General features: G+C 45.0%; 6 protein-coding genes across 6 annotated transcripts; 4 read left to right on the top strand and 2 right to left on the bottom strand.

The window, feature by feature from the left end:
- Positions 1–13,562: 13,562 nt before the first annotated feature.
- On the bottom strand, positions 13,563–19,881 carry slc6a14 (solute carrier family 6 member 14). The gene is made up of 15 exons (XM_076024366.1): positions 19,760–19,881; positions 19,077–19,221; positions 18,869–19,000; positions 17,487–17,648; positions 17,292–17,400; positions 17,023–17,155; positions 16,391–16,531; positions 16,164–16,299; positions 15,985–16,077; positions 15,781–15,906; positions 15,525–15,643; positions 14,630–14,729; positions 14,427–14,536; positions 14,114–14,281; positions 13,563–14,010 (listed from the first exon to the last, which is right to left on the bottom strand). The coding sequence occupies exons 1-15, from the start codon at positions 19,823–19,825 to the stop codon at positions 13,855–13,857; spliced, it is 1,896 nt and encodes a 631-aa protein (XP_075880481.1). The 5' UTR covers positions 19,826–19,881; the 3' UTR covers positions 13,563–13,854.
- A 2,421-nt stretch (positions 19,882–22,302) lies between these two features.
- Positions 22,303–26,242, bottom strand: fmoda (fibromodulin a). The gene is made up of 6 exons (XM_076024411.1): positions 26,088–26,242; positions 25,250–25,644; positions 24,280–24,402; positions 24,057–24,197; positions 23,703–23,970; positions 22,303–22,945 (listed from the first exon to the last, which is right to left on the bottom strand). Exons 2-6 carry the CDS (start codon positions 25,613–25,615, stop codon positions 22,794–22,796), a joined length of 1,050 nt encoding a protein of 349 aa, XP_075880526.1. The 5' UTR covers positions 25,616–25,644; positions 26,088–26,242; the 3' UTR covers positions 22,303–22,793.
- A 7,220-nt stretch (positions 26,243–33,462) lies between these two features.
- Positions 33,463–38,699, top strand: LOC142887086 (lumican). Its single transcript, XM_076024408.1, has 5 exons — positions 33,463–33,811; positions 34,943–35,250; positions 35,880–36,204; positions 36,837–37,148; positions 38,510–38,699. Exons 1-5 carry the CDS (start codon positions 33,598–33,600, stop codon positions 38,659–38,661), a joined length of 1,311 nt encoding a protein of 436 aa, XP_075880523.1. The 5' UTR covers positions 33,463–33,597; the 3' UTR covers positions 38,662–38,699.
- Positions 38,700–46,876: 8,177 nt separating this feature from the next.
- Positions 46,877–53,492, top strand: prelp (proline/arginine-rich end leucine-rich repeat protein). Its single transcript, XM_076024410.1, has 7 exons — positions 46,877–46,967; positions 50,223–50,658; positions 50,747–50,932; positions 51,018–51,175; positions 51,571–51,767; positions 52,428–52,503; positions 52,675–53,492. Exons 2-7 carry the CDS (start codon positions 50,227–50,229, stop codon positions 52,763–52,765), a joined length of 1,140 nt encoding a protein of 379 aa, XP_075880525.1. The 5' UTR covers positions 46,877–46,967; positions 50,223–50,226; the 3' UTR covers positions 52,766–53,492.
- A 2,341-nt stretch (positions 53,493–55,833) lies between these two features.
- On the top strand, positions 55,834–57,810 carry il19l (interleukin 19 like). Its single transcript, XM_076024433.1, has 5 exons — positions 55,834–55,992; positions 56,074–56,136; positions 56,230–56,382; positions 56,472–56,534; positions 57,603–57,810. Exons 1-5 carry the CDS (start codon positions 55,834–55,836, stop codon positions 57,693–57,695), a joined length of 531 nt encoding a protein of 176 aa, XP_075880548.1. The 3' UTR covers positions 57,696–57,810.
- A 5,796-nt stretch (positions 57,811–63,606) lies between these two features.
- On the top strand, positions 63,607–65,805 carry il10 (interleukin 10). The gene is made up of 5 exons (XM_076024427.1): positions 63,607–63,861; positions 63,964–64,023; positions 64,227–64,391; positions 64,837–64,899; positions 65,434–65,805. Exons 1-5 carry the CDS (start codon positions 63,697–63,699, stop codon positions 65,536–65,538), a joined length of 558 nt encoding a protein of 185 aa, XP_075880542.1. The 5' UTR covers positions 63,607–63,696; the 3' UTR covers positions 65,539–65,805.
- Positions 65,806–68,226: the final 2,421 nt, after the last annotated feature.

Here is a 68,226-nt window from a genome sequence, read left to right as displayed (position 1 = left end):
CCATGTCTCTAGGACAAAGTTGAAATTTCACCCATAGACTTGCATTGAAATAAGGCTGAAGCTAGGGTTAGGGTTAGGGTTAGGGTTAAGATTAGGGTTAGGGTTCCTCAAGTACTAGAAGCCCCAAATTTGCTGTGGGCGCTTCTTGGGGGCTCCTGATGAAAGAGCAAGTGGTCCCATGTCTCTAGGACAAAGTTGAAATTTCACCCCATAGACTTGCATTGAAATAAGGCTGAAGCTAGGGTTAGGGTTAGGGTTAGGGTTAAGATTAGGGTTAGGGTTCCTCAAGTACTAGAAGCCCCAAATTTGCTGTGGGCGCTTCTTGGGGGCTCCTGATGAAAGAGCAAGTGGCCCCATGTCTCTAGGACAAAGTTGAAATTTCACCCCATAGACTTGCATTGAAATAAGGCTGAAGCTAGGGTTAGGGTTAGGGTTAGGGTTAAGATTAGGGTTAGGGTTCCTCAAGTACTAGAAGCCCCAAATTTGCTGTGGGCGCTTCTTGGGGGCTCCTGATGAAAGAGCAAGTGGCCCCATGTCTCTAGGACAAAGTTGAAATTTCACCCCATAGACTTGCATTGAAATAAGGCTGAAGCTAGGGTTAGGGTTAGGGTTAGGGTTAAGATTAGGGTTAGGGTTCCTCAAGTACTAGAAGCCCCAAATTTGCTGTGGGCGCTTCTTGGGGGCTCCTGATGAAAGAGCAAGTGGCCCCATGTCTCTAGGACAAAGTTGAAATTTCACCCCATAGACTTGCATTGAAATAAGGCTGAAGCTAGGGTTAGGGTTACGGTTAGGGTTAAGATTAGGGTTAGGGTTCCTCAAGTACTAGAAGCCCCAAATTTGCTGTGGGCGCTTCTTGGGGGCTCCTGATGAAAGAGCAAGTGGCCCCATGTCTCTAGGACAAAGTTGAAATTTCACCCCATAGACTTGCATTGAAATAAGGCTGAAGCTAGGGTTAGGGTTAGGGTTAGGGTTAAGATTAGGGTTAGGGTTCCTCAAGTACTAGAAGCCCCAAATTTGCTGTGGGCGCTTCTTGGGGGCTCCTGATGAAAGAGCAAGTGGCCCCATGTCTCTAGGACAAAGATGAAATTTCACCCCATAGACTTGCATTGAAATAAGGCTGAAGCTAGGGTTAGGGTTAGGGTTAGGGTTAAGATTAGGGTTAGGGTTCCTCAAGTACTAGAAGCCCCAAATTTGCTGTGGGCGCTTCTTGGGGGCTCCTGATGAAAGAGCAAGTGGCCCCATGTCTCTAGGACAAAGTTGAAATTTCACCCCATAGACTTGCATTGAAATAAGGCTGAAGCTAGGGTTAGGGTTAGGGTTAGGGTTAAGATTAGGGTTAGGGTTCCTCAAGTACTAGAAGCCCCAAATTTGCTGTGGGCGCTTCTTGGGGGCTCCTGATGAAAGAGCAAGTGGCCCCATGTCTCTAGGACAAAGTTGAAATTTCACCCCATAGACTTGCATTGAAATAAGGCTGAAGCTAGGGTTAGGGTTAGGGTTAGGGTTAAGATTAGGGTTAGGGTTCCTCAAGTACTAGAAGCCCCAAATTTGCTGTGGGCGCTTCTTGGGGGCTCCTGATGAAAGAGCAAGTGGCCCCATGTCTCTAGGACAAAGTTGAAATTTCACCCCATAGACTTGCATTGAAATAAGGCTGAAGCTAGGGTTAGGGTTAGGGTTAGGGTTAAGATTAGGGTTAGGGTTCCTCAAGTACTAGAAGCCCCAAATTTGCTGTGGGCGCTTCTTGGGGGCTCCTGATGAAAGAGCAAGTGGCCCCATGTCTCTAGGACAAAGTTGAAATTTCACCCCATAGACTTGCATTGAAATAAGGCTGAAGCTAGGGTTAGGGTTAGGGTTAGGGTTAAGATTAGGGTTAGGGTTCCTCAAGTACTAGAAGCCCCAAATTTGCTGTGGGCGCTTCTTGGGGGCTCCTGATGAAAGAGCAAGTGGCCCCATGTCTCTAGGACAAAGTTGAAATTTCACCCCATAGACTTGCATTGAAATAAGGCTGAAGCTAGGGTTAGGGTTAGGGTTAGGGTTAAGATTAGGGTTAGGGTTCCTCAAGTACTAGAAGCCCCAAATTTGCTGTGGGCGCTTCTTGGGGGCTCCTGATGAAAGAGCAAGTGGCCCCATGTCTCTAGGACAAAGTTGAAATTTCACCCCATAGACTTGCATTGAAATAAGGCTGAAGCTAGGGTTAGGGTTAGGGTTAGGGTTAAGATTAGGGTTAGGGTTCCTCAAGTACTAGAAGCCCCAAATTTGCTGTGGGCGCTTCTTGGGGGCTCCTGATGAAAGAGCAAGTGGCCCCATGTCTCTAGGACAAAGTTGAAATTTCACCCCATAGACTTGCATTGAAATAAGGCTGAAGCTAGGGTTAGGGTTAGGGTTAGGGTTAAGATTAGGGTTAGGGTTCCTCAAGTACTAGAAGCCCCAAATTTGCTGTGGGCGCTTCTTGGGGGCTCCTGATGAAAGAGCAAGTGGCCCCATGTCTCTAGGACAAAGTTGAAATTTCACCCCATAGACTTGCATTGAAATAAGGCTGAAGCTAGGGTTAGGGTTAGGGTTAGGGTTAAGATTAGGGTTAGGGTTCCTCAAGTACTAGAAGCCCCAAATTTGCTGTGGGCGCTTCTTGGGGGCTCCTGATGAAAGAGCAAGTGGCCCCATGTCTCTAGGACAAAGTTGAAATTTCACCCCATAGACTTGCATTGAAATAAGGCTGAAGCTAGGGTTAGGGTTAGGGTTAGGGTTAAGATTAGGGTTAGGGTTCCTCAAGTACTAGAAGCCCCAAATTTGCTGTGGGCGCTTCTTGGGGGCTCCTGATGAAAGAGCAAGTGGCCCCATGTCTCTAGGACAAAGTTGAAATTTCACCCCATAGACTTGCATTGAAATAAGGCTGAAGCTAGGGTTAGGGTTAGGGTTAGGGTTAAGATTAGGGTTAGGGTTCCTCAAGTACTAGAAGCCCCAAATTTGCTGTGGGCGCTTCTTGGGGGCTCCTGATGAAAGAGCAAGTGGCCCCATGTCTCTAGGACAAAGTTGAAATTTCACCCCATAGACTTGCATTGAAATAAGGCTGAAGCTAGGGTTAGGGTTAGGGTTAGGGTTAAGATTAGGGTTAGGGTTCCTCAAGTACTAGAAGCCCCAAATTTGCTGTGGGCGCTTCTTGGGGGCTCCTGATGAAAGAGCAAGTGGCCCCATGTCTCTAGGACAAAGTTGAAATTTCACCCCATAGACTTGCATTGAAATAAGGCTGAAGCTAGGGTTAGGGTTAGGGTTAGGGTTAAGATTAGGGTTAGGGTTCCTCAAGTACTAGAAGCCCCAAATTTGCTGTGGGCGCTTCTTGGGGGCTCCTGATGAAAGAGCAAGTGGCCCCATGTCTCTAGGACAAAGTTGAAATTTCACCCCATAGACTTGCATTGAAATAAGGCTGAAGCTAGGGTTAGGGTTAGGGTTAGGGTTAAGATTAGGGTTAGGGTTCCTCAAGTACTAGAAGCCCCAAATTTGCTGTGGGCGCTTCTTGGGGGCTCCTGATGAAAGAGCAAGTGGCCCCATGTCTCTAGGACAAAGTTGAAATTTCACCCCATAGACTTGCATTGAAATAAGGCTGAAGCTAGGGTTAGGGTTAGGGTTAGGGTTAAGATTAGGGTTAGGGTTCCTCAAGTACTAGAAGCCCCAAATTTGCTGTGGGCGCTTCTTGGGGGCTCCTGATGAAAGAGCAAGTGGCCCCATGTCTCTAGGACAAAGTTGAAATTTCACCCCATAGACTTGCATTGAAATAAGGCTGAAGCTAGGGTTAGGGTTAGGGTTAGGGTTAAGATTAGGGTTAGGGTTCCTCAAGTACTAGAAGCCCCAAATTTGCTGTGGGCGCTTCTTGGGGGCTCCTGATGAAAGAGCAAGTGGCCCCATGTCTCTAGGACAAAGTTGAAATTTCACCCCATAGACTTGCATTGAAATAAGGCTGAAGCTAGGGTTAGGGTTAGGGTTAGGGTTAAGATTAGGGTTAGGGTTAGGGTTCCTCAAGTACTAGAAGCCCCAAATTTGCTGTGGGCGCTTCTTGGGGGCTCCTGATGAAAGAGCAAGTGGCCCCATGTCTCTAGGACAAAGTTGAAATTTCACCCCATAGACTTGCATTGAAATAAGGCTGAAGCTAGGGTTAGGGTTAGGGTTAGGGTTAAGATTAGGGTTAGGGTTCCTCAAGTACTAGAAGCCCCAAATTTGCTGTGGGCGCTTCTTGGGGGCTCCTGATGAAAGAGCAAGTGGCCCCATGTCTCTAGGACAAAGTTGAAATTTCACCCCATAGACTTGCATTGAAATAAGGCTGAAGCTAGGGTTAGGGTTAGGGTTAGGGTTAAGATTAGGGTTAGGGTTCCTCAAGTACTAGAAGCCCCAAATTTGCTGTGGGCGCTTCTTGGGGGCTCCTGATGAAAGAGCAAGTGGCCCCATGTCTCTAGGACAAAGTTGAAATTTCACCCCATAGACTTGCATTGAAATAAGGCTGAAGCTAGGGTTAGGGTTAGGGTTAGGGTTAAGATTAGGGTTAGGGTTCCTCAAGTACTAGAAGCCCCAAATTTGCTGTGGGCGCTTCTTGGGGGCTCCTGATGAAAGAGCAAGTGGCCCCATGTCTCTAGGACAAAGTTGAAATTTCACCCCATAGACTTGCATTGAAATAAGGCTGAAGCTAGGGTTAGGGTTAGGGTTAGGGTTAAGATTAGGGTTAGGGTTCCTCAAGTACTAGAAGCCCCAAATTTGCTGTGGGCGCTTCTTGGGGGCTCCTGATGAAAGAGCAAGTGGCCCCATGTCTCTAGGACAAAGTTGAAATTTCACCCCATAGACTTGCATTGAAATAAGGCTGAAGCTAGGGTTAGGGTTAGGGTTAGGGTTAAGATTAGGGTTAGGGTTCCTCAAGTACTAGAAGCCCCAAATTTGCTGTGGGCGCTTCTTGGGGGCTCCTGATGAAAGAGCAAGTGGCCCCATGTCTCTAGGACAAAGTTGAAATTTCACCCCATAGACTTGCATTGAAATAAGGCTGAAGCTAGGGTTAGGGTTAGGGTTAGGGTTAAGATTAGGGTTAGGGTTCCTCAAGTACTAGAAGCCCCAAATTTGCTGTGGGCGCTTCTTGGGGGCTCCTGATGAAAGAGCAAGTGGCCCCATGTCTCTAGGACAAAGTTGAAATTTCACCCCATAGACTTGCATTGAAATAAGGCTGAAGCTAGGGTTAGGGTTAGGGTTAGGGTTAAGATTAGGGTTAGGGTTCCTCAAGTACTAGAAGCCCCAAATTTGCTGTGGGCGCTTCTTGGGGGCTCCTGATGAAAGAGCAAGTGGCCCCATGTCTCTAGGACAAAGTTGAAATTTCACCCCATAGACTTGCATTGAAATAAGGCTGAAGCTAGGGTTAGGGTTAGGGTTAGGGTTAAGATTAGGGTTAGGGTTCCTCAAGTACTAGAAGCCCCAAATTTGCTGTGGGCGCTTCTTGGGGGCTCCTGATGAAAGAGCAAGTGGCCCCATGTCTCTAGGACAAAGTTGAAATTTCACCCCATAGACTTGCATTGAAATAAGGCTGAAGCTAGGGTTAGGGTTAGGGTTAGGGTTAAGATTAGGGTTAGGGTTCCTCAAGTACTAGAAGCCCCAAATTTGCTGTGGGCGCTTCTTGGGGGCTCCTGATGAAAGAGCAAGTGGCCCCATGTCTCTAGGACAAAGTTGAAATTTCACCCCATAGACTTGCATTGAAATAAGGCTGAAGCTAGGGTTAGGGTTAGGGTTAGGGTTAAGATTAGGGTTAGGGTTCCTCAAGTACTAGAAGCCCCAAATTTGCTGTGGGCGCTTCTTGGGGGCTCCTGATGAAAGAGCAAGTGGCCCCATGTCTCTAGGACAAAGTTGAAATTTCACCCCATAGACTTGCATTGAAATAAGGCTGAAGCTAGGGTTAGGGTTAGGGTTAGGGTTAAGATTAGGGTTAGGGTTAGGGTTAGGGTTCCTCAAGTACTAGAAGCCCCAAATTTGTTGTGGGCGCTTCTTGGGGGCTCCTGATGAAAGAGCAAGTGGCCCCATGTCTCTAGGACAAAGTTGAAATTTCACCCCATAGACTTGCATTGAAATAAGGCTGAAGCTAGGGTTAGGGTTAGGGTTAGGGTTAAGATTAGGGTTAGGGTTCCTCAAGTACTAGAAGCCCCAAATTTGCTGTGGGCGCTTCTTGGGGGCTCCTGATGAAAGAGCAAGTGGCCCCATGTCTCTAGGACAAAGTTGAAATTTCACCCCATAGACTTGCATTGAAATAAGGCTGAAGCTAGGGTTAGGGTTAGGGTTAGGGTTAAGATTAGGGTTAGGGTTCCTCAAGTACTAGAAGCCCCAAATTTGCTGTGGGCGCTTCTTGGGGGCTCCTGATGAAAGAGCAAGTGGCCCCATGTCTCTAGGACAAAGTTGAAATTTCACCCCATAGACTTGCATTGAAATAAGGCTGAAGCTAGGGTTAGGGTTAGGGTTAGGGTTCCTCAAGTACTAGAAGCCCCAAATTTGCTGTGGGCGCTTCTTGGGGGCTCCTGATGAAAGAGCAAGTGGCCCCATGTCTCTAGGACAAAGTTGAAATTTCACCCCATAGACTTGCATTGAAATAAGGCTGAAGCTAGGGTTAGGGTTAGGGTTAGGGTTAAGATTAGGGTTAGGGTTCCTCAAGTACTAGAAGCCCCAAATTTGCTGTGGGCGCTTCTTGGGGGCTCCTGATGAAAGAGCAAGTGGCCCCATGTCTCTAGGACAAAGTTGAAATTTCACCCCATAGACTTGCATTGAAATAAGGCTGAAGCTAGGGTTAGGGTTAGGGTTAGGGTTAAGATTAGGGTTAGGGTTCCTCAAGTACTAGAAGCCCCAAATTTGCTGTGGGCGCTTCTTGGGGGCTCCTGATGAAAGAGCAAGTGGCCCCATGTCTCTAGGACAAAGTTGAAATTTCACCCCATAGACTTGCATTGAAATAAGGCTGAAGCTAGGGTTAGGGTTAGGGTTAGGGTTAAGATTAGGGTTAGGGTTCCTCAAGTACTAGAAGCCCCAAATTTGCTGTGGGCGCTTCTTGGGGGCTCCTGATGAAAGAGCAAGTGGCCCCATGTCTCTAGGACAAAGTTGAAATTTCACCCCATAGACTTGCATTGAAATAAGGCTGAAGCTAGGGTTAGGGTTAGGGTTAGGGTTAAGATTAGGGTTAGGGTTAGGGTTAGGGTTCCTCAAGTACTAGAAGCCCCAAATTTGTTGTGGGCGCTTCTTGGGGGCTCCTGATGAAAGAGCAAGTGGCCCCATGTCTCTAGGACAAAGTTGAAATTTCACCCCATAGACTTGCATTGAAATAAGGCTGAAGCTAGGGTTAGGGTTAGGGTTAGGGTTAAGATTAGGGTTAGGGTTCCTCAAGTACTAGAAGCCCCAAATTTGCTGTGGGCGCTTCTTGGGGGCTCCTGATGAAAGAGCAAGTGGCCCCATGTCTCTAGGACAAAGTTGAAATTTCACCCCATAGACTTGCATTGAAATAAGGCTGAAGCTAGGGTTAGGGTTAGGGTTAGGGTTAAGATTAGGGTTAGGGTTCCTCAAGTACTAGAAGCCCCAAATTTGCTGTGGGCGCTTCTTGGGGGCTCCTGATGAAAGAGCAAGTGGCCCCATGTCTCTAGGACAAAGTTGAAATTTCACCCCATAGACTTGCATTGAAATAAGGCTGAAGCTAGGGTTAGGGTTAGGGTTAGGGTTCCTCAAGTACTAGAAGCCCCAAATTTGCTGTGGGCGCTTCTTGGGGGCTCCTGATGAAAGAGCAAGTGGCCCCATGTCTCTAGGACAAAGTTGAAATTTCACCCCATAGACTTGCATTGAAATAAGGCTGAAGCTAGGGTTAGGGTTAGGGTTAGGGTTAAGATTAGGGTTAGGGTTCCTCAAGTACTAGAAGCCCCAAATTTGCTGTGGGCGCTTCTTGGGGGCTCCTGATGAAAGAGCAAGTGGCCCCATGTCTCTAGGACAAAGTTGAAATTTCACCCCATAGACTTGCATTGAAATAAGGCTGAAGCTAGGGTTAGGGTTAGGGTTAGGGTTAAGATTAGGGTTAGGGTTCCTCAAGTACTAGAAGCCCCAAATTTGCTGTGGGCGCTTCTTGGGGGCTCCTGATGAAAGAGCAAGTGGCCCCATGTCTCTAGGACAAAGTTGAAATTTCACCCCATAGACTTGCATTGAAATAAGGCTGAAGCTAGGGTTAGGGTTAGGGTTAGGGTTAAGATTAGGGTTAGGGTTCCTCAAGTACTAGAAGCCCCAAATTTGCTGTGGGCGCTTCTTGGGGGCTCCTGATGAAAGAGCAAGTGGCCCCATGTCTCTAGGACAAAGTTGAAATTTCACCCCATAGACTTGCATTGAAATAAGGCTGAAGCTAGGGTTAGGGTTAGGGTTAGGGTTAAGATTAGGGTTAGGGTTAGGGTTAGGGTTCCTCAAGTACTAGAAGCCCCAAATTTGTTGTGGGCGCTTCTTGGGGGCTCCTGATGAAAGAGCAAGTGGCCCCATGTCTCTAGGACAAAGTTGAAATTTCACCCCATAGACTTGCATTGAAATAAGGCTGAAGCTAGGGTTAGGGTTAGGGTTAGGGTTAAGATTAGGGTTAGGGTTCCTCAAGTACTAGAAGCCCCAAATTTGCTGTGGGCGCTTCTTGGGGGCTCCTGATGAAAGAGCAAGTGGCCCCATGTCTCTAGGACAAAGTTGAAATTTCACCCCATAGACTTGCATTGAAATAAGGCTGAAGCTAGGGTTAGGGTTAGGGTTAGGGTTAAGATTAGGGTTAGGGTTCCTCAAGTACTAGAAGCCCCAAATTTGCTGTGGGCGCTTCTTGGGGGCTCCTGATGAAAGAGCAAGTGGCCCCATGTCTCTAGGACAAAGTTGAAATTTCACCCCATAGACTTGCATTGAAATAAGGCTGAAGCTAGGGTTAGGGTTAGGGTTAGGGTTAAGATTAGGGTTAGGGTTAGGGTTAGGGTTCCTCAAGTACTAGAAGCCCCAAATTTGCTGTGGGCGCTTCTTGGGGGCTCCTGATGAAAGAGCAAGTGGCCCCATGTCTCTAGGACAAAGTTGAAATTTCACCCCAGAGACTTGCATTGAAATAAGGCTGAAGCTAGGGTTAGGGTTAGGGTTAGGGTTAAGATTAGGGTTAGGGTTCCTCAAGTACTAGAAGCCCCAAATTTGCTGTGGGCGCTTCTTGGGGGCTCCTGATGAAAGAGCAAGTGGCCCCATGTCTCTAGGACAAAGTTGAAATTTCACCCCATAGACTTGCATTGAAATAAGGCTGAAGCTAGGGTTAGGGTTAGGGTTAGGGTTAAGATTAGGGTTAGGGTTCCTCAAGTACTAGAAGCCCCAAATTTGCTGTGGGCGCTTCTTGGGGGCTCCTGATGAAAGAGCAAGTGGCCCCATGTCTCTAGGACAAAGTTGAAATTTCACCCCATAGACTTGCATTGAAATAAGGCTGAAGCTAGGGTTAGGGTTAGGGTTAGGGTTAAGATTAGGGTTAGGGTTAGGGTTAGGGTTCCTCAAGTACTAGAAGCCCCAAATTTGTTGTGGGCGCTTCTTGGGGGCTCCTGATGAAAGAGCAAGTGGCCCCATGTCTCTAGGACAAAGTTGAAATTTCACCCCATAGACTTGCATTGAAATAAGGCTGAAGCTAGGGTTAGGGTTAGGGTTAGGGTTAAGATTAGGGTTAGGGTTAGGGTTAGGGTTCCTCAAGTACTAGAAGCCCCAAATTTGCTGTGGGCGCTTCTTGGGGGCTCCTGATGAAAGAGCAAGTGGCCCCATGTCTCTAGGACAAAGTTGAAATTTCACCCCAGAGACTTGCATTGAAATAAGGCTGAAGCTAGGGTTAGGGTTAGGGTTAGGGTTAAGATTAGGGTTAGGGTTCCTCAAGTACTAGAAGCCCCAAATTTGCTGTGGGCGCTTCTTGGGGGCTCCTGATGAAAGAGCAAGTGGCCCCATGTCTCTAGGACAAAGTTGAAATTTCACCCCATAGACTTGCATTGAAATAAGGCTGAAGCTAGGGTTAGGGTTAGGGTTAGGGTTAAGATTAGGGTTAGGGTTCCTCAAGTACTAGAAGCCCCAAATTTGCTGTGGGCGCTTCTTGGGGGCTCCTGATGAAAGAGCAAGTGGCCCCATGTCTCTAGGACAAAGTTGAAATTTCACCCCATAGACTTGCATTGAAATAAGGCTGAAGCTAGGGTTAGGGTTAGGGTTAGGGTTAAGATTAGGGTTAGGGTTAGGGTTAGGGTTCCTCAAGTACTAGAAGCCCCAAATTTGCTGTGGGCGCTTCTTGGGGGCTCCTGATGAAAGAGCAAGTGGCCCCATGTCTCTAGGACAAAGTTGAAATTTCACCCCAGAGACTTGCATTGAAATAAGGCTGAAGCTAGGGTTAGGGTTAGGGTTAGGGTTAAGATTAGGGTTAGGGTTCCTCAAGTACTAGAAGCCCCAAATTTGCTGTGGGCGCTTCTTGGGGGCTCCTGATGAAAGAGCAAGTGGCCCCATGTCTCTAGGACAAAGTTGAAATTTCACCCCATAGACTTGCATTGAAATAAGGCTGAAGCTAGGGTTAGGGTTAGGGTTAGGGTTAAGATTAGGGTTAGGGTTCCTCAAGTACTAGAAGCCCCAAATTTGCTGTGGGCGCTTCTTGGGGGCTCCTGATGAAAGAGCAAGTGGCCCCATGTCTCTAGGACAAAGTTGAAATTTCACCCCATAGACTTGCATTGAAATAAGGCTGAAGCTAGGGTTAGGGTTAGGGTTAGGGTTAAGATTAGGGTTAGGGTTCCTCAAGTACTAGAAGCCCCAAATTTGCTGTGGGCGCTTCTTGGGGGCTCCTGATGAAAGAGCAAGTGGCCCCATGTCTCTAGGACAAAGTTGAAATTTCACCCCATAGACTTGCATTGAAATAAGGCTGAAGCTAGGGTTAAGGTTAGGGTTAGGGTTAAGATTAGGGTTAGGGTTAGGGTTAGGGTTCCTCAAGTACTAGAAGCCCCAAATTTGTTGTGGGCGCTTCTTGGGGGCTCCTGATGAAAGAGCAAGTGGCCCCATGTCTCTAGGACAAAGTTGAAATTTCACCCCAGAGACTTGCATTGAAATAAGGCTGAAGCTAGGGTTAGGGTTAGGGTTAGGGTTAAGATTAGGGTTAGGGTTCCTCAAGTACTAGAAGCCCCAAATTTGCTGTGGGCGCTTCTTGGGGGCTCCTGATGAAAGAGCAAGTGGCCCCATGTCTCTAGGACAAAGTTGAAATTTCACCCCATAGACTTGCATTGAAATAAGGCTGAAGCTAGGGTTAGGGTTAGGGTTAGGTTTAAGATTAGGGTTAGGGTTCCTCAAGTACTAGAAGCCCCAAATTTGCTGTGGGCGCTTCTTGGGGGCTCCTGATGAAAGAGCAAGTGGCCCCATGTCTCTAGGACAAAGTTGAAATTTCACCCCATAGACTTGCATTGAAATAAGGCTGAAGCTAGGGTTAGGGTTAGGGTTAAGATTAGGGTTAGGGTTCCTCAAGTACTAGAAGCCCCAAATTTGCTGTGGGCGCTTCTTGGGGGCTCCTGATGAAAGAGCAAGTGGCCCCATGTCTCTAGGACAAAGTTGAAATTTCACCCCATAGACTTGCATTGAAATAAGGCTGAAGCTAGGGTTAGGGTTAGGGTTTTGGGGTTCCTCAAGTGCTAGAAGCCCCAAATTCGGCGTGGGCGCTTCTTGGGGGCTCCTGATGAAAAAGCAAGTGGCCCCATGTCTCTAGGACAAAGTGAAAATTTCCCCCCATAGACTTGCATTGAGTTAGGGTTGACGTTAAGGCTGAAGCTAGGGTTAGGGTTACGGTTAGGGTTTCGGGGTTCCTCAAGTGCTAGAAGCCCCAAATTCGGCGTGGGCGCTTCTTGGGCGCTCCTGATGAAAAAACAAGTGGCCCCATGTCTCTAGGACAAAGTTGAAATTTCACCCAATAGACTTGATTTGAATTAGGGTTCGCGATAAGCCTGAAACTATGGTTAGGGTTAGGGCTAGGTTTTACCTCATTTTAGACCTACCTAGTTTCAACCCAATCCTAATCAGTCTGCAGTTCTCATCATGCACATTAGGATTATTTACAAATCTCACTTCACGGCTGTGAGTGCGATGGCTGTGTCTCTGTGTTGGCCCTGCAATAAACTGGTGACTTGTCCAATGTGTAAATCTTCCTTTACCTTAAGACTGCTTGAATACACTCCGGCACCTCTGGGATCGACCAGGGTTTGACCCTGGGTGTATGGCACAAGTGTATGAAGTGGATAAATTGGATTTGTTTGACATGTACAAGGTGTTCTACAATTGAGTGGTGCACTTCATGCCATGGTCAAATCTATTCACGCTGTCCCAGGTTTCTAACCACTTGACAAATATCGATGATTGAAAGATTTTCTCTCTGTGGAGTGCCATCACTCAAAGGAACCATTTTTGTCCTCATTGCATTTACATTGCTCTGGTGCTCTGCCCTTCTTTCTCTACCCTCCTTCTTTTCAGCCTTCACCATAAATTCTTAGTGTTTGTAAGGATCACATCATTTACATGGCTTTGAAATGTGACCTGTAACTTAAGGAAAATGGCCGGGCTGACAGAGATTCATACTCCTCTGGAATTACTGCTTTCTGGCAGTTGATGATTATTGGCCGTGCAACTCACTCGACTTGATCCATTTTTTTGAAGGCCACAAGTGGTACTTATGGAAAGCAAGACATGCTTATCAAAATAAATATTGACATGAAGAAATGCATGAATTACCAGCCTCACAGACCTGATTCAATGAAGGTTCCTTTTGGTTGCTAGAACCATGCGTCATCCTTGTGTTTCTGGGGGGCTGTTTCATGAAAATGCATTGTGTAGACACGAGACAATAGTAATAGTTTCACTACATTCCTTTGCATTCATTCAACTTCTGTATGCCTTTATTTGTCTCAAGACTTTCCAAAAAAAGTAAATCAACAAGTTATACCCTTCATGTAATAAAAGAAAAACTCAAGTGCAAATTCCACAAAGTGAGCCTGATGAACACTGAGCTGACCCATCCGAAGGTCCGACAGCAGCTTGTGGAAGTAATCGTGTTTGAAATATCGGCCCATATTTTCAGCACCTGTAGTGCTTAGTGAAAGCAGCTGTGATGAAAAAGCTCTTAGCTTTATCCTACCTCAGAGACAAATCCGTTATCCAAGCAACTTCCCATAGTCTTCCAACAGATCTTGACCACAGACAGAACGTAGCACATTGTGATCTTTGCCTTGCAGACTCATAATAAAACCCCTGGCTAAATCAAACACTGATTTGCCTAGCAAAGTGACAGCAATTTTCAGCAGTGGTAAATGACAGTATAACGTGCTTCCACATGAAGCTGTTTCTAATATTTAGTATACCTTATCCATGTCACCAAAAGTTATTATTATTAGCATCATGCATCTCAGTAAATGTGCCAAATATGCACTGAGTGGTTATTCAGTGCTTATTGTTGCATATACACTACGTAGATAAGAGTCAACAGACTAGAAAGAGGAGTGCCAAAAGCTTTGACTGTGAACTACAAAAACAGACAATGAAAAAAGAATAAAAACTTTATTCATCAATGGTAAAACAATGCTACTACAGATTAAAAAAAAAATCATACATGTACCCTTTTTAAAATGCAGTACTTTTCTATCAAGATGCTGCCATTATTGCAAGATTTTAGTCATTAGTCAAAAAATACAGCGATTACATCATCGTCATTACTATTATGTTATTTTAATATTACGCTACAGAAATCACTCAATAAACCTTGACCTGTATAGGGCATCACAAGTTACGCTGTACAAATAAAAATGGGTTGTATAGTTGTCAAGTAAACAAGAGGAGTCAGAGCCATGAGCTGGAAATGGTGTTTACACGTACTTCCTGTTTGTTGCTATGTTGCAACTCAAGGCCGCTACACTCTTTGGAGTAGCGCCCCTTTCGGTGGACATCAAGGAAGGGATGCCACCCTTCAGACGGGGAGCAGGCTGTCCTCAGGCGCTGTGAAGAGATAGAACTTTTTAACGTCTTCTAAGATTCCAATTCACTAGGGAAACTTTGAAAATGGCAGCAGAACATTGGAGTTTTGCGCCTGCATACGCACCTTCCACAGGCTCCCTTCTGCTTTGATCAGTTTATACAAAGCCACCAAAGGGATCCAGACGAGGATAAACGAGGCCATGCACCATCCCACAGCCATACCCCAGACTGGGGGCTTTATGCCCGCATAAGAGGGAGGCGTTAACGTCATCAGAGACCAGACCAGGATCACCTACAGCAGACGGTTCCAAGCCACGTAGAGCAGTGGTTCAGTATGAATTTACAAAGACTTTTCTGGTTTCATTGTCATGGAATTATGGCTAAAACAATATTTTATGGGCAACACGTTCAGCTTAGTTTATCATTGCTGTGCCTACCATGATGATGCAGGGACTGATGCAAAACCAGCAGGCTCTCCACCACAGCCAGAAGGTGCAGCTCTTTTCTCCCAGCATCATCTCGAGGTCTTTGATCAGACGGTTCCCCCCTAGATGGCAAGAGCACGCCACAGTTTGACTCTAGGTCTCTCTGTCGCCTTCAAACATCGGCCCCTTATTGTTATCGTTGTGGTTATATTCACCATATATGTAGCAGAAACCAATGATCTCCAGGAGCACCAGGAACAGCACCACCCAGCTGGCAGCAAACTGGTCGATTAGAGTCACCCAGTATATTCCCGCCTGGATCCAACACACATGGTGATGATATTAAAATGTCATACAAAAGTCACATTGTTCTGATAATGATACGTTCCTTGAAGGTTAAGTGTGTAGTATTTGGAGATTTTGAAGAAGAAACAGCAACATCATGTGGTTACATTTTAGACTGCCGTGACTTTCACTCTGTTCCCCTCCTGAGTTTGCCAGTGAGCTACAGTGGCCTGCGCACCCAAACCTGGATACCTCGTCCACTGTCTTCTGCATTGGTTTATTTAAAGAGGTGAGCAATCACAATAATTACAGGTACTACCCGAAAAATTAGAATATCAAGTAAAAGTTGTTTTATTTGGGCAATTTAACATAAAAGATAAAACCAACAAATTTTATTGAGCCATTACACGCAAAGTGACATATCTCAAGCAGTTCTTTGTTGTACCTTTGCTGATTAAGATCTTCAGCTTATTAAAACCACAAACCCACAAACTCAGAAAATGATTATAAAATTTGAGGGGTTTTTTTAAGCTGCAAGACCTGATCAGCAAAATCCAAAGAAATAAAAACTTGAAATATATTGATTTGCATTTTATTCGTTTATATAATAGGTCAAATTCACCTTTTAAGTTGAATTGCAGAAATACAACAACCTTTTCAGGATATTCTAATTTTCTGGGTAGTACCTGTACATAACTCGCAGTCAGGCGGGCTAGAATGTCCACACCCGGCTTCCTTAAAATATGGGGGTGCAAAAAAGTTGCTTCAATAAAGTCAAGGATGCTAAACAAAGCACTTGGAAGTGGACATAAGACGAGACCTTACTCTTGTGACACATGGGAGGCCCAGCAGGTAGAGGACAGCGCATGTTGCGAATGTCAGTAAAATGCGCTTAGATTTGAAGACTTGGGGGAAGCTGTCCTGCAGGCTGGTGGTGATCACCTCTGAGTGAAGATGAGAGAGGGAGAGAGAGAGAGAGAGATGTCTCGCGATGCACCAGTCAAAGGCAACAGCAGCGCTTCTGGACCACCGCTGGTTGCTGCCGTTGCACCAAAGAATCAACGTCAAGTGAACTTCTCACCGATGCTTGTGAACTGTGAGTCCAGACCAACAGTCAGAAGCATAAAGAAGAAGAGGACGGACCAGAGCGGAGAGATGGGTAGCTTGGACAGAGCGTCTGGATATGCGATGAACGCCAAACCAAACCCTGCATGACGACAGAAGCAACGCGTCAGGAGCAGAAAAATACACTTTTTTTTGGATGAGTGATGTGAGTCTTCCCGACCTTCGTTCACCACCTCTCCAACGGGCATCTTGTAGTAATAAGCCATGTGACCCAAGATTGAAAATATGGCGAATCCAGCTAAAACACTGGTGCCTGAGAGGAAGCAGAATAACAGGGATCCTCGTGATGCTGTAAGACTGACCCCTCCCCACTACACTGCTGACCTGTGGTGCTCCTACCAGCATTAGTGAGCGTTATGATGAAGGCATCTTTGAACACGTTGTTGTGGAAGTTGTTGTAAGAAGCGAGAGTCATGACTCCTCCCCAACCGATGGACAGGGAATAGAAAGTCTGAGTCGCCGCGTCTTTCCAAACCTGAAAGTCAAATTGAATTTAAAATGTTGTTTTTCTTTCCCATGCCCTTCAAAGATGTTGCTCACAGATGATCTGGCTCTTTGTCTGTCACCTGTGCGTCCGTCAACTTGGTCAAATTGGACTGGGAACCAATGTAGAACTCAATGCCGTCTCTGGCTCCCTCTAGTGTCACGCCTCTGATCAGCAGGATGACAATCACCACGTATGGAAACGTGGCTGTGAAATAGACCACCTGCGGCAGGAAACGAAACGTAGGAGAAAAAAAGGATATTATATAGAAATGTGTTACTGCCAATATATTTTTAAGCCATTTCTCACATACAGGAAGCATTTTCTTCCCCCAATTCTTCCTGTTGCATTTTTTGATATTTTTATCTCAAATCTGCAACAAATCTATGCCTTTCTCCAAAATTATGTTTTGCAGTGAGATAATTTTCTTGCACTATTAACTTGGAGTTGCAATTGTATTTCGACATCATACAAAATTGTTAACAATCCTGAATAGCAAACAAACCTTCAGCACCTAATGTGTTTGAAGTTCCATGTTTTCTGTCTGTTTATCTTCCCTGTTTTTTGTTGTTGTTTTTTTTTTTAATGAATCAGCCACTGCCTGAAGTTTTCTCGTGCAATTAAAGTAATAATAAAAACAGTTTGGAAAACATGGGGAGTGGAACAACTGATTGTTGCTGCTCTGGACTCCCCCTGAGGTGAATTCTGACTCACTTTGCCTGACGACTTGATGCCTTTCATGAGTGACGCAGCCACCAGAATGGTGCTGAGCAGCAGGCAGAGGGCCAAGTGCCAAACCACAGGCCCTGTCTCATCCAGACCGCTGGACCTCTGCAGAGCCACGTTACTGACAAAAGAACAGACAAGACAGGCAGTCACAAAAGCAGCTGCTTTTACACATGTTCACTTGAGCTTGTGTGTGTGTGTGTGTGTGTGTGTGTGTGTGTGTGTGTGTGTGTGTGTGGTGTGCGTGTGTTTCTCACTCCCAGTACTGCTCGCTTGGGCTCTGCAACATCACAAGGCTGGATGGTGGACATGTGCTGTTCTCCTGAGTCCAGTTGGTCAGAATGACACCGCTTACATTGCAAATCACTAAAAAACCAAAAGACAGGTTATTATAATGTTTCCAGTTCTCCAGACTTGGGCTGTGAATCAGGGGAACGGGGTGAGAGAGGCACCTGTTGACACGTCAGTGCAGTTACTGTCAGCCCAACTGGAGCAGCCGGTCCACGGCAGAGGAGATTGGAAGGAGGCGAACATGTAGTACAAGCTGTAGGCGATGATGACGTTATAGTAGATTGCCACTATCATCGTGACCATCACCATCGAGATGCCAACACCTGGATGGAGAGGTTCAGAGGATCTGTGTCATTAGGAGGACTTTTCTTTTAAGGCTTCAAGACCATGAAGTTAAATTTTAAAGACTATTCTGTGAATTTTGATCTGAAGTGATTGAGGATTATCTCCCTTTGTTGTGTAAACTCATTTTCCATGGACACTTTTGATAGTTAAGGAAAACTGAATTGAATCCAAGCGTTTAATCGTTGAATTTTATTTAAACAACAAAAACAACAACAACAATCTTCACTTCTTGCCAAGCCTATGAATTTCATTCTGTGGCAGTAGTTTTTGCAGCTAATTAGCTGTGAAGTGAGGGTAATAATACTCTCAAAATGTCATGAAAAAAAGACCCTAAGGAGAAAAAAAAATAATCTAAAGCTGCATGGCGAGTCCTTCACTCACTGCTGCACACGAGACGTCAAGACACGGCATGCCGACGTCAAGACACGGCATGTATAGCTCACTAGCTCCCTCTAATGGAAGGGATGCAACAGTGGATTCCATGCGCCGCTGCTCAAAGCGGCTCTTTCTTTGAGCGTCCTGGATTTCCTCTGCACCGCCCCCCTCCACACAACACTGACCCCAGGGGTCAAAATCATCTCGGTGAGGCTGCTTCGTGGTCAGTGCTCGAGCCATTAAGCCCAGTGGTTCTCAGCTGGTGGAGTCTCAGGAGTCCCATTTATTTTTTTTATGGCTTATCATGAAGTCAACCCTAAATTTATTCCGCAAAAAAATGCTAGCCCACTGTCATGTCTAGAAAATAAATTATTGAAATGATTTAATGAAATTGTGTGTCCTGCAAAATAAATGTCCAATATTTTCTCTATAAATATATATGCTTTTTAAATAAATAAAAAATGGAAACTGCTCATGAAGACGCAACCTAATCAAAACAGCTCTGCGACCCACTTTTGGGTTTTGACCCACCAGTTCACAGACACTGACTGCACCGCTTCTTCTTCTTACATAGTTTATTGCTCGAACTGTTGTGAAACTGACAATCACCACAAATCTTCCTTCTCCCAGGCACTTATAACCACACAGAGGTCTTAAAGTCTTTAAAACCAGACGACCCAAAGCTCACCTCAGGTCACCAGTCTTTAGAACATAAAAGGGTTTTTTTTTTAAGCACCGCTGTTGATGATCAACCAACAGCCTGCTCTTATCTCCACCTCTCCTGCCTGATCAGTCTCAGAGCCCGCAGGCCGCTCAGTCTCACCCTGCAGTATCGGCGCCGCTCTCCACACAGTTATTGAACCCTGGCTGCAGAACTGTCCCACGGCGCTCTCCAAGAAGTAGAGAGGGATCCCGGTCACCACCAGCATCAGAAAGTAAGGGATGAGGAAGGCACCTGCTCAGATGAGGGATGGGTTAGGGAGTCAGGTTGCCAACAGGGGGCGATCACGGGTGAGGCGCAGTCGATGTACCTCCGCCGTTCTTGTAGGCCAGGTAAGGAAACCTCCAGATGTTTCCCAGGCCAACAGCGTAGCCAACAGTGGAGAGGATGTACTCCCTCTTGCTGGACCAGTTTCCCCGCTCGACATTCTCGTCGCCATCGTCCACGTGTGGGTCCTGCAGTTGAGAAACTTGTTAATGCTATGCAGTTTTGGGAGAGGGGAAAAATAGTTTAGCAAAGTGATTTTCTGAAATGGGCAGATTTGAAACTACTCTGCAATGAATGAATGCTGGAAGCAAAATGGCCAAAATTCTGTAAATCAGTCGAGCGTGAAATATTTTCTTTTCCCTTTTTACAAACACGGGATTTGGCATATTCACTATCAGTTCAGCCCTAAAGTAATTGCTTGGCTCCATCACCACTTTAAGACATTTCACTTTACATTCATCGCTTTGATAAAACAATAAATTGAAGTTTTGTTTCTCTTGCACTCCACAAAAACACACTTTCCGCATGGATACACCACAATGTTGAAGCACAAATAGATTTTGATTTTTTTTGCCCTCCTCTTAAACCATCAGAATTAAATCTTGAGATCAAACTGCTACTTTTAAACGCAAAAATGTTGATTTTGTTATTTATCTCCTACAGAATCATGCACCTCCCTCCTCTTCCCTCAAATCCAGGGCTGGAGCGGCAGGTTGGAAATCTCACCTGCTCGTCAACGGAAGGATTCCTGAATATCAAACCTTTGATGGTGTTCCAGCCGTATTCCTTCATGTTTTCTCCGCTGTTGCTGCTCTTTAGGAGAACTTTGGATCTGTCAGGTGAGTCACTTTTTAAAGGCTCCACGCCCCTCGACCTCCAAAACCACGGCGGACAAGGATGTTTTCAGAGCCAATCACCTGTTACAGACCCTCCCCCACTGGCTGATTCTGTGTGAGCAGGTGTGTGTGTGTGTGTGTGTGTGTGTGTGTGTGTGTGTGTGTGTGTGTGCGTGCGTGCGCGCCTGTGCGTGTGTGTGAGTGAACACGCCTTTCGTCTCCTGTGAAGCCGCTGTTGTGACCAAAGATGAGGCCTGGACCTCATCCTGGTCAGTGACATCTTCACATAATCGCTGACCGTTAGCCTAAGTATGTGTGTGTCACCCATAACTAGTCCTACATAATGCGACCACAACCAAGTCAGACTACAGGTCCGGTCACATGGAGACAGACAGAAAAGTCTCCCTTCACCTCCCTCTTCATCCAGAGATAATTAGGAAGCATCTTTCATTTATAGTAACCATAAATAAACAGGTTCTAATGACCCTTAAGGCTGACAATAACCATTTAATACTAGTTTACATGGCCAGTACATTTAGGTATAAGCAGTTATCCTAGATCAGGTGACCAAAATCAAAACCTGAAAAAGGCTTGCACTCTTTTTTCTTTTTACTGCCAAAAGCAATACTTGTTTTTATGAGCCACTACAAAATAAAAGAGAAAAACATTAACCGTCTGTCAACGTTGCTGCTTTTTAAGGCTTTCCGAACAAATAAACCTAGTTGAGGGTGACCGAGAACTGAGTTTTATGGCTTGATTGATACAAAACAAGAATGTGAAAGTCACAAAGCAATCATCTTTTCAGCCTTTCAACCAGCATTTACTGATAATCTCTTCTGAATCCACTTTGGATGTGATGGCAAAAAAAAAAAATGCTTTAATTTAAGATTTAGGAGTGATCGCTAATGTGCCTGCATGCAAGTTCACAGCACAGCACCATCATCAGGCTAAAGTTAGATCCACAGCAAACGCATTTGTCTCCCAGGTGTGGAAAAACGGGAATCCCTATTTTTTAAAAATACATTTTTGCCAGGGAGGTGGCGACACGGTGGCGCAGTGGTTAGCGCTGCCGCCTCACAGCAAGAAGGTTGTGGGTTCGATTCTGGGGCCCGGACCTGAGACCTTTCTGTGTGGAGTTTGCATGTTCTCCCTGTGTCTGCGTGGGTTCTCTCCGGGTTCTCTGGCTTCCTCCCACACTCCAAAAAGAGGTCAATTGAACACTCTAAATTGTCTGTAGGTGTGAATGGTTGTCTGTTTCTATGTGGCCCTGTGATGAACTGGCAACTTGTCCAGGGTGTCACCTGCCTTTGCCCTAAGACAGCTGGGATAGGCTTCAGCAGACCCCCGGGACCCTGACCTCGGGACTAAGCGGGTATGGAAAATGGATGGATGGAATTTTTGCCATGACAGCTTTTGCCTTTAATAGTGAGATTGTGGCTAAATAACAAAGTTAAAGATATTTAAATATTCCAATATCTCCATATCTGGTGGCTTCACAGTGATGGCCTTTGCTGTTATTAAAGGTGCTGATGTGCTGGCTGTTATTACCAGCAACAGTCGGGCGTGGCAGCTTTGCACTGCTGCTCTGGGACCTCGGCAACCTGTTGTTACTATTTCAGTTTTTGAGTTATTTTGGTTGGTGATGCGGCACCACCAACTCACCGCAGCGCCAGTGATGTCCAGCAGTTATCGGATCTCCTCTTGGAGGCCACAGATTACACAACACAGTGGTGGGGAAACACATTGTAAATAAAGACGTCCTGAGTTCCTGCGAATGACAAACAAGCTCACAAACAGAAGGTCGTCTCCAGGGAAGAAAACTAAATGATTAACCACAAAATTCTCCTCTTAGTGCACAAGGTCAAGTTTCCGGGGTTCGACGTTTGACCTGTAAATCTACTTTAATGTGGAGGGGGAGGAGGAAGTCTGTGAGATCATCTACTGTGAGCAGAAGGTGTATGTCATCACGTTCCATCCCAATTAACCCGAAGCTGAAACGTGTTTATTTAACAGCCAGAATGTGTGTCAACGGGCCTTGAATCGGAAAAGAACTGATTCTCTGAATAGAAGCACTCAGATTTTGTCTTGAACAAACTGTCTACTAGTGCCACTGTGTTTTTGTTGAATCCACCTGTAAAATCTCGGAAGCAAAGCCATCAAATCCCTCATGCAAGGCTGACCCAGTAAAATGCAAAACACCGGATGTAGTCAGCAATAAAAACAGGTGCAATGGACTGAACTTCTGCTTGGAAGCATTGAACTTCTGCATTAAATGGCTCATAGAGCATGTTAGAACTCATAAACCTTCACCTCTTTTTGTGTGTGTGTGTGTGTCTGATTTTCTATGGTAAACATTGTGTATAGTTGACACAAGTGACACAATCATGCATCTATGTCAATCCAAACTGTCTTTATTGCTACAAAACAAAGCTTGTGAACAGAAGGGATCAGTTTGCAAGACGTTTCTCTTGAGGTGACAAAAAAACAGTCATGCTTCTCGGGAGACTAATGATTCAAAACTTTTATGAACGCATTCTCACTGGCGTTACAACCCCTGGCGCGTATCAACATCAACAACACAGCAAAAACAAAACAAAACATAAAGCAATGCATGCATTTATCTGCTACATGGGAAAAACAAAGACACGGATTACAGAGATCATTGATCCTTTGAAGCATAAACAGGATCAGGGTCAGATCGTTTCCAAAGAGCAAAACATTACTGAGCTTAAAGACTTTATTTAGAGAGTTCCACTGATTTGAACTAGAATGATTGAGAGACTCTGAGTTCCACATCGTCCATTAAACAGTCTTATATGATTCTCATGGGTTTTTACAGGGCAGCCTGTGCCACCTCAGCTTTGGCACATGCTAACACGAGGCAAGGCTCCCGGGTTCAAACTTGGGGTGGGAGCGTCTGCGGCTCAGACCTCGATGGAGGAGGCCTGGCGGAGGCAGAGGGACGACTCCGACGGGACGTCCTGGAGGCTGATCTCGTTGCCGTCCAGCCGCAGTGTCTGCAGCCTGGAGAAGTTGGTCACGTCCATCACACTGCAGAAGCTCCCCAGGGTGAACTCTGGAGGGACGGGACAGTGAGGAGGTTGGCGGTTAACATCCAGTTTCCAGGGGAGAAGTTCTGTAAGCACCTCAGCTTGGGGTTTATATGAAAATAAGGTTAATTACGTTGAAATTAAAATGTTGCTGCAAGGTTTTAACTCTGAGTCAATAATTCAAGTCTTGGTGGAAGTTATTGAACGATTTTGAAAATAACAGTGCCATCTAGTGGTCAGATTTTAGATTGCAACACTCATTCGCTCACCCTCCCTCCCCTGAGCTTGCCAGTGAACTACGATGGCCTGTACACACAAACCTGGGTACCTTATCCACCTTCTTTGTTGGTTTATTTGAGGATTCAAGCCTTAATATGAAACACGCTGTCTGGATTGTCCACACTCGGCTTCCTCAGAAATATAGTGGTGCAAGATGGCAGCTAACTGGGAGCGAGACCCTTGCTCTATGTATATTTCTTTTATATAAATAAGAACCATTCTATGGGTATGAAAACCAAATTGGTTTTATTGTACTGCGAGTAAACACTTTTATCAATATATTCAGGCGCAGTATGTTAAGCTTTAACCAATATAAAAAAATATAAAAATCGTAAATAAGGCCATATTTTAAGCCTTAAATTAGAAATGCATGCAATATCTGGACAACTTGACTGTTTGGGTTTGATCAAAGAACATCAAAAAGTGTTCATCCAGCCAGTTCTAAGATCACCTATTTACCCGCTGCTAAGTGCGAGCTGATTATACAAAAAAAGAGATGGAGACCTTTGATCTGGTTGGCCTGCAGGTAGAGGTGCTGCAGTGTGCCGCTGACTGGAGGGATCCTCTCCAGCTTGTTGTAGCTCAGGTCCAGCTCCACCAGCCCTGTCACGTTGAAGGTGTGGGGCGGGATGCCCTTGTCGGTCAGCTGGTTGTGGGCCATCCTCACGTACTGTAGCTGAGTCAGGCGGCTCAGGAAGCTCTCAGGCAGAGAGTCGATGGAGTTGGACTCCATGTAGAGCTGGTGCAGGTGTTCAGGGAGAGCCTCCGGGACCTGGGGGGCGTTTATGAAAATGGATGCGGAAGGACTTCCTTTTTTTTTGTTGACATTCATGTCATGAGACATTTTCAAACAATCACCTTTGTCAGCTGGTTGCTGCTGACGTCCAGCAGCGTGAGGGACGTCAGCGCCTTCAGGGACGAGCCTATGTCTTTGATGGCGTTGGCGTTAAGATACAGGACGGTGAGGTTGTCCATGCCCTCCACGTCTGCAGCAATCACCTGCCAAAAGTGTTGGTTACTATTTTCATAGATCAAGGTACAAATTCGGAGGGGTGTAAAAAATAAAATAAAAAAAGGTTACCTGTTCAATCTTGTTGTGGTTGAGCCTCAGGTCTTTGAGGCTGCGGGGGAGTTCCGTGGGGATACTGGTCAAGTTATTATGCTGTAGGTATAAACGCTCCAGATTCTCCAGCTTCAGAAAAGCCTGTAGAATTGTAGAGGCGAAATGAAGCATATATACATCATTGTTTTTGTTTTCAGTCAGCTAACTGGAATAGCCGAGTGATGCTAGCACTGCTATACTGCCAAAATAGTTTCCAGATGGTGTCACCATCTTGGTTACAATCTAACTCCTCCTCCCTGGCATCATCGCTGACATCTGTCTGGTTGTATAACAATCTTTTTTCTCCACAGCTTTTCAAAGAATTCAAAGAGCTACAGATGGTTAACAAAGCCTTTGATTTATGGCCATGATTTAGAAGTCCCATACTATAGCCATTTTATCCACTGGAGCAGCCCTGATCAATTAAAGATCTACAGAAAACGGTGTATTTAACCCTGTGTTTACAGCCTCCTACAACAAACACCAGCTCAGTTCTAACTTCTTGTTACAATGATTGCTTCTTGGACCTTCTACATGGTTGGAAGAGGACAGGTGGAGGTGGCAGTTTTGCCACTCGTCCTTGGAAAAACAGATCAGCAAAGCATGTGTGCCCTTTGTGACATCCCAAGGGGCTGATTTCCAAAACTTTGTGTTTTACCTGGCACTTTCTTAAAAGGTGGATCAAACAAAAAATGTGAAGGACAAGACTTTTCTTAATTGATATGATAGAAACAACTCATTCATGGTAGAAAATGTAAAGCAATTTTTAACCTTCAAATCTCAAAAATAACATTGAAACGCTGGTAACACTTTAAAGGTGACAGCTTCTCTAACATAATCTTCGTCTCCGCCACCTACCAATCATCTGGCGACTAGCCTGACCAGCGCAATGACATCATCCTCCGCGCCACACATGCGGCTCTCTGTGACCTCAACGCTCGAGTTTTACCTTCTTGCCGACGGCTTCCGAGGTCAGCTGGTTGTGGTGCATCATGAGCCACACCAGGCTGGTGGCATTGTCCAGAGCTGAGTCAGACACAGCTGTGATGGCGTTGTTTTGGAGGTACAGGTATTTCACGTGGGAGGGAATGGCTGGCATGGCCGTCAGGCCCCGCCCATTGCAGTACATGGCCATGGGAAATGTCGGGGGGCAATCGCACTCTTCGGGGCATGTCCACCCCGAGCCGCCTGCCTGCAGGGAAGCAGAGTGATATCTCTGGCTCTGGGGGCCATAGAGCCAGGCGAAGGGGTCCGACCGTTCGCAGAGTGAGACGGGAAGCAGGGTGGACAGGAGGACGACAACCAGCACGCGCATGGTGGAGAGTCAAATCTTAAAAACAAAATCTGAAAACAAAAACAAAAAACGCAGACAATCAACATCAGAGTCAGTGTGCAGAACTATTCTTTTCTGTTGTGCTTTGATAGCAAGTTAATCCTATTAAGTTGGTCTGCTTCCAATCTCTGGGTCCGGTTTGAAAATAAAACCTCCTGCAGAGAAGAACATTCTTAGAGTTCTTAATTCACCAGGACTCCACAGAGGAAGCATGAAAAAAGGGAAGAAAAAAACTTTATTAGGTACCAGTTTAGATCCTGGTTCAAACTGGTTAATCCAAACTTTGAGGCAATTTATCTAACAAAAACAAATTCTAGAGCAAAAACATAAGCATGACTGTAAATGTTTCCTACAAGATTTGACTGAAAACCCCTACAAATGCAGGTCCACACACAAACAGACAGACAGGCAGACACACACACACACACACACACACACACACACACACCCCTACCTGATTAGAGCGGCCCTCCTCGTCCCCTCTCTGCCTCAGCTCGCTCAGGACTGGATCAGACTTGGACAAAACACTTGGTCAAAAAACTTTTCCTCCCCTCCCTGCTCTCCCTTTCATCCAGCCGCCCCCTCTCTCCATCCCTCCTCCGCTGCCTCCCTTCCACCCCTTTTATCTGCGAACGCCTGCGCCCCACTTTCTGTGCAGCCAAGCGTGGCCCCCGACACCCGGAGCCAGCTCTGCGGCGGGAGCCCTCCTTTTCTCTGGGACTTTTCTTCAATATCTGGCTGTGAAAGCCATTTGACCACTCAAGCTCACTGGGTCGGAGACAGGAAATGATTGCTTCTTCTTTTTTTTTTTTTTTTTTTTAAACAATGCTGTAGTCGACTGTGCTAAAGGCTAATGGTGCTGTTTGCTGCAGCAAAAATGGAAACCATTTAGTGAAAATTTGAGTTCAACTTTAACTGAAAATGCTGTTGCGTAGAGGAACCTTGTGTACTGCAGGTATGATTGTATGGTGACAGATTCAGCGACTGTGTTGTCAGTAATGAGGCAGGCCCGTGTTTCTGTTGAGGGTCATTTTTGCTGATCATTTTACATGTGGTAAAACAATGTCTAACGCTGCATGGCGCTCATTCGACTTAACAAAGGGGATTTTCTGTGGAAGAGGCGGCTCCTCCTCGGCTTCATTCCTCTCGAGCTGCCCTAACTTCTTGTAAAGGGTTAAATGGAAACACGTGTCAGTGCACGACGGTCCCCCTCATATCTTGCACGTCTGGGCCCCTTCCTGCTCTCGGGTCAGCGACGCCATCCGAGGCTCTTCCACCGAAAGAAGCAAAAATAATAAGCTTCGCTATTCGGTTCTCGTCAGAGTCGAAAGCCATGAAAACATTCACACCAAAGTTGCTCAAAATCAGGTGCACAGCTGTTCCCGCTTGAACAGGGACTCAGAATCGGATGTGACTGAAGTTTCTATTTTTCATTTTGATGCTCAATATCCGTTTTTCACGGCCAGCAGGCTCACAGCACATGCAGTGGAGTCGCAGAGATTAAGAGCATCTATTATTCATGAGCGAAAACCAAAAGCCGACAGCCAGCGTATCGTTTGAAACGGCCCTTGTGCTGATCTGACTGTGACTGTGACGGTCAGCAAAAGAATGTGAAAGTGTGTTGTGGAGCAGGGGCGCGCACAAGGCCATTCATTCAGCTCCCTCCAACTGTTTCATGTGCACGGAAGTGATTTTTTTTTTTTTTTTTTTTTAAGCGGATCTGCTCGAGTCAGTCAAGTAGAGTGTCACAGACTCACACGGACCAGGTTCGCGGTTTTGAAGCTGTTCCAGGTTCCAGGTTTTTATTGAGAGCGGGGGCCAAAAACACTCATAAGCATCTCCACAACACCTCACTTGAGTCGGCTGATTGGAGGCGTGTCCGACCCCTGACGTTTAACACATGCACAGGGAAACGACCAGATGGCCACCCTGCCTTTCAGCTTGGCTGCAGAGTTCTGCGGTTCTGCCTCAGTACATGAAGAGACAAACAGACGCGCATGCCTTCTCGCTGCCGCCGCCGCAGCGTCAGGAAATACTTTTTTTTTTCTTTTCCCCTCGCTCCCGGTGTACCTGCAGCCATTTCGCAGTACGAGGCGGTCAGCCTGTTCAGTCCTTTGTCTTGTTTTAAAGGTCCATCGTGTAAAATTTGGCCTGATTTATGATTTTTATCTTGGTAGAAGCTTAACATACTGCATGTGAATATATTAAGAATAGTGTATACTCACACCACAATAAAAGTAACTCAGTTTTCCTACCCATAGAACAGTTCTTATTTGTATATAAGAATATGTATAGGGTACGTTTCTTACCCCCAGTTAGTTGCCATCTTGCACCACCATATTTCTAAGGAAGCCTGGTGTGGACAATCCAGCTGCCTGACGGCGTGTTTCGTATTTAGCGTGAATGCTCGCGTCCTCAAATAAACAAACGAAGAAGAGAGTGGATAAGGTACCCAGGTTTGTGTGTGCAGGCCACTGCAGTTCACTGGAAAGCTCAGGAGAGGGAGAGTGAGCGAGTGAGCGCTGCGATCTAAAATATTATACACGATATCTTCAAATTAAAAAAACCAAAAAAACAATTGGGAAGAGCCAGGAAAACAAGCCTGACAAAACGTGGCTCAACCTCATTAGTCTTCCATCCGTCACAATAAATACTCCAAGAAATCAAACTCCTGCCTGTGCAGGTAGTCAGCTTGAGTGTGCCCAACCGTTGTAAGCGCTAAAGAGTGAGCAGGGAAGAAGAAAATGAACCCTCAGCTGACCAGGGCTGCAGATGATGAGAGCCAGTGGAGACCCTCCACCCCACCCCCGCCGCACTTCTCGGGGTCCAGGTCATGGGCAGCGCTGAGCACGGCTCAGAGGATCGCAGGAGCTCTCAGGCCATGAACCCTCCGCAGGAATGTGGCTGGAATTTTCACCGTGAGGACTCACCTGCAACCCAAAGACCTTGGAGGCTCTGCAAGCGACTGCTTTAGCTCGTTTACAGTCCACTGCGTCTCGGATAAAACCAGGTCAGGGAGATTCACCCCAGCCGTTATTTTGGTGGACTGAGTGACTCCCCTGTGGACGCGTGGCGCTTCCATGTTGTTTCATCTTGCGGGTGGCGGCTTGTCCAGCGGCTTGTACACAATTGAAAAGGGAAACAAGAAAACATATGGACGTGGAAGTCACAAACAATAGTAATGATATGACGAGAGATAAAACAAAAAAAAAAAAAAAAGATTTATTTCCTCTACATTCTGTGGACGATCACTTGATGAACCATGGCGCCCTGCGGCACATACATGCAATAGAAAACAGATGCTCACGTCACATGTTCATAATTACACCATGACAAGTTTCCCATCTTCGTCCTGCACGGATAAAGACGGAAGGTTTTAAGTGTGTCGGTGTTTGATGGCATCCTGCTGCTTTCTCTTTTGTTTTAACATACTCAATTTGCAGATGATAAAGATAGTGTGAAAAATGACCAATGAGCGAAAAACATCTTCCAGTCACCATACAAATTAGACCTAATGCTTCCTCGTCAGTGCAACAATTGCCTTCAGCTTTTCTGAACAATTGCCGGGAGTGAAACTTCACTCCAGGCAAAGGGCCCCCCAAACAGCATTAGTATCTGGCCAGGGACTCCTTTCACAAACCAACAGACAAGGTTACAAAATATGTCAAGAAACATAAATTTTTATATATATTATTATTTGCATTCAATAATTGTTACATTTGTTTGGAATAAGAATACCATCAGCTAACTAGTTGACCATTATTGCCATTTTTCTGTGTGGCTGTAAAGTCATACTCATTGTATGCTGCCTCATATTTCTAATTCTAAGGGTTACTTTTGCAGCAGCGTCTTCCACAGCTGGGCTGGCTGTCGGTTCCTTCAGCCTCTCTCTCATAAAACAGTCCATTTTGTACTCCTTAGGCTCACTTGTGGCACTGGCACATTACACACACAATGCCATGAACAAAGTATTTGACCAGCAGAAAATTATAAAATAGATTATAATAAATCTTAGCTTCACAGAGCAGTGAATTTGGGACTAATTGGATTCCTGAAGAATTTTTCAGAAAAAAAATAAATAAATAACGAACAGAAAAAACACTTGTGCATAGTGAAACCATTTTTTGGACATTTTAGTTGAGATTTTGCACCATACCTCATTTCATGTGAAGCTAACATAGAACAGTAATTTCTGCAAGTTTTGAAAATTTTTGGCTGTGAACCAGTTTTATTTTATTTTTTTTTAAGGTTGGGGTTAGAGTTAGGGTTGAGATCGGGACCTGGGCTGAAGTACGGTTTAAGGCTGGAGTTAGGTTTTGGGTTAAGGTTAGAGTTAGGATTGAGCAAAGGGTTGGGTTGGAGTTTGGGTTGGAGTTAACGTTGGAGTTAACGTTGGTGTTAGTGGTGTTAAGGGGTCAGGGTTGATGAGAGACTTCTAACTAAACAGTTCCCCCTAGTGGCAGTAGACTAATGCCACTGCTCACCTCGATGTGCTGAATTTAGTCTTTGACTCCTCATCCACACACACACACACACAAAACCTAAATAGCAGGCCGCTCACAAACAATAGTAATAATATGATGATATGATGATATAATGAGATAGAACCAAAATCAAGATTTATTTCCTCTACATTCTGTGGAGGCTCACTGTCGGTTACTCGAACCATGGCGCCCTGCAGCACATGCATGCAATAGAAGACTCCACTGTGGACGGGTGGCGCTTACATGCTGTTTCATCTTGCTGGTGGTCGGCTCGTTTTGGTCGCCTTGGCACGTTTGTGAAAATGAGACAGTTGAAAAGGGAAACAAGAAAACATATGGACGTGGAAGTCACAAACTATAGTAATAATATGTAATATAGTAAATAACAAAAATGAAGATTTATTTACTGTACATTCTGTGGACGATCACCCTGCCGCACATACATGCAATAGAAAACAGATGCTCACGTCACATGTTCATAATTACACCATGACAAGTTTCCCATCTTTGTCCCGCACAAATAAAGACAGACGGTTTTAAGTGTGTTGGTGTTTGATGGCATCCTCGATCCGGCTGCTGTCTCTCTCTCTTTTTTAACATACTCAATTTGTAGACGATAAAGATAGTGTGGAAAATTACTAATGAGTTAGAAACATCTTCTAGTCCTCATACAAATTAGGCCTAATTTTCCCTCCTCAGTGCGAGCTATAGTAACTGTGTTTATCTTTATTGCTACCACCTCTTCCTTTGGTAATCATCTCATCAAATATTCCTTGTGTTTTTCGCATTATGACTGCAAACATTTGCAGTGTTGACCTCTCATTTACTGCCTAACCTGCTCCATGCTTGCGTTGATCTTAAGAAAACAGCTCCACCTAGTGCTACAAATAGGAACTGCAGACAGTCAATGGACGCAGCAGATGGACAAAGAATAAAAATTGAGGAAAATTGTAAATCTTGTCTTTTTCTTTTTTTACGCAATAATACTAATAATACTAATACTACTACTACTACTAATAATAATAATAATAATAATAATAATAATAATAATAATAATAATAAATGTATTTATATATTTAATTAAGGTTTTGGTGTTTTGCTGAAAGTTGTCATGACGGATTAAGATACAGTTACAATTAGTTGTTGTGATGACCACTCACAGCTGCCCTTTGTGATGTCACAGAGGGCAGTATTACGCAACACTCCTCCCCATTATATCCCCTCTGAGAAGTCACAGCACCCCCCAGAGTTCCAACACCGTCACTGTTGTCCCTCAAATTCCCAGAGTTTTTGTCTTCGAAATTGAAGGAAAGACCAACAGTCATTTCAATTAACCAAACTTGAATCAAAGTGTCATCTCATAAAAAAGCACTTACTGTAGTTTTACGGGATAATATATTTTATCTTATCAATTTTATTGCCTATTTATATAAATTTTATAATTTATATGGAAATATAAGTTTTATTTGCAAATCATCTTGTCTTGTAGAATATTATGAAATATCTTTCCTGTAACCTGGCTATGGTTGGGAAAAGTTGGCACCTAAACCAGAAGGAGGTGTTTGCATTCAGGAAGTGAAACGACGCGGTGTGACCATGCATGTGTTGACACGTCTTTTTTTTCTCTCACAGCAATGGTAAAAAAGAACACAGATGTGCGGTTACGAGCAAAGAGAAACTGGTTTGATGGAAAGGGAATGTCAAGTCGCTTCAGTGAAAGGTAGAGTAACTCTAAAACGCAGGGAGCTGAGCCAGCAGAGGACGGAAGCAGGACTCTTTCCTTTTCCTTATCCAGGATGTGTGGGCATGGCCAGAAGCTTCTGCTGCTGACACACTGCACCAACACTGAGTTCCCACAAATCACATGTGGGTTCCTGTCCAATAACAACTGTTTGATGAGAAAAGCTGTTTTCAGCCAACGCAAGAACAGGAAGAGGTGGCAAAGTGTAACAGACTCTGGTTTCTTTGAAGAGTGAGCTTTGTGCGCGCGCGCGCGTGTGTGTGTGTGTGTGTGTGTGTGTGTGTGTGCGTGCGCGTGTACCTCTAATTAAACAACCTGCAGCTTTACGGGCCATTAGTCACATCATGTTTAAACTGTGCTGACACAGTTCAGTCCATTAGTGCGTCAATGCGTCAAACATTCTGATTCAACTCACCAGCGACACAGTCATCCAAGAAGATCAGGTGTGAATTACACTATGAGTGTGACCTTCGCCCCCTGTCACAGCGCAACGCTCACTTGTTTGTCATTTCCTGAGTCAGAGACGCTGGTGATGGGCCGCCCGTCGCCTGATCATCCACTCATGGCATCAGCAGTGACGTCTGTTTGGCTGCACTGTCGTCAATATGTCCACAGCGAAAAGAGGAAGAAATGATGCAGAGAGTTGACTAAACCTCAGATTTGTTGATTTATGTTGATTGTTAATGAGATTGTTTAAAGGTCCCACATTACACCGCGTGATTCATTATGCAAATAAACTCCATAGAGCTTCAGAAAATACAGAGGCTTAGCCTTCTGTTGACAGCTCAATGATAAAAAAAAAAAAAATAAAAAAAAACAGTGGATTTTTGTCAAAACTGATGGTGAGGTAACACTACGATCTTCCAGCAGTCATCCAACACCTGACCTGTGGTGTGGTCAAGAACCTCAGTGACATCACAAAGGGAACTTTCTGATAATTGACATCTGATGATTTACATTTTTTAGACATGACAGAGGCAGTTTTTTGTGATCTGAAATATTGCAAAGTGTTTTTTTACATAATGAAAGATCTTTAAAAAATATTTTTACATGAAAATACTGGGACTTTAAAAATAGTTCTTCAGCTAGATAGATAGATAGATAGATAGATAGGTAGATAGATAGATAGATAGATAGATAGATAGATAGATAAATGGTCATTCCAAGTGTTTCTTACTTGGGGGCGCTCTTTCTGCACTCAGGTCACTGTGGGATTGTTTTTCTCTGCTCTCTCTGCTTTGCTCTGCAAGAGAGTTATGTCACTGAAGACACACACACACACACACACACACACACACACACACACACACACACACACAAGGATACACAGGATTCAAACTCAATGGTCTGTTTGGATCCCCAGGTACTTTGTGGCGTCAGTGCCTTTAGACAGAAGACTGAAGACCCAATATCTCTGTCTCTCTCTCACTCTCTCTCGCTCTCGCTCTCTCTCTCTCTCTCTCTCTCACTCTCGCTCTCTCTCTCTCTCTCTCTCTCTCTCTCCCTCTCTCTCCCCCCCCCCCCCTATAAATTAATGTTATGTTGTTGCTGAAAATGTGCCACATTTACCAAAAGTCAAGTCTGGAAAGAGGTCTGAGATTTTTCTGTTTTGTTTTCTTTCTCGTTCTTCACTACCTTCTTTCAGCAGGTTTTGGCAGCCGGGTTGGACGTGTCTCTGTGTGCACGTCCACATGGCAGAGGCACACACGTTTCTTCCACATGTCTGAAGGGTCGAAAAAATGCAGAGGGTGTCAGAAGTGAGAGGAAAGTTAGGATTTAGGATGTGGGTAGAAGTTGAAGGGAAGGAATGTAGGGAGGGTGGACACACACGCGCACACCCACGCACACACGCACACGCACACGCACACACACACACACACTGTGCCTTCCAGCTCCCGAGGGTTTTCAAGTGGGACTTTTCGACGACGACATTCGTTCCTGCTCAGCAAACAGGTAAGTGCTGCTCCTTCCTCGCTTTGCTTCCTCTCATCTGAAATGAGTTACAACCATCAATTTTCAAAATCTGCGCTGCTAATCTCCTTTATGACTGGTTTGATGAGGCGAGATCCCGTGTGTGGTGCATCTACCGGCTTCTCTCTGAGCCAGACGAAGGAGCAGGAGACAAAAAGCAAAAGGCGGCAGTGGAACTCTGCGGTGACGCAAAACCTGCTTCCCGCTCTGCTGTGTCACGCGCTGACCGACGAGGCTCCGCTTTTCCAGGGTCGTGAGGATCACAGCACCACTCTGCAGCTGCTTTAACGCAGGGAAACATACACTCCTCTCCTTCTACACTCACAGATATACATGCAAAAACAGAACTGGGCTTCAGCTGCACAGCAAACACTCACAGAAGCAAACGGCCTGACAGGACTGATGAATCTCTTTTTACAGCTTGCTTCAAAAGAAGAAAAAAACAGCAGGGTCATGCCAGTATTTTGGAGTCAAACTTCTCAGTACTACTCTTCCATGAAGCTGGGGAACATCCTGAAAGATTCAAACTTGAGGACCCAGACCAAGGAGACCTTTAACCCACGAGACACTGCAGGTGGATGAAGATGGACAATTACCAGTAGCGGCGGCGGAGACAACACAATTCCTTTTACTGACTTGAGTTTATATGAGTCACACATCAAAGAGAACAGTCATTGGAGTCACTGAGTGAGCCACCAAATGCTCCACCCACTCCTGGAGGAAAATTTGTGAGTGAAGTCCAGTTTCTGGAAGCAACTGAGTGATTCATTCATTTGTAGCTCAGCCTCACAGCAGAGAGGCCGAAAAAGGGAGTTGAGCTGAAACAAGGAAGGAAGATGCAGTAATTCACCGGATATATTTACACAAATGCAGCTGCAACAACGGTTGCACAATAGTGACGTGTTGCCTTGGTCTCTTCCATCCAATGAGCTGGCTACTGCTTGCTGGGACGACTTGCTAATGGAGAAAAGGAGTCATGTCTCAAGAATCAGTCAAATGAATTGATTTGTTGAGGATTCACTAATCATTCACAGGACAAACTATCCAAACTCATGAGTTTCAGGAGTAAATTCATGAATTTTTACTTTACACTCTTCCTGTGTGTCTTACCAGCCGTCTCCATGGCTCTGCTACTGGTGCTGCTGCTGTGCATCGCCGCTGATCCTGGTTCAGCCGTACTGCTCACCGACATGGACTTCGGTGGCGTCCCTCTGTGGATCAACCGTCTGGCAGGAGAGCCCAGCGTGCTGAGCCTGCACGGCCGGATGGACCGGGCCTGGCTACGGGCCACCAACCCGCAGGCCTGCCCTCAGCAGTGCGACTGCCCCATCCAGTGGCCCACGGCCCTCTACTGCGACCAGAGAGGCCTGGAGAGGATCCCCGACAGCCCCTCGAATGGAACCCAGTTCCTCTTCCTGCAGGTGGGGAGACGCTCTGCCTCCTGCGTCTGATTTCCAACATCTGGACCCAGATGTGGATTCAGGTTTCACTTGATTCACTCCCAACGAGCAGCAGCCATTCACACAGGCGACAATGACACCTTCCAAGGGTGCCACCCAGTGGTCGGTGGTAAAATATTATGCCGCCTAAATAATGATAATAAAAAACACTCTTTTTTATTATGGCATTTTTCATTTTTGCCATTTGCAACATCCCTTTGTCCTGAAATACAAATGAAATGGTCCAGTCGGTTAAGTGGCAATGAAGAGGCAAAAGCCATCAGGCAACATTTCAGAAAAAGCTCCCAATGAGCTTGGTGCAGCAGCAGGACCACTCAAGTCTCAACTCTGAAATCTTCAACCCTCATGCCAGCACTCACATCGTTTTTCAAGTAAACGCCAACAATTGGCTTCTGTTTTCTTGCAAGAAATCAGTCACAACTATTTAAAAATACCAAATGCGGCCCTCTAGTGGTAAAGACTAACACTGGATCTGAATCCTTGTGGCACGAGTCCAGTCAAACAATCTGTTAGACAGAAGCTCCAAACCAGGAAATGTTCCATTTAATATTCAACATATTTTTCTTTTCTTTTTTTCATGCAATTTCCAGCGCAACAACATCTCCTCGCTGTCCTCGACGTCACTGGCCAACCTCACCGATCTGCGCTGGCTCATCCTGGACCACAACCAGCTGCAGAACGTCGAGCTGGGGCGGGCCGGCTTGCACAACCTCACGCGGCTGTGCTACCTCTTCGCCAACCACAACCACCTGAAGTCGGTGCCCAGGTCTCTACCCACCGGGCTGCAGCAGCTCCGCTTGGCCCACAACCACATCAGCAGCATCAGTGCCGGCACCTTCGACAAGCTGCACAACCTGACGGTGCTGCTGCTGCAGGGAAACCGGCTGCAGACCATCACCGGAGGACGCCTCGGAGGTTGCGTTATGTGTCATTTCCTTTCTTTCATACGTGCCTGCTAGTTTCCACCGCCTTAAACACGTTTCCCCGTCAACCAGAAGCCACCTGACTTCAGCAGTGGCGAACATTCCATTGAAATTCGCAAATAATGAATACCACTTCGTCACGCTAATAGGACCCACAACAATTTCCGATCTAAAAAAAAAAAAAAAAGTAAAGAAATAACCAAAACATGAGCTCACATATTTTCCATAGTGCTGTGTAAGCGACAGGTATTAGTCAATCTTTGCTAACAAAATGTTTGCATTTGTGTGATTGACTGACTTTTGCTTGCTGCAGAATCCTTTACTCATCCCAGGTTCCTGAATTTTGAATGTTTTCTTTGAATTTCAACAGCTCATTTTTTTTATTCTGAAAGTGAGAACATTGAAAATCAAAGGTGAAAGTAGGTTATGGAGCATTTTGGATAAAAAAAAAAAACAACAACCCAAAAGCAACAAAAAAATTGAGATGAAACAGATGTCCACTAAGCTGAACAGTATATCCAGTTGTCTTATCCTTTGCTTTCAAAGCCTCACATTGGCCACCCCTGAGTTTTCACTGTTGTGTTTGCTGTCTTTTATTCTTCTTCCATCCATTCTCACCTGCAGGTCTGCTGAGCATGAGCCTGCTGGACCTCAGCAACAATTCGTTCTCGACCGTCCCAAAGAATCTCCCCCCTTCTGTCCAGCAGCTCTACCTGTCCGGCAACAGCCTCTCCCGGCTGGATGACGACAGCTTCATGGGCTTCCTCAACCTCAAGTACCTTCGCCTGAGTCACTGCGGCCTGCAGAAAATCAAGCCGAAGGTCTTCAACTTCACCAGCCTGGTGGAACTGGACCTGTCTTACAACAAACTCACCAGCATTCCCGCTGTTCCCACCACCCTGCAGTACCTCTACCTGGAGGCCAACCAGATACAAGGTGAGGTTTACCTTCTCCTGAAGGGTTAATTAGGTAATGAAATTAAAACAAACCATGCTTCAGCTCATTTTTACTTGTCGCCTTGTCAGTGGAGGCTCTGGTGAGATTTTCTTAAGTGTGTAGGTGAATTGGAGTTTTAGGAAGGGAAAAAACTCCAGTTTGACGGCTAACATGAAGGTGGAACCAGTCTGGGAAGCTGAAGGATGATAATGTGCTAAATTGGAAAAAAAAAAAAAAAAACTATTTCAACTACAAAGCAAAGTCAGCATTCTGTATTATCTAGAGCACAAGGCCACCATTGACCACTGCACTGACACTGGGTGGAACCCCTCCCCTCTGTGAAACCCCAGAACGGTTGTGTGAATTAGGAGATGCCTCCCAAGACCTAAAAACGACAAGTTGAAAATGAGCGAACTATCCCTTTAAGGAAGTCCTCACTTGTTGCATCAGCAAAGCAGCACATGCCGCAAGTGAGTCTGCGTGGCTGCCCGTCTGCTCAGGAGAGGAGCCCTGCTCTGAGGGTGAAATGTGGAAGCAGTTAGAGGAACAGTAAAGAACCACATCCTACCAAAAAAAACACAGCAGGGGAATCGTCACCGCTCGCAGATAGAGGCTCTGGGGTGGGGTGGGAAGGAGGGGAAGACAGAGTGGAGGGTCCCTGCACGTAGTTTTCACATCAGCTTGGAGGAGCCTCGCGCACCAGGAGAATAAAAACATCTGCGCTGCATTCAGAAGCAAAAGGGCCAAAGGAGAGAGAGGAGCCAGAGGAGCTAGAGGGACATGCTGTTCCACTCGCTCCTCACTGCCTCCTTCTCGCCCCTCCCATCCTCCCCCACCCCCCACCTCCACGTTGCTCCAATACTCTTTGTGGAGCTACAACTTGCACCATAAAGTTGCAGCCTTGTCACTACAGCTGGATACGCGTGGGTGCCCAGTAGTTCCCTCCAACACTTCCACCACCTCAGCGTCCAGCAGGGTGAGACTGACAGCTCGCGCTCCACCTCCAGGGGGCAGCACCCGGTGTGGGTGCAGGAAAACCATTTACCGACGAGGCCGAATGAGAAAGCGAAGGGAGGGCAGGTGGTTTTCTCACTGCAGCACCTGTGAGATGGTCCAGTAGGAAGTGCAGACACTGCCACCAAGAAGACTGAACAGTGTGTCCTTCATAACACGGGAACTCATTATAATTCAGGTCCAGTTCTGGACATCAGCAACAGGCATACAGTATGTCGCGCACAACTTGCACGGCACAAACTGCACAGAGATCTGGTTCAAAGTTCTAATAGTTCTCTCCCAATGTCCAAGGTGTCTCTTGGGTGATAACATATGACTCTTATGTTGTTGGTCTGTTTCTAATGCAGAGTTCAACGTGACAAGTTTCTGCAGAGCGGTCGGGCCCCTGTCCTACTCCAGGCTGAGGGTCTTACGACTCGACGGGAACCAAATGTCCTACCAGAAGCTGCCCCCCGACTGGATGTTCTGCCTTCGGGTTCTCGAGAGCATTTACATCTGATGTCCCGTCTACAAAACATGCAATAAAAACAGGTCTGCTGTGTGTCAAAACGCAAAACGTGTCTGACTCTCCATTACGCAACACAACACAGTCACATTCTGTCAGTCTTTGCAATAACTGCCAAATAAGGGATTCTTTGCAAAAGATAATTACAGAGTAACTTTGCCAATCGATTAATCTGAGGTAATCACACCAGATTTGTTTCCATGAGCCCTTTTATTTACTTAGCACATGTGGGAAACATATTGCATCTGCCCTCTGTGGTGCACTGCAAAGATTAGCATGCCAATCCAAGTCAATCCAATTGTTATGATAAAACTTTTCCAAAACCATTTCTCGATATGCAAACTATTCTGGACTCAGCGACTCATGCGATGCATCATCTCTGGACCGTCCAAGTGCTGCTGCAATTCCCAAGTTCTCAAATCTTGCCAGGTCCGGATACATTTTACTGAAGCAATCCCGACACGCCCACTTCCTTTGGTCTGTGTAGGAAGTAACAGCTTGAGAAAGCCCATGACCCAGAATGCATCTCACACCGGCCAGAGGAGATGGCAGCAGAAGGAGCGTACAATAAAGTGGTTTTGTAAACAAAAACCTTGTAAAGTGTGTTTGTTTGAATCATTTAGTAGTTTAACCCCCAAATATATGGTTGATATATGCCGAGATGAGGCCTACATGAAAATTTCACTCTGACATTTTCTAAGTTTGGTGCCGTTCCAACTGTAAAAGGGCCTGACCCAGGAGATTAACTTCCAAGACAAGTCTGATCTTGACTTGACATGTTTTTGAGAAACATCCTATTATTAAACTGCCAGACAGCTAGCGAGAAAACATTAGCTCCTTTTGATGAATCCGCAGCCAGTGACAGTGATATAGAGTTTTCTATTCCGTTTACAAGAAAGATTGTCCCATCATATGCACTTAATTTACTGCCTACAACTAGCATCAGCCCCCGGATTTCCATGGCTATTGTTAGTTGTAAGTGTCTAAAGCAGCTGTCCTCCCCACCCCCGCCTACATTGCTGCTCTCGTGTAAGATTATAAAAAAGAGCACAAAATTGATCACACTAATCAGTGCAGTTTGTATATGATAATGAAAATCTAGGTTACAACCGCACATTCAAAGAGCGGCGATTCCAACCTGCAAAATGGCCCTCACGCTAAAGAAGAAATCACACAAAAAGGCTTGAGTTCATTATATTTCCAGTATGTGGAAAGAGATCCAGCACTGAAGGAAAAACAAACTGAGCTTCCAGCAAAGCCAGCGCCTGATCTCTCTCTCTCTCTCTCTCTCTCTCTCCCTCTCTCTCTCTCTCTCTCTCTCTCTCTCTCTCTAAAAACAGCGCTCTAGCACTTGCTTCGAATATTTCAAAAAAAAAAAAAATCTTGATCAAAACATCTCTCATACCACAAATACATTTCATAAGCTCCCCTCGATCCTCATCCCAGTCCGGAGCTCCGCTGCAGCAGCAGGGAGGAAACATCTGGGTCTTATTACCCAGCAGGAGCTGTGACGGGCAGCAGAAAACAATGTGCTGCAGCCGCAATGACGATAGCCTGTATTGGTGGTATATTCAGTAGCCCTCTCAAGGACAAAGTCGAACTGAGTCTCGCTGGACAGCGGCAAAGCAGCCAAGCAGCAGGAGCAAGTTTAATGGTTTCTCAAGTAGCTTGGCAGGACACAGTGGCTCATTGTAAAAGGCTACATCCTCGAATGAGACATTTGGTTTGCAGAAGTGAAAGAGAAATAAAGTGGGAGTTTAAAAGAGGGATTTGTGAACTTTCTCTTTCCTTCCCTCCCTGTATGCTAACAGGAGAGTTTTAACAAAGTGTTTATGTCATTTGATGTGACTGGATGTCAAAAGCAGGAAAAGCAGCAGGCCTGAAGCTGCAACCTCTGTCCCTAAACTGTTGAAAAACATGCTTCTTCTCCCAAATGAAAGTTTTTCAACAACTTACAATGACTTACTAGACAGTAAGTCAAAAATAACTGTACGACTTCTTGCGGACAGTGATTTTCTTTTATGAAAAATGAGGGAGAAAGATAAGTAAATATGATGTCATGAGCGGAGGAAGTGAAATTTAGCCTCCCTGGCCGTCAGTATGACTCAGTAGCAGTGGTTTATGAGGGACTGGGGAGAAACCCACCCAACCCCAACCCACCTCGACAGCAACAACAGCAGGATTCCAGTGAGAAACCAATGCCGGGCGAAGCGATGAGAAGCACGGCGAAGCGAAGCGTCTGGGAAAATTCCCAGCACGGCGGTGGAGAACTCTCCATCCCGACCGCAGTCACGCTCTTCCAATAACGGGGAGCCTGTGAGCCGACGCTCGTGACGTTGCGAGGCCTCCTGAGCTACTGGCCTCTCCTGGACTGCCGCTGCTGCACCGCAGGGAGCCCTGCAGCCGATTGTTTTGACTGGCGGTTTCCAAGACAGAGTCCAGTTCAGCATAGAGGAAAGGGCAGAGCTCTGATGATTCCACCAGTCCTGTTTTTATAACAGCAGTAAATTTTATCCTTAGACTGTGACATTATTAAGTACAACTGCAGGGCCTTTAAAAAACTGCCTGTTTTGACTCAACGCCTGAATATGCTTGAAATGCAGCAGTTACAGTCCACATTTGTTCCCATGATTGTCTGGGTGAGGTTGGGGGTGTTATTTTCTGTGAAAGACAATTAATGAAAATGTATTGCAGCAACTCAATGGGCTTTCATTAGCTGTCTCATCGTGTGGTGCATTCCAGAGACAGCTGGCTTCTCTAACACATGTGTCCTCGAAGTGGTTTGTAGGGTAAAAAAAAAGGCTGATTGTGTGCTCATAAACTGAAAAGACAACACGTCACATCAATAAAATGCAATTGAGCAAAAGTATTGGAGATTCAGGAAGTGCCATCACTCACGCGTGAATTCTCCTGATGTCTGAGTGTGTACCGCCTGAGCACCAGATCCTCCAATTGCAGGGCTCAACGTCAACGTAGGAACAAATAAAAAGCTTCTCTATGTACAACTTTTAGTTCATTGATGTTGGATTTATTTTGCTAATCTACCGGGAGGAGGCCTTGGGGAAGACCCAGGACACGCTGGAGAGACTATGTCTCCCGGCTGGCCTGGGAACGCCCTGGGGTCCCACCGGATGAGCTGGAGGAGGTGACTGGGGCCAGGGAGGTCTGGGCATCTGAGGCTGCTGCCCCCGCGACCCGACCCCGGATAATGCAGCAGAAGAAGAAGAAGAAGAAGAAGAAGTAGTTGAGAAAGAGCCCAAACGTGCCTGACCAAGAGAAGATGAATCTGATTGGACAAACCTTCTTTCTTGACCAGGTCATACAGCCCAAGGATTCCCATTGGTTCAAGGGGCGGAGTGTCAAACGTGCATCATTCGCCAGGGACGAGCAATACCTTCTACCTTTGTTCTTCTACTTAACTGGCATCATCCATCCATCCATCATTCCTTCATCATCCTTCCATCTACCCATACATCAACATCCATACATACATAAATACATACGTTTTCTGTCGCCCCTTATGCTGCCCTTGGGCTGGAGAGAAGCTGGAGCCAATCCCAGCTGTCTTATGCTGAGGGCAGAGTTACACTTTGGATTGCGAAAGAAGTTGTCAAGCTTGGTGCAAGGTTGGCTTGTTGAAAGAATGCTTTAGGGTCTTGTTTTGGCCCATGTGCTGTCCCGTTCATACAAAAGGGCTGGGTGTAACACATCCAAAAGGCGGTTGTGTGTATTTTGTACCACACTGTATTTAAAATATTCTTTTCTTGCCTTCTTTGAGTTTTTCAATCTGCGTTCTCACACTGGTGCAGTGCAACAAAAAAGTTCTCAATTCAAGACTGAAAGTTTTATAAAAGCCCTTTGTCTTCTTACATAAAATTCATGAAAGGCTTCTGATGTCATTTGTGTCTGCTACTCCCTGACAGGTGTTTGAACAGTCGGCGGTCACCACGTAAACAGTCCCCCGACTCTTCCACGACATCAAAGTTGTTGAAACACAGCTTCTGTTGCTCAAGCATAGTTCAGACAGTTCTTTTTTTTCAGCACGCTGTTGGGCCAAAGGACGCTTAAAAAGTGAACATTGTTTCACAGAGAGGGATCCCATCCAGCAGTGAACGGAGGAGAGCACAGAGCCTTGAGTGATGTCTGTGGTTTCTGTTGGAAGACGGAGGAAACCCTGAGTTGCATTTACAGGCTTGTTTACAAGCAGGACTTAAGACCTTCTAAGGCTTCTCGTTAGTCGCACACGTGCTCTGACACACCGACAGACGCTGATGCTGCCGTTTGTGTTTTTGCTGCAGACGAGCAGACTGCTGTTCCACACAGTCATCGACTTGCTGTACAGTAAAACCTCTTTACTGCATCGCAGCAAAGATCACGTTTCTCGTCTTTTGGAAGCAATTCATGGCTGAACTCAAAACGCTGAAAAAAAAAAAAAAAAAAAAGTGACAACCACAGGAGGCTTGGCAATGCTGGAGGACACATCAAGTGTTATTCAGAGCCACAGACCATGAGTGAATGTCATGTTGGAAGGCTACAATTTTGGTTTCAAAACATGTTTCTTCAGTCAACACACGACATCGCTGCACACAAAAAGATTTGTGATGTGTTTTTAACTCTACGTCCTCAAGGTTTTACCCCTTTTTTTTTGCAGCGCAGCCCTGCAGTGGGACCCATCATGGGATTTCCTGCATTTCCCCCCTCGAGACCTTTCAGCCAAGAACCACACCAAACATTTCTCAACAATGCAACAGGGCAAACAAACCCGAGTAGATGATGGGAGAGTGGCTGTGGCCATGGTGACTTGATTTCACACTTCATCAGCTAAAGATGAAAAAGGTTTGGGGTTGAGGGGCTATGTGTGAGCGCATGTGTGAGTTATACAGAGTCACATATGTGGAACACATGTATCCATGTGGAACACACATGCACGCGCGCGCACACACACACACACACACACACACACACAGGGGGAGAGTCGACTTGTTCTGTGCAAATGTGTGTTTAATTTATTTTTTTCTCTCTTATTTGTCTGTAGTCAATAAAAAAACATATCCATGCACTCATGCTATAGCAGCAGTACAAAGAGAATCTGTTCATAGTATCTCAGCTATTTCTCTTTGGGTGGTTTCAACAGCTTGGTAGTATTTTAGCTGAGAGTCAGCTTTGGCCAGTGGTTGTCCTATCAAGGCTAAACATGGTGCAGAGTCTCAGATGAGGGTTTTGTTTAATCATGAGTGTAGGAACGTGAGTGATACTACAATGGAGAAAGAACAGTATCCTCAGTGGGGAACTATTGAGTTAATAAGTGAAACACTTTATAGCTGGATTTAACTGGTGATTGTCAAAAGTTGAGTTTGATTTCTGACCCTCTCCTCCCACCACAGAACACCGAACATCTCACTACATCACTGGTTTCTGTTTCACTGAGTGCCTATGTTCTTGTACTGCAGACGTCTTTGGAAATCATGACTTATGCTGAAAGAAAACCACAACAAAATCAAAAAACGACTGTTACCGTTACTGTAATTAAGTTTTCCAGTGCGCAGTGTGTAAATAATCAGCATTTTCGCTTTTTTTTTTTTTCCGGGACTGCACGCTGACCTCTTAAGAGGCAGCTTTCCGATTATTTTGTAACTAGCAAAAAAATTAAAAATACCAAAAAAAATCTGGGTTTGTTTCGACGATTTCCAAAATATGAGCAACATGTTTAACGAATAACATGATTTGTTCAAATTTCTGTGAAATACGCTCGCCCATTTGTGCCAGGGCGTGTCCCGTGCTCGAGTGGCGCTCTCGCTGTGTTTCTTCCTCTGGGAAGAAACACTTTTCTCTTACTTCTGACAGTTCAACCAAGCAGTTTGTTCCTGGATCGTTGACAGATTGTTACACAAACCGAGTCATTCTGGGCAGGACGCCGAAACCAGCCTCACACCCTTTCCAAGCTGTTTGGAAACAGCTGCTTCACTGTTGAACAGCAACGCGTGGCTCTGTGAAGATCTCCTTCAGTTCGAGCAGGTTTCCTGCTTTCGGAACGTCTCCGCTGTTGAGTCAACAGGTTGAAGTCAGCCCTGGAAATAAAAACACACGGTGCTACCGATTCAGATCATCTGTCTAGACTGTTTGGGTCCGAGCGCTGCTGGCCAAATAATTACAAGTACATTCCTTGAGCCATGTGACTCGGTTTTTCACTGGGAAAACTAGGGCACACAGCTTTCGGCTGGAGGGGCAACAGCATCATGACTATTGAAATGCAATTTGTAAACAGGACGTGACACTCCTGATGTGGATTACATTTTTGGAGAGCACAATGGTAGGAATTACAGATCAGAGGTCAAGTTAACAGACACAAACCCGAAGGTCAGGGAGAGATTAAGACAGACGGAGTTGTAAGTTTTCTCACAAAAATTACATGAGAGGAGGGTTTGCTGCACATGCAGCATTTGCCTTAAGGAAATGCATCAGCGTTTCGTGTTGAGTCACATGTCAATTTCTATGAGTTGCACCTGAGTCAGAAGCAAATACTAAAATGCTCAATTTCATCTTAGGCTTGTCCTCTGAGTGAAGGAGAAAGCACAAAAGTAGCTTCTCTGTTTGAATTTTCAGCTTCTAGAGGGAATCGTTTCGCCCCAAAAAATGCTCTCTGATCATTCAAGTCCAGGGTGTGGCTGGTTTCACTCTTTGTCTGCCTGCTCACAGCACTCACAGAGTTCCTGTCCTCCAGGACAGCGCTGCAGCCTCCGCAACTCGATGAGATATGGCTGCCTGTTAGCAACTATTTCCAGTGACATCATCACTGCAGGCTACACCAAAAAAAAAAAAATCCAAACACTGAGCACTGTTATGTCACTTTAGGAGAGTCGCCATCTAAAAGCATTATTCATCAAAAGCTAACCGAGGAAAAGCGGCCACCAGAACAGCCATATATTGATTATTTTTCCTCAAGTCCTATTTGCAAAAGCAACCTTCTGTATTCATGTTGACCAGCACGCTCCAGATGTTTGGCCCGGATGAGCTCAGTGTAATCTGGCCTAGTGGCAGTGCGAGGGGGAGGTCGAGATCGGGAGGGTTTGAAGCAAAAGGACGAGCAAACAAGAGAGCAAGTGGGGAATTAAAAGCGGTCGCATGTGATCAAATCGGCCTCTCACATATGCTTCCCTCATTATTGCTCTGCAGCGGCTCACCCTGCAAGAATGCGGGGCAGCGAACACGTGCAGCCCCTCTCGCCCACTGGGACGCTAAATTGCGGTGCCATTCAAGCACGCTTCCTGCAGCGGCCGGCGTCCCCACCCGTCACCCCAGAAAGCAGGCCGAGCCAGTGAGGGGCGTGGCCTGCGAACCCCTGGGTGACAGGGATGCTGCTAATGAAAAGCACATGGACTGGATCTAAACAAGAGTGGGGAGGCGGGAGGGTGCAATTACGGCAGAGCTTGCCTTTAGCAGAGTTCAGAGTGTTCGGGGGGGATTTTATTTCCTCAAAGCCTCCCAAAAAAATACTCCACTGCAGCTTCTTATTTGCTGTTTGGAGGAAACAAAGGTAATGTTATTTCAGGGCAGCATGACCTGGAAAAAGCCAGACACCAATATAAGAGAATGTTCATCTTTTAGGTCTTAATCACAACAAACTTGTGAGCATTTTTAACTCAGACAGGTTTTGTGTTGGGTTTTTTTTTTTTATGTCTATGGCCATTTGTATTTTTAGAGTTTTAATGTATGTTGATCATTTTATTTTCATTTTTTACATATGTGGAGTCTACGTAATTTAGCATCCTTTATCATTTTGCCGTATTTACACTATATATTGTATGTACTGTTCATGAACATGCACTGTCTGGTCAAAATTAAATAAAATAGAAAATATTTGAGCCAAAACAATGTTATTGATCATGTGCAACACGGCTCAGACACACTAAAGAGCCCATGGACCTCCTGAAGGCAGTGGGATTAAACCTTGCTGTAGCCGAGCCGAGGAGGAGGGGAGGGAGAGAGTAAGAGAGAGAGAGACAGAGAGAGAGAGAGAGAGAGAGAGAGAGAGAGAGAGAGAGAGAGAGAGAGAGAAAGAACCACTGTGACCCTGGAATTGAAGAGAGCCAACAGGAAGGCTTGTCCACTAAAAAAGAGAGAGGGGAGGGTGTGGGTTTTAAGAGGGGAGGGATGGAGAGATACAAAGGAATAGAGAGAGAGAGAGGGAGGGAGAGAGAGAGAGGGAGGGAGGGAGGGGAAGAAAAAGAGTGGGAGAGGCAAACGGGAGAAGAAGACACAAAAGTTGTGACTTGACAAAAGAGGGCAGGTACCAGCAACAGGTAAGAGAAAGGTCTGTTTCTCGGTTGCGTTCACGGTGTGTGTGTGTGTGTGTGTGTGTGTGTGTGTGTGTGTGCAGTCAGTGGGGTCGTTCCTACGCTGGGTGTGTTTGGTCAGAGGTGCTCTGGTCACTCAGGAAGCTGCTGCCCACTCACCTCCATGTGGTCGCAGCTTTTCTTTCCCCTCCATCCATCCGTGTGAGTGCGGACGGCAGCCGTGCACAGCGGGTTTACACAAATGAGAAATCTGCGGTGGCACAGCTGGTGCCGCACTTCCAGCCGCCCTCGACCTTGTGAGTTTGGTCAGCGCAGCTAAACCGTGTCGGGGGTTTATAAAGTGTTTGGGCTCAGCCGAGAGGGAAACTGAGCAGTTCTAGAAATCAGGATAAAAGAGGAGGGAGGAGGGGTGGAAAACTCTTCTTGTACCAAATTCTTGAACTTCTAAATCTGATTTGCGTAATGTGTTCAGAATGTAAGAAGAAAAAAGAAAAAGAAAACAGTCGTCTCAGCCTCTTTGATGCCAGAGTTTTGCGCACTTGAAGTTTCATCATCACATGATGCTTCAAAGGATTCTTTGATTATTTCTTTTTTAGACTTTTTAATTACACTTTTTAATTGAGACCTAATTAAAAACCCAACAGACAATAAGACTGCATTCTAATAAACTGCACATCCTTATCCAGTTTGACAAAACAATGTAGAGACTACCACACCCACACTTTCTGAGGAGGTGGGTGGCAGTCTGGGAGTACAGATGCATGCACAGCTCCCGGGGATGATGGTCTCAGTGTTGTCTATGTACCATGTGTTTTAGACATCATAACAATCAGTGTTCTGCAACCAATTAACATGAGCGATTGTTGCGGTAATGTGTGCCAGAGCTGGGCTGTGCATGATGTGGCTCCCGCTGAAGGCTTTGGCGGTATAGGCGGTGAACACTCTTCTCTTCACTATTATTTCTCTGACTGTTTTCTCTTGACCGTGCCTGTTGGAATGGACCGGACTCGTGACAAAGAAGTTTGTTTCACGGCATTACAGGACGGCAATGTGAAAACTGAAGGGAAACACGTCAATGAGAGAGCTGCTGTGGATACTAAGGTTAAAAGTGAATGTTTGATGACGGCAAGAGAGGCTGCATTCGGAACATTCCCATCAGTTGATCCTATCAGTCAAATTTTCCAGGCTTGTTCCATTCTAGCCTCAGTAACAAACAGGTTTCCGGCGGTCCAAGCAGAGTTATGAACGGCTGGATAGAAGCAGATCAACACATATTATTCTCACGATACAGAGCTTGGCGTCATCCCGATCAGAGAAATTATTTTCAGATAAGTTATTAATGAAGTGTCGTCTGCATAACGACCTAATTTGGTAATCGAGGTCACAAATTCCACAGCGGTGAGCCAATCTGCCGTCCTGAGCAACGGGTCACGACAACGGCAGCACTGCCTCTGGTTTTTCGACCAAAGATTTTGGAAGCACAGGTCGGCCCCTGAGGAGAGGAGGGAGAAAATGTTTGGGATTCATTTATCCCGGGGGCTGACAGCTTACTGGCACAAGTGCCCTTTAGTTGATCCTCTCCAATTACACATTTGTTGACAAAGTCTCAGAATCCATACGTAGAACTTTTGGCCCTGATGCAACTTTAGAAAAAGAAGCCGGCCAAGCATAACGATGTAGCTCCATGGTCCAATCCACTGACTCGTAATCAACCAAAACAGAAGAGCCTTTAGGACTATGGTAGGATAGAATTGCTGATCTGGTGAACTTGGGCCATACAAATAGAATTTGACTGATTTGATGGAGATCTACCTCCGGGCTAGTGGTTCATGTGAAGCTTGAAGATGCTTTTCCTAGTGCCAAAGTGCCTACTTGGAACTACGCTTCTCGACCAAGTACTCACAGATACTATTGTTGTAGCTACCTGGCTGTCAAGCCAAAGTGTGACGTTAGCAGCACGTGCAGGCCACTAATTGGACAAGCAGGAAACATCAGGGCAACTACCTAACAAAAATAAATTTTAAATTGTACATTAGCACTTGAATTGTATTGCATTGGGTCATGTGAGAGAGGTCTCTCAACTCAAGTCATGAACCTGAAGTTGATGAAAGATGGAAAAATTAAGGAAAATGTAGAATCTAACATTTTTAAGTAGATGCATCTTATTGGCTATATTTGAAGATGGGCATGTATAAATAAAGTCTTACTGTTTATGTTTTTGAAGAGTCCAACACAAGACCAAGAACAAAGTGTTGAGACCTCAAGAAGTTGTGGTCCCAAGAAATCGAGTACTGCACAACTACATGCTGTAGTAGTAAAGTAAAACATAAAAATGCAGGAAAAAGAAAATCAGGGGATGAAGTGTTGCATTACTGAGGAATATAAAGTTGTCTCCCATCACAAATCACCCGTTTGTTCAATGTTCATGTTGCCGGCCCCCAGAGTCACATTGTCAGTGAGATTTAGCCAAGATGCCTTTCAGTTCCTCTTTAAACATTTAGACCCTGCAAATTCCTCCTGCACATTTTCCCCCTCAGAGCCACTGTTGACAATAGACTCTTTATCCTTAATCCAGTCCTTCCCTCCTCTTGCAAGTCATGGTTTCCTCTACTATCTACTCTATTTCCTCCAGAAATTGATTAAATCAAACATTGAGTGCTTCGCTCTGTCCCTCCGACAGCAGCGAGCCACAGGTTTTTCATCTTGGATTTATTTCAACCTCGGAGGCAAAATTTTGGTAAATTAACATTCAGCAGCATTAATTTGCATCCCTTTCGACGTTTAACATTATCAGAGTCTGATAAAAAATAAAAAATAAAAAAAAAATGATGATAATGATAACGATATCTATCCAAACTACACTACTGTATTGGCCTGCTTTCTGTCAGAAAAAAAAAAATTCTGTCAACCTCCTTCGGGTTTTTGTAAAAATAATATGTACAGTTTGCTCCAATCGGTCCAGACTTTCCAAACCACTGATAAATCACAGGCTGAGGTTTCCAGTGTAGTCAGAGATGACTGTCTTGGCCAGCGCTGCGCCTATAAGTGGCTGCTAATAGAGTGTCGTTAGTTCAGATTTGCTTTAAGATGGATGTGTCTTTTGAAACTTTCTGAGACACCAGAGGATAATCCTTTTTTATGTCCCGGAGGGAAAACATCAATGTTTTTTTGGCTGCGGAATTAAAATATCCCCTCACGAGCTGTGGGAAGATTTTATTCCTTTGATGTCCACCAAATGTTTCTCTTATGCTTCCACTTTAGGACCATGAAGGCCGGCGTGGGAGTCATCTCTGCATTGGCTCTGTTCCTCCTGTTGGACGTGGTGTCCACCGAGAGGGTGAGGCCCAGGAAGCCGACAAAGCGCCCACCCACCACTAGGAGGCCCTCTGTCATCCAACCTGCTGCACCGGAACATCCAGAGCCTGTGGAGCCCACGGACTTCCCTCCGGTCATCTTGGGACCCCCGTCCATGTACCCCGACTGTCCTCGGGAGTGTTTATGCTCTCCCAGTTATCCCAATTCCCTGAACTGTGAGAACAGGAACATCCGTGTGATCCCTCGCATCCCATTCAGGGCCCACTACTTGTACCTGCAGAACAACTTTATCACAGAGATCACGGAGGAGGCGTTTACCAATGCCACCGAAGTCCGCTGGATCAACTTGTCTAATAACCGCATTCACAAGATAAACAAGCAGGTCAAGGAGCCTCCTCAATCAGTTTTCATGTGTTTTTTGACATTGTGTCAGATTCACTGACTGGGCTTTCTGCAACAACCCCTTGCAGGTGTTTCAGAAGATCCCGTCACTGCTATACCTATACTTGGAGAAAAACCAGCTGAAGGAGATACCTTCAGGTCTCCCAGCAAGCCTAGAACAGCTCCGCCTCAGTAAGAACTCCATTTCCAAGATCCCAGCAGGTGTCTTCAACAAATTGACAAACCTGACATTGCTTGACCTGTACAACAACCGGGTAAAGCCTTCTCTTGAAGTATTCATCTTACATGCTCCTCTATTTTGTCACCCTGAACTGAGGCATCTCATCACTTGTCTCTCAGCTGTCTGACAGCGACCTAGGTGCAAACACTTTCAGGGACCTGAAGGGACTCGTTCAGCTCAATCTGGCTCGCAACGTCCTGACGAAGATGCCTGGCGGCGTACCCAAGGGCATCATACAGCTTTTCCTGGACCGTAACAACATTGATAAGATCCCAAAGCAAGTATACAGTGCAAGTCTTTCAGTAGTTCATGGCCACACATGCACACTGTGAGCATTTACAGGTGACAAAATAATTCTCGCGTCCCTCCTGGGATTGACACGTTTGGCTAGTATTTAAACAAATCGCTATACTAGCCTCCTTAGTCAGGATTAACTCATTATGATTATGTTCAACTGTCAGTTCTGTAAACAGTTTTCTGAATTCCTTTATGAATCGTTGAAGAGTAGCAAAACAAGCTCTTATCAGAGTGGATGTTGAGCTTTCAGGGGGTCTGACAGAAGACAATAAACAGTCAAAATTGTCCAAAAATTTTTGACAGAAGTTAATGGAAATAATGATGTATTGTCCTGTTTGATGCCATAAACTTATTTGAACGGTACCCTTTTTTCAGCAACTACTTCAAAGACTTTACTCACCTGGCCTTTGTGAGGCTGAACCGCAACGGGCTGACTGACACGGGAGTTCCAAGGGAGGTCTTCAACATTTCCACTCTGCTGGACCTGCAGCTGTCCCACAATAAGCTCTCCTCCGTCCCTGTCATTAGCTCTCACCTGGTGAACCTGCACCTCAACAATAACAACATTGAGAGTGAGTCAGCTATGCAATGCAATGCAGAATTGGAAAATATGAACATGCCAAGTATGAACTGGATCTCAGATTATAGTGTTAGTGAATGCTCAGTTGTGGTTTAAGTGAATGCCAATGGAGTTTATTGACATCCTGTGTTTTGCCTTGTTTTTTCTTGGCCACCACCAGTTCAAATATCCTGGCCTTCCCTCGGTTGTCCCTCAGGGATGTGTTTTAAGCCCTCTTGCGCTTTCTAAAAACCTACCCTCAAGTTCTAATATAAGAACATTTTATTGCATGTTCTTTTGAAGAGCAAGCTTTACTGCAGAATACCTACATAACACCACTGTCCTTGGCAATGTGCTTTCAAGACACATTGCCACACTCAGGTCTATGGCGATTCAACCTAACTTTTAACCAACAACAGCAAGTCAACAAACTATTCAGAATATGCCTGGTTAGCATCTGTTTTGTTAGCCTTTCAACTGGTCACCGCCAGCACAGGTTTTAGTGATAAACCTAATCTAGTCTGACATGAAAAGTAAACCTTTTGACAATAATCTAACATTGCAAAAAAAAAAAAATCACAAAATTATGTTTCTTGTCATTAATATGTGTCACAAGCTTATTTCTTTTAAAATGCCAGCAAATAACAATACCTGTCATTGAATTTCCTCACAGGCATCAATGGCACTAAGATCTGTCCAGTTAGCCTGCTGGTTGAACTGAATGATGAAAACCTGGTGCCCAGACTAAGGTATGTCTTTTGAGTCAATGTCAAACCATTGCACTTTACATTTTGAGCCATGTATATTCAATGGCGTGCGTTGGCAGGGAGCTGTAAGACAAATAAAAAAAAGTAGCAGAAGAAGACATTGAAGCAACGTCAGTCACTGCGTTGCATTAAATATTTGCTCTGTTGCATCAGGTACCTGCGACTGGATGGAAACCACCTGAACCCACCCATCCCTCTGGACGTGATCATGTGCTTCAGACACCTACGTTCCATCGTCTTCTAGGAAAAGACACGCCAATTGGGAAGGAGCGCACTCGCACGCACACACACATACACACACACACACACGCACCACAAATCACACGCCTTTACACATGCAGATGCACAAGTATAACATTGTACTGATACTGACAAACTTTTGAAAAAGATGATGCAAAAAAACAGAAACATTTTAAAAGCTTTAGCTTTTAAAACCTAAGATTTATTGTTGCCTGGTTCAAGTGAATCAGAACACTGAACAGCGGAGTTTGGTTTTGTGGACATGTAGGATGATGATGACATGATGGAGGAGTTACAGTTGAGTTACAGTGATTTCTTTGCCTATTAAAAACACAATGAGAAAAAAATATGGATTTGGTCCTGAAAATACAGGTACGTTGACAGATACACTACAGACGTGGCGGGTAGTTAGTTCACGTGCAGATGTTACAGCTGCCGTGAGGAAAAACAGAGAGGTTTTTAGAAGAACACACATAAATCATAACTACCGTGTAGTTGGAACTGTCCGAGATGTACTTTTGATTTTCAAGGTGTTTCATGTCACAAAAGTCTCCTTATCCTTCTTTTATTCTCACTGTCCTACTAGTTGTTTTGTCGATATAAAGACATCTTGTACAAATAATGGCAAATATATTAAATAAAAAGGTCTCTGATCATTTAATCCCATTCAATCATTAAATTAAATAAAACCCTAAAAGACATTTTTTCCCGATTCTGTCATTGAAATCATTTGTTTTTCCTTTACATGTGATCATAAAAAGAAAGACTTTTAGAAATAGTGGGAGCCACTGAGGTGTGTTCCATTGTTTCTACTTTGCCAGGAAAACCGTATTGGACAAAGAGCGTTTTCTTAGATCAGCAGTGTCTAACGCTAACCAGCTGTTGCAGCAGAGTCGCAGAGACTTAGTTGTGTCAGTTTTCTACTTAATGATTCGAGGTAGGAGGCATTTCAGTGACCTCTCCTGGTGGGAAACTAGCACAGCGCATTCCTGAGCCCTTTTTATTTTTACCGCTCGCTTGAGACGTGCACACTTCCCCAGAGGGGGTTTTGGAAATGTTGCACTTCCTTGTTCTGAGTTACAGTTTTAAGATGCTGCTGATGGCCTTCGTAATGCTAACACATGCAGGTTATTCCTGTTTCCCGCCGGGCCTCCTCCCTTCCCGATTCCTCTGACTGGAAGCTGGTTTCCAGGTTGTGGTTGTCAGCGCAGGTCTTGCAGGCGTGCAGGTCCGGTTGGTGCTTCCCAGCAGGCCCCGACAGACTGCGGGGAAGACGGCCCCTCGGGGGAAACTGGGGGGGCCGGGGGGGGGGGGGGGGGGGGTTGGGGGAGTGTAGGGGGTCTCTGTGCCAAGGTGAGGCGAGTTTTCATATCACGCTTGAAAAATATGAGCATTTTGCTCACGTGTTGACCTCATTCACACTGGCTTTAATTACAGCAACCGCTGACATAAACTAAAAACGTGCGTGGCATTGGCCCAAAGTCAGTGTCAGACCGGTTTACGGCATACACACCTGCACATGGCTGGCTCTCTTCTTGATGTCCTCAGGGAAGGTCATCAGAAAGTCGTGGAACAGTCAGCCTGTTGCTATTGGGTGTGCATGTTTAGTTGATGAATTTACTTTTTTTCTTTTTATTGACATTCAGTGACAGGAATATATATTTACTTCCACAGAAATTTTAAATTGGATTAAATCCACCTTAGTGTCCTTTTTTTTTTTTTTTTTTTTTTACAGAAATCAACCAAGATAATAATAATAAAAAAGAAAAAATAATAACATGAGCATCAGCATATAAGGAAAGTTCATTTTGTTATTGTATGTTCATATATCTGAATATAAAGATATGACGTTTTATCCCAGGTCTGCAAAAGAGTGCTGTGTTACACAATTAATCTGTAAAAAAAAAAAAATCCTTTTTCCAACCTGACACAAACAAGTGCATCTGGTCGTTTTCACATCCTGTTATTCTCTCCATCTTATAAGTGTCCATTGAAATTTCAACCTACGTGTCCAGCTCAGTGGTGCAGTGGAAGATTGTCTGCCCTGAGACTGGTAGGTTGTGGGTTTGACCCTCAAATCTGGCCAAATTTCACATCCTGCGGGATGTGACGATCACTGGGACTGTAACTTTAATAGTTGGGCTGGTGAGAGCCATTTAACATTAAAAGGCTGCGCCAATTTCAATCTATCAATTCTATATGATTCACTCTGGCAACAAGGCCGGAGGGAACAGCCAAAAGGAAAGGTGAATTATTGTATAAACGTGCAGCATTTAATAGCGGCTGTGACGTTGGGTGACAAAGCCACAAAGTCGCGTGAAATGGACTGCGGTGATGATGCCTTGAGGACTTTTCAGACGAGGAACAAGCGGGTGAGAGGCGCGTCTGACTCACTGAGCCAATTAGGTTGATCGGTGTTCACGGCCAAGGAATTTCTCTGCAATGATTTCACTCCGCGTCAAAGAAGAGGAAACCTTTTGTTCTTGCATCGCTCCTTTCTCCTCACTCTTCCTATCAGGCCCTGGGACATCAGCCGGCAGTTCCTCTAATCGAGGAGCACTTCCTTCTCCTTCCAACCAGTTTGTGCACAGGTGTGTGTGCGCGTGTGCGCGTGTGCACGCGTTTGCAAGTTGTGAAAGGCCTGGTGAAAAATCCCCCTGATCCACTATAAAGAGGAGGCTTTATGGAGACACAGAAGCACACCTGCCTCTGGACGCTTCCTCCGAGAGACACACCACACACAGAGATTCACACACACACACACAGGTGAGTCTGAGCGCAGGTGGTGATGAGCAATGGTCTCTGTAAATCACAGACAGAAGGTTGGGATGAGAGATGAGGTGCAAGTGTTATGGTTTGGGTTATGGTTATGGATTTTTGAACAAAATAGTTCATGCATTTATAGAAGACTTGATTAATTTTCACTTGGGCATGTTTGACGTTGGCATGCTGTCCAGTCCTCTGGGAATTGTTATGAATTGCTTTATCCTTCAGGAGATTATGTTATTTGCATTGTATTTTTAATATAGACAAATTTGCAAATGTCTCATTTTTTTTCGGGCAACCACAGCGATGACGGCCTTCACCTCCATCTGTCTGCTGCTGCTGCTGCTGCTGCTCGGCTGCCTGAGCGACCTGGTGCACGGCCGCAGTTTGCTTCTGAACAGCTGCTCCGTCGAGGCTCACACGCACGAGATGAGGAAACATTACTCCAGCCTGCGGGCGAGCGCCGTGAGTTCAGTACGGACACGTTAAAGGAAAAAGAAGTCGAGGTGCAGAATCGCATGTGTATCAAACTGTTGTCGTCCCCAGATGTCAGGAGACACGGCGGTGGAAGTGAAACTTCTGGACAGATCCTGGATCACTAATGTTGAGGTGAGGTTTGCCGCTTTGTTTCGGTTCGGTTTGGTTTGTTCTGTCGACCCCTGTCTGACCCCTGGTGTGCGTGTGTTGGTCTCTCCCACGCAGAGCGGCCAGACCTGCTGCCTGGTGCGTCTCGTGCTGCGCTTCTACATCGAGAGGGTCTTCGGCAACTACCCGTCCCCTCAGCCAGAGGACCGCCGATGCTGCAGCGCTCTGGCCAACTCCTTCATCACCATCAGACGCAGCATTCACAAATGTGTAAGTGCGCCCCGGCGGCTTGCTGCCCGTCTCGGGTACGAGTGTCACTGGGCCGGCAATGACGACCTTGTGCCTCCGTCCCTGTGCAGGACTGCAGCTGCTCCGAGGAAACCCAGAGAATAGTCGACACTCTGCACACCGAGTACAACAAGGTAGGTGCTGTGTCGTAGGATGAGACTCTGTGCAGTGACGCATGCTCCTCAAGTCAATTGTTGTCGCTGCAAACGGCAGAGGGCGCTATAGAGCACCACGTCAGTCATCGCTATCATTATTGCTTAGAATGACTTGCTGCCCTTTGACGTGATGGCCCAGAAATGTGTAATGCTTTGATTCTCATTAACCACAAGTTAGTGGCCACATTATTAATACAGCATGAAATAATAATAAAAGTCTTGATGAACAACTGATTTGATTTAAAGCTTTTCCGCAAAAAAAAAGAAGAAAAAAAAAAGATGTAATTTGCACAGATTGTCTGTAGTAATAGTATGTGGCCACAAGGCGTCACTAGTCAGATGCTTTTTTTTTTTTTTTTTTTTTTTAAACAATCAAATGACAGGTCTTATTATCATTATTATGATTAAATCCTTTCAAAAAAATAAGTTGTATCATCTGTTCAATTACACTAACTGCAGTATAGACAGGACAATTATGACATGAAGTATCAACTTGACACATTTTCTCACCGGCAAACCAACAACTTTTGCCATAGCTTTGCTGCTCACTGAACATGAGATTGAGAATTTTTTTTGTTGAGAAAACTCATGTTGTGACTCAGTAGGTGAAGCTTGAATAAAACCAGAATGAATGTCAAGAAAAAAACAAAAAACAAAAATGCTGGGGGGAAACATCTCAGCATACAAAAAATGTTAAACTGACTGCAAAAAAACGTTTCCTGCAGTCATATCTGCGGCCACAGTGCGTCACTAGTAGCCATACAGTCACAATATACTGTCAATTGGTGTTAGAACAAGACTACATGTTGACTTTGTCATATATTTCATTATTCCTCTCTTAAAGTGTAGAAGTTCGGCATTTTTGATTGAATTAACTGAACAAACTTATGTTACAAAAATAATTTACCAGACTGCATTCTGTTTTTGGGGGGGGTGGGGGGGGGGTGGAATTTAGCGGAGGTTGTTTGTTTGTTTTTGTTTTGCTGCATATGTTCAATCGTGACTTCTTCCCACTCACTTCTTTGGTCTGTCCTCTGTGTTGGACAGCTGGAAATCAGCAAAGCATCCCAGAAGGCTGTGGGAGAACTGGACACTGTGCTGGCGTGGCTGGAGGGGCTGGAGCAGAGGAGCCTCCGCTGACCCTCTGCACTTTCACTTTCACTATCATTGGGCATTTCTTTATTTTATTTTTGTACTTGAATTGAGTCCATGTCACTGTTCAACATGTTTTTTTTTGTTTGTTTGTTTTTTTTAAAGTTGCCTTTCTTATCAACATGGTGCAAACATCGAAATATTTATATTTTTAACAAATATATTTTTGTATGATATTTTAGACAGCAATGTACCTTTAGGGCATTTCTACTGTTGCTGTTCTTTGACTTTAGACATTGTATTTTTTTTTTTCTTTTTAAATAAAGAGCAAAATTAATTCCTGAAATGAAATGAATGAAGTTCCTCTTTTTTGGAAAGAGGTTAAAAAAGGGTAAAAAACTTATTATGGTAAGATTTGGCTGAGAGCTTAACATGGTCATAAAAATATTAATATTGCTGATCACGCTATCCCAAGAGTTAAACCTGACTCATCCGTCTAGACAAGCCCCTAACTTTTCATCCATGCGTCGTATTAAATTCCGTACCACGTAACTCAAATGCCTCACATAACCTCAAACGCAACACGTAACTGCAGTGAAAGAAGTATGACAAAAGATGTGAAATCTTGCGACATAACAACGTTGTATTTGGTTTCTGTTATTGTGAACTTACTTATAGTCAGTCAGTCAGGCGGTGGTTATGATCCTGTGTTGACTTTCTAGTGTCATCCATACAGCCATTGTAAAATAGTGCATAATAGTAATAATAGATAATGATGATGATGATGAGTATCCTTGACAAAGGCACTGAAGGGATGACGTCACTCACGATGACAGCTTCTCTTTCTAAACTCATTTTCTTGCGAAGTGGCTCGAGGGTTCCAGCCCAACCAAAACTGAAAATTTATCTATTGGCACTGGTGGCATTTTTACATTTCGCATACGCACTCTGGAGTTAAACAAGAAGTTAGGAATTTCAGTGCCACTGACTTTCAGTGGAATTTCAGCGGCGCGCGGACTAAAATGAAAACTGAAAAAACAAAGGAAAAACGCAACATGACTCTGTGGTGCTCACGCGGCGCCGTCAACGTCCCCACAGGTCTCCATCACTCTTTCTAGAATCAAAGTAACACTGAAATATACAATATTCTTCATTTCGGACATTGGATAATGTTAGATATAATATCCATGATGAAGCTACTGTGCGATTGTCTGGCTGGCTGAGGTCGCCACACGAAAAAATATTTTGTTTGCTTTTTGTTGTCTCTTTCCTATCTGCAAGTTAAAATCTGTGAATACTGCGAGCACCGTTCTTTCCATCCGCAAAACTCTCAAATTGTTCATATTGAGTTTCAAGAAAAAAAAAAAATATATATATATGTGATCACATTTTAACATCGTGGTCATCATTAAAGAGTATCATTTCAATTTCAAGGTGGCGGTCCTTGTAAGATTTTCAATTCTGGACCCGATTTTATCATTTGCAGCATTTGCCAGTTTTCTAGATAAGGGAGTGAGATGTGTGTGATTAATGACGCATGGAAGGTCAAGACACCTTAACGCTGTGTCCTGTTGATGGCGGTAGAAGAAAAATGTCATCATTAGCGTGAAAAACACTGAAGCATAACATCAACATCATCACCAATATTGTGGTTCAAACTGCTGACCAAGGCGCCCACACTCCCACAGCTCTTTATTTCATCACATTTTGAGTTTCTATGTACCCAGAAAGGAAACAATTTAGGACCAAAAAAAAAAAAAACACACACAGAAACTGTGATTCAGCCCTCAGATTTCATCAAAAAACTATTTTTACATTCTTGAATTCAGCACTAAGGCGTTCTGACAACATGGAAAAATGTGAGCCATCACACCGACGGCTGCTTACATGAGTGCGGTTAACACCGTCAGTGTGACATACGTGAAAGGCTGATCACACGTATGTGCCCACTCAACAGGCAACCAAAAAAAGTCACATTCTAGGAAAACATCAATCCAGCTCGATCCACTTGAGAAAGATCAGATTCAATACAGGCGCTGTTTCGCCTACTTCTCCTTTTCCCATTTTCTGGGAATTTCGCAGTTTCACCTCCACCCAGAGAGCTGCATCAGCAGCAGGAGGAGGAGGAGAAACCCCACTACAGTTTAAAGTCGGGTAATAAACTCTGGTGCCGTCGCTCGCTCACTTGAGTAGAAAGGCGGGTTTCTAAGAAAGTCGTTGCTTATCGGCTCTCTTTCCACATTTGCATTCCTCTTTACGTCTACAAAGTCATTCTCTGTTCACACCATCATTCATCGACGAGTTACGACCGAAAACATTTTTTTTTTTTCTTTCGCATGATGCAAGCGGAGCACATGGACCAACCAGAGGAGGGCTCACATTTTCCAGCAGGGGTGATCGAAGAAGGTGACCGTGACGTTAATGCTGATTATTTATGGAATTAGTAAAAAATTACACTTTGGTTATTGTCGGTCACAGACAAAAGACAATGGAAAAATCATAAACTTAATACTGGGCCCACACACACACACACCTTGAGGTGGCTGCCACATGACATAGTATGTCACCATGTCATGACCTTCACGCAACAATCATATTAAACTGGGCAACAACAAAAAAAACAAAACAACCCCTTTGCTCAAGTGCCAGCAGTGAGGATGCAATGGTGCACGCGCAAAAAGAGTGAAAGTGAAAGAGGAATGAAGAGACGTGAAGACACGGTCGATTTCCTATAACACAGCAAGCAAGGCAAGGTAGTAAAAAGGAATGCGGATTCAAAGAACTTCTGAACTTGTGCAAACTCTTTCACCAAAAAAGAAAAGTTAACCTGTTGTTTTTTTTGTTTTTTGTTTTTTTTTTTTAAAAAAAAGAAGAAATACTGCCTGCCTCCGGGGGGGGAAAGGTGCGGAGGGTTGGTGAAGGCGTTGCACCGTCTGCGCTGCAAGCATGCCTTAACGACAAACTCTGGGCAGCGGTTAGTGACGTCACCAGAAACTGAGTTTAAAGTGGTGAGAGCGCTGCAGCAACCACTTCTCAACAGAGAGACACCTTTCACCACACAGGATCCAGCCACTGCCGCTCACAGGCGAGAGGAAGGTGTTGTGTCGCCGCGATAACATCTGACCAAGGCGACATCCGAGCTGAGCGCGGCCGTGAAAAATAACCCCTTGGAAAAGAGGGATGTCTGCCCTGCATTTCTTTTGCTAGCTCTGAGAAACATCTCACCTGAGGCTGGGAGGTTCTGGCAATTGCTGCTGAGGTCAGCGAACTGCGAACTGCAGCCTGTCAGTGGCGCACTACAGCGGAAGGGGCCTGGTGCACCTGCTGTCTCTCTCCATCTTGGACATTATTTGGCTGCCAGGCGCTGGACAGCCTGTAGGGGGCGCAGGCCAGCATTCAGCATTCAGCATCCAGCGTCCACCTTGTGGCAGTCCTAAACCTGGGTGGGTTTTGTCGGGAAGGGCGTAACGATGCAAAGACCTACGCCAAATCAAATGCAACAACAATGGACTCAAAACTGTATTTTATGCCTTGGTGAGAAGCAAAAGTGTTCAATGGGCCAGATAAGCTCCATTATGGACCTGCTTATGCCCTCAAAATGTATCTTCCCTCAAATCCAAATAGGGGGTCCGACTGGGATTTTCCAAAATAAGGAATCATTTTATTTTCTACTAAGACCTTTGGTTGATTTAAATCTATTTTTTTTATTCCTTTAAACTATCCATCCATCCATCCATCCATCCATTCATTTTCAATACCTGTTCATTCCAGAGCTCAGGGTCACTGGGTCTGCTGGAGGACAAGTCACCAGTTCATCACAAGGCCACATAGAGACAAACAACCAATCACACTCGCATACATACACAGACCTACGGACAATTTAGAGATTCCAATTCACCTCACGAGCATGTTTTTGGACTGTGGGGGGAAGCTGGAGGGAACCCACAGTGACACAGGGAGAGCGTGCAAACTCCACACAGAAAGGCCCCAGGCCTGCAATTTTCTGATTTTTTTTTGTTGTTGTTGTTGTTGATCTATAGCTACTTTTTATTGATCAGCATCTTTTCCCTCATTTTTGTTCATCGTGTGCAATAATATATCCCTAAGTCAATGTTGTAGTTACCGTTATATTATAAGACCCCCTTTTACTCAAAGACGACATAACTCTGGCTCTTTGACTCAGCAGTTGTCATGCAGGTTCTCATGTGGTGCATGTCGACTTGACGCCAAATGGAAGCGCTGACTAACATCGCTAATGCGGTGTGACAGCATGTTGACCACTAGAAGTCATATGAACGGGCAGCGAAAAACCAAGGTGCCACCACACAGCCGAGATGACTTGAAAGGGTTTCCCATCAATACGTCTCGGCTGACTCATTCCCACATGACTTACACAACTGCAAAGCGTGTACATATATACGTTCTAGTGTCTATAATATTCTGGTGCTTAGTGCTGCGTTTTTGAGAGCAGCGAAACTGCTATTCTAATTTTGACTGCTAAATAACTCAGTGACCTTATTTCCACTGTGATTACTGTAATGTTGCTGTCTTTTTTGTGGCTTTTGCACCTTAGTGCTTAAATAAAAAAAAAAAAAAAAGAAAAGAAACTAGATGTTTGTACTTTGTACTTGAGTTTTGTTTTTGTTTTGTTGTTTTTTTTAAATCATATACGGAAGTTTTTCAGGGACCTGAAAAATGTCCTCTTTGTGACCAGTCAAGATTCAACACCTGATCCGTGTTTCCAGGAGGGATTCTAGGGACATTTTACCATTTGCATCACATTCAAATTTTCTTCATTTGAAAATGGTACTTCAAATATAAATATTTACTTTGTCAATCATTCACCATTTTACTCAAACAAATAAAATAAATTATTGCAGCTGTTAAAATAAAATAAATAAAAGAAACCCATATGGGTGGTTACATCCCATCTCAAGTCTTTAAAAGCAAGCATTATTTGACTGTTTTTTTTTTTTTTTTTTTTCTAAGGAAATAACTGCCAATTTTTTTATTAATCACATACCATTCACCAAATTGTAATTATTCAGGGTCACAAAGTTGTCCATTCATCAAATTTGGGATCCTTTCAAAAGGAGAATAAGAAAAACTCCAGCTTCAACTCGGCGTTCATGCAGCGCAACATGAACTCAGCCGAGCCGCTGAAGACCATCCTGCAATTCTTAAGTGCCCTCTTGCATTGCTGAGGGAGAGGCGGGTTATCACTTTGAATGATTTTCCCAACAAATTGCCAGTGTTGCCCAACAAAGATTGAACTCGTCAGTGCTGGATCAGAGGGGAAAACAGAAAAAGTACTGGTGGAAACCACCTGCTGCGTACCCTGCACCAGCAGTTCGCCACCAATCTGTTTTCTTTTCTTTCTCTCTTTCCATTCGAACGTGTAACGAACATGTATGTAGCTCACTTCCGGTGCTCTCGGCCTCACCTAGGGAATCCACAACGTCATCAGATCAAACCACAACATAGCATTTCATTTCCATATGAGGAACTATTTCCCGTGTTGTTATGAAAATGTACATGTGTGAGTGTAAGGGGTATGTTGTGAAGATTTGTGGCATCGGTGGTCTAAATTAAACACCTGCCCCCCCCCCCCCCCCCCTCCCCTCTATAAGTTCCAAAAGTGCTTCCAAAGGCATAATAAAGGGGTTGTAACTGCAATGTGTGCTACTGATGTCATCAGCAAAAGGCAAAACTCAAAAATAAAACAAAATAAAATAACTAATATCAAATATCAAATAAAATGACTTAAATCAATAAATAATACGATTTTAAAGTAGTGACGACACAATATTGACTAATCGTCTGAACTTCTCTGTGCGGTGGCTTGGGGGGAGGGGAGGGGGGAGGGGGCTGTGCTGCTTTAAAAATTTCCCATGCACCAACAACTTTAACCCCTTTCCGGTTAGTCCCTCCCTTTCTGCGGCACTTTGCTTCGCTATAAATTAACAACTTCGGCACCCAAAAGAGCCATGCATTTGTGCAACTCTCCAGAGGAACCCAGCCGACCCCGAACTACCTCCGAACCGACACCATGCTCCCGGCGCGCCTCCTCCTGTCCGCCCTGCTGCTCCTGAGCTCCTGCTGCAGCCTGTCGTGCCTCCCGGTCTGCGTCAGCCGCTGCTGCAGGCTGGTCGAGAACTTCCCCAGCCGGCTGAGGAAGCTCCGGGAGAACTACATACACATCCAGGACTTCTACGTAAGTTCGACACGCACCACCAGTCCGGCATCAGTCCGCTCTGGTTCCGGAGGTGGCGATGCGGCGGTGGCACAGAGCACCAACCTTGTGTCCGTCTTGCAGGAAGCCAACGATGACCTGGACACGTCGTTGCTGGACTCCAGCGTGGAAGTTTCCTTCACTGTGAGTTTCTTCTCTCTTTCTTTCCGCCGTTCTGTCTTTCTAAGCGGCCGACGTGTGGAAGTCGCCCTTCCCTCCAAGCCGATACTCGACTAGAAGCGAAATGAATGAGTCAGAATGAAAACAAAACGCAGCGGCACGTGGTCTGACTCTCTGCTTGTTTCGCGCCACCCCACCCCATCCCATCCCATCCCATCCCACGCCAGACGCCGTTCGCGTGCCAGGCCATGGACAGCCTGCTGGGCTTCTACCTGCAGACGGTGCTACCCACGGCGCTGGCCGAGGTGACGCGGGAGACCCGGAACCTGATGCCCCACGTCGAGTCCATCCAGCAGATCTTCAACATTCTCAAGGGCGACGTCAACGCCTGCGTGAGTCTATCTGACAGTGGCGGGAGTGGCATGTGATCCGATAGTTCAACTGAATGAGTTCACAGTTTGACTTGACGCCAGAGTGCGGTCTTTCTAGAGGTCTTCCTACTAAATCCAGGAACTGCGATGTGATGGAGCAGTCCAGACCTGTTGCTGTTGTAACTCTCTAGGGATTTGTGACGAGACATTTAGTCAGACATTCCTATAGATTTTTTTTTTTTTGTTCACCCTTTTTCACCTTTTCCTTGGAAAAGAGGAGTAGATGACACACGGATACGGATGTACACCCACTTCTAGATCAGGCTTGTTTTGTTCTGAACAACGAAAAGAAGAGAGAGAGAGAGAGAGAGAGAGAGAGAGAGAGAGAGAGAGAGAGAGTGAGAGAGAGAGAGAGAGAAAAAAAAGCCACTTTGACTGAAAACGGTTTCCGCTGTGACTCTTACAGAGACATCACTTCGCCTGCCGTAATCAGTTTGACATCAGAACCCTGAACTCCACATACACTCAGGTAAGGTGACACTATCTACAGCAGTGGGGAAAGAACAACTTTACTTTAAAACACCTTTAATGTTATATTAAATTCCAATAAGTTATTGAATATTTGCCATAAAATTATCTGTGCTTTAAAAAAAACAAACAAACAAACAAAAAAACGTCTGGCTGCATTTATTAAATAATTCATAGATGTTTATTGTTAATTATCCAAACAACTATATTCTTGTAGTGCTTGTGCTCTGGGTGTGTTGCAAGTGACGTCATCTCACTGAGACATGCAGTTATGAGCTGGACAGAGCAGTGCACGGACAGCATGATGGATAAATGTTGGTGACAGTACTAAAAATAAACTGCACTCAGAGGCTTAAGACCGATTCTTAAAGCAATACGGTACATTGAAAATGCATGAGGTGTCAAACGCGCCCCCCCCCCCCCCCCAGGCAAAGGCAAAAAATAAATAAATAAAGACTTTCTGATGCTGATGCCTTTTTGAAAGGCCCCTCTGAACAACACTTGCTGATGATGTTGCTCCTGTGTTTGTCCACAGATGGAAAGCCAAGGTCTGTACAAGGCCATGGGTGAACTCAACCTGCTCTTCAACTTCTTCGAGACGTTTCTGGCCTCCAAACGAAACAGAGGAAACTTGGCCTGAGGGTCACGACCCCCTGACCTCGGTGGACATCTGAAAGAATGACCTAATTTATTTGCCTTGTGACAGTGAGGCAACTGACCAGATGCTGGAGGATTGATGTTGTCAATGTTGCCATTTTTTTTGTCTCCGTTTTTTGTCCTACGGACAAAGTTTGCAGACCACATTGTGTCTAACTACAACTTGTTAGTCTTTGCTATTTATTTACTCCTTTTACTAAAAAAAAAAAGTATATATTTTTTTATTTATGTCATTTCATTTATACATCATGAATAAATAAATAAATTATGTTTTTCTACAAATTCAAAAAAAAATGTGTTGATTATGATTTTCACAAGACGACCGAGCTGTCGACCTCGACAGACAGACTGACAGACTGACTGACAGGTAGACGACTCTCGATATCACATCCTGCGCGGGGAGCCACTCAAGTGTCAATCGAAGAGTCTGCTGCTCCAAACCTCAAACGTGACCTACATCATCACTTACCAGCAGAGCTCCTGCCGTAGCTTAGCATTACTGTTACTGTAACTAGCCAGCCTTGCTGCACAGGCGCTCTTGCACAACAGCCACACACACACACACACGCACGCATGCACACAGCTACAGAAGCCGTCACCTCTGACTACCGATGCACAGTGAGGAATCAGATGCTGCAGCAACTTCGCTCTTTCAAAGGTCTAGTGTCAAAATTTACCTCCGTGGTGTTTCACCAAAGAACATTTACTAACCACTGCTATGAAATTCAACCTTTTGTGACATCACAAAGGGCACTGATAGCCACCCGCCCCCCCCCAACCCCTCGTCACCCTTTGCGATCACCTCACAGCTGCCTTGTTTTTTGTCCCCTTCCAAACATGTTAAGAGTTCCAAAACAAAAAGCACCTGGCTCCAGGGCAGGTGTTTCACCCGGAAGCTGCAGAAGGCTAAAGACGCTTCTTTTGACACCCGTTTACGCACAGCCGCCGCAAGTGTTCTCACACAACGCGGCGGCTGTGCGTAAGCGACGGTGAAGTTACTCAGGGGTCTCGGCTTGACTCAGCTCTCTGTACTGAAACTACTCCGAGCACGTTTCGTCAGACGCCTGCAAAGCAGCCGTGGGACGAGCCGAATAGTATCGCTGCAGCACCGACGCGGCTTCCTCTTGCAGTTCACCAGTCAGAATTCTCATGTCAAATGCAGTAGTTTAGCTTTTAAAAAGTTTTAATTTTTTGGAAGAATGCTTTGGAGATTTTAAGTGTGATGGAAAGAGAAAAAGTCAAAAAAAAAAAAAAATCATAGCAAGTTATTTTTTATTGATGGATGGATGATCAGCATTTGTCAACATTGGCGCGATTATCCTCAGCACTTCCTTTTTAACAGTCAGGAAAGTAAACAGAAACACCTTATCGACATCACATGTGCAATGAACCACGTTATCTGATGATTGACTGGAAGCAAAGCAATTCTAATGGACGAGTCCTGGAAAACATAAAAAGGAAAGTAGAATTCACTTTTGCTGGAGGAAACAAGACAAATAGAGTAGATTCGCCAAAATAAAAGGTGAGATTAAAGGTGTTCAGTGGTCGTTCTTTGTGCTGGCCAGACATGAAGGTGGAATTTATCAAAGCCCATAACAATGAGCATATTTTATACATTACCTGCTAGTTTGCCTTGACAGCGACAGGACTTCATGCAGGAGCTTTCTGAAGATGCGTGCAGAGATTCAAAATAAAAGCACCGATAACAACATTTTGTACAGAATAAACGTCCAGTTCCTCATTTCAGGAATTTGGGCACGAATTTCAATGAGCAAAGTTGTGAAGGCAGAGATTAGAAAAGATGCTCTGGTAACTGGCCGCTGCAAGCAGCTTTATTTTTAGGCGTAACCTTTTCCTTGTCCAGTTCTTAATTTTCTCTTCTCTAGCATCCTTCCTGTGCGTCACCCAGACAAAAAAAAATACTGGGTACATACTGGTAGTGATTTACATCACTTTACAGAACCAGTGTTCTATTCTGGCAACTTTTACTGGCAGACAGTGTGAACACATGATCAGAGTCTATGCAGAAAATAACCTGAAGAGTGCAAAAAACGAGGAAACTCGTCTTTACAAGAAAAGGCAAAAGTGGTGAGTCTAGAACACTTTCACACACAGACACACAAACACACTTCTAAGAAAGACACATTTCTACAAAAGGAAGTTTTCTTTTGTTTCTGAATAAATCAGACACACAGGTCAAAGACACAGGCAACCTCAGCAACCACAACATGAAAGCCGAGGTGCAACATGACAGTAAGTGGTCTCGTTTCCAGAAGCTCAGGTGAAAAAGCTCAGCGTGCTGTTTTTTTTCTTTCCTTTTCTTCTCCATTTGCTCACGTTTGAGGTTCGCTCGGAGCTGCTGGTGCAGCGCCTACATCAACTGAGGCTTCCACCACATCCGACCCGGGTGAAGCGGATCTGCCGCTGCCGGCGGGAGGGGCGGAGTCGGGCGGGCGGGCGAGGGGCCCCGGTGCCCGAATTCTCCGCCCGCAAACACGCACGAACATACGCCGCGTTTCCACAGCCGCTCACACGACGACGCGAGCAGTGCGATCGCATGCTTGCCATGTTTTGAGTTGTCTCTTTTCTAACGATGTCATGTTTCGGTTTCCGACCACGGCGCATGATTTGAGGCTTTGTTTGTTTTTTATCTTTGGCAATCAAGGCCTAT

The sequence above is a fragment of the Nelusetta ayraudi genome, unplaced genomic scaffold (assembly GCF_046127955.1).
Source record: "Nelusetta ayraudi isolate G7.1 ecotype Tasmania unplaced genomic scaffold, CSIRO-AGI_Nayr_v1 ptg000017l, whole genome shotgun sequence".
Classification (NCBI taxonomy): Eukaryota; Metazoa; Chordata; class Actinopteri; order Tetraodontiformes; family Monacanthidae; genus Nelusetta; species Nelusetta ayraudi.
Note: the sequence above shows the minus strand (reverse complement) of the source record. Positions and strands in the feature narration are given on the sequence as shown.

What these genes read in the sequence shown, in the direction of transcription:
- fmoda (XM_076024411.1), bottom strand. Translation starts at nt 25,615, where the DNA reads ATGCGCGTGCTGGTTGTCGTCCTCCTGTCCACCCTGCTTCCCGTCTCA. An exon ending in ACCACAACAAGATTGAACAG is followed by an intron (nt 24,198 to 24,279) that starts GTAACCTTTTTT and finishes CACTTTTGGCAG; the next exon opens with GTGATTGCTGCAGACGTGGA. An exon ending in GCAGGCCAACCAGATCAAAG is followed by an intron (nt 22,946 to 23,702) that starts GTCTCCATCTCT and finishes CCGTCCCTCCAG; the next exon opens with AGTTCACCCTGGGGAGCTTC.
- prelp (XM_076024410.1), top strand. Translation starts at nt 50,227, where the DNA reads ATGAAGGCCGGCGTGGGAGTCATCTCTGCATTGGCTCTGTTCCTCCTG. An exon ending in CAACAATAACAACATTGAGA is followed by an intron (nt 51,768 to 52,427) that starts GTGAGTCAGCTA and finishes ATTTCCTCACAG; the next exon opens with GCATCAATGGCACTAAGATC. An exon ending in AACCTGGTGCCCAGACTAAG is followed by an intron (nt 52,504 to 52,674) that starts GTATGTCTTTTG and finishes CTGTTGCATCAG; the next exon opens with GTACCTGCGACTGGATGGAA.
- il10 (XM_076024427.1), top strand. Translation starts at nt 63,697, where the DNA reads ATGCTCCCGGCGCGCCTCCTCCTGTCCGCCCTGCTGCTCCTGAGCTCC. An exon ending in TACACATCCAGGACTTCTAC is followed by an intron (nt 63,862 to 63,963) that starts GTAAGTTCGACA and finishes TCCGTCTTGCAG; the next exon opens with GAAGCCAACGATGACCTGGA. An exon ending in TGAACTCCACATACACTCAG is followed by an intron (nt 64,900 to 65,433) that starts GTAAGGTGACAC and finishes GTTTGTCCACAG; the next exon opens with ATGGAAAGCCAAGGTCTGTA.
- LOC142887086 (XM_076024408.1), top strand. Translation starts at nt 33,598, where the DNA reads ATGCAGAGGGTGTCAGAAGTGAGAGGAAAGTTAGGATTTAGGATGTGG. An exon ending in CGTTCCTGCTCAGCAAACAG is followed by an intron (nt 33,812 to 34,942) that starts GTAAGTGCTGCT and finishes GTGTCTTACCAG; the next exon opens with CCGTCTCCATGGCTCTGCTA. An exon ending in CCCAGTTCCTCTTCCTGCAG is followed by an intron (nt 35,251 to 35,879) that starts GTGGGGAGACGC and finishes TGCAATTTCCAG; the next exon opens with CGCAACAACATCTCCTCGCT.
- slc6a14 (XM_076024366.1), bottom strand. Translation starts at nt 19,825, where the DNA reads ATGAAGGAATACGGCTGGAACACCATCAAAGGTTTGATATTCAGGAAT. An exon ending in GCATCAAGTCGTCAGGCAAA is followed by an intron (nt 16,532 to 17,022) that starts GTGAGTCAGAAT and finishes TTCCTGCCGCAG; the next exon opens with GTGGTCTATTTCACAGCCAC. An exon ending in CAGAAGGGAGCCTGTGGAAG is followed by an intron (nt 14,011 to 14,113) that starts GTGCGTATGCAG and finishes ATCTCTTCACAG; the next exon opens with CGCCTGAGGACAGCCTGCTC.
- il19l (XM_076024433.1), top strand. Translation starts at nt 55,834, where the DNA reads ATGACGGCCTTCACCTCCATCTGTCTGCTGCTGCTGCTGCTGCTGCTC. An exon ending in GACGCAGCATTCACAAATGT is followed by an intron (nt 56,383 to 56,471) that starts GTAAGTGCGCCC and finishes GTCCCTGTGCAG; the next exon opens with GACTGCAGCTGCTCCGAGGA. An exon ending in TGCACACCGAGTACAACAAG is followed by an intron (nt 56,535 to 57,602) that starts GTAGGTGCTGTG and finishes TGTGTTGGACAG; the next exon opens with CTGGAAATCAGCAAAGCATC.